The following is a 72,089-nucleotide window of genomic DNA, read 5'->3' as shown; positions in this document are numbered from 1 at the left end:
TGAATCAATTTGTAGAGTTTTTTATTTTTATTTATTTATTTATTTATTTATTTTTTATCTTGATCTAGTGTTCATCTAAAAAAAAAAAAAATGTTTAGCCATGACTGATTTATTTCTTTTTAGTATTTTTAGTGGTCATTATGATTTTTTATTATTATTTTTTAATTTTATTTGTGCTCTTTTAGTTGTAGAATGCATGTTTGTTAGTTTGTTCAAAAAAAAAAAAAAAAAAAAAAAAAAAAGAGAAAACCAGAACCAAACTCGGCACATGAGAAAGATGAGCGCCGCACGTGCGGCCCTTTATGGCGCACGTGCGAAAAAAAAAAGAAAAAAAAAAGAAATATTGGTACTAAAACTAATCCTAATTTAATTTTTTTTTTTATTATTTGTTATATTTGTTTAGTTTAAATTTGCTTTGTAGTGATTCTGGTTAATTTAATTAGTTAGTGAAATTTGGTTTTATTTTTATTTTTTGTTACTCTTGTGTAGTTAGTGATTTTATTTTTATCTTATTCTATGATGTCATTGTTCATATACTTTCTAAGTAGTTTAGTTCATTTTCTTTTATTTTATTTTCTGAAGTTTTATTTAATTTTCTTCTCTTCCAAAAAAAAAAAAAAGGGGTTTAGTTTTGGTTGTTTTACTCTATACTTTAGTCTATTTGGTAGTTTAGTTATTTTATAGTTTAGTTTAGTTTATTTTATAGTTTAGTTAATTTAATTTAATGACATTTTACTTCATTTATTTAATTAATTTCGTTTTTACATATAATAATAAAAAAAACAAAAAAAACAAAAAAAAACAAAAAATTGGGAATTACATGTGGTACATTAGTGGGCAAATTTGTGCTTTCATATTTTATTTGATTCTCATGCTAGTTTCACGGGTATCTGTATTTATTGTTGGTGTGTACAGGATATGAGTCGCCGTGTCTCTGCTCGGGCCTCCAAAAAGGCCAGGGGCGCATCCTCTTCGGCACCACCACCACCACCGTCACCACCATCCTCGCCACCACCACCAGGTGACATGCCACGGCCGAAGTGGGCTTCACGCCCTCTTCACAAGCTCACGTAGTTCAACCTGTCATTTTTCCAGCGTGACGAGGACACTACTTGGGCTATTAAGCAGCTCCGACTCTGGCAACAGTTGGGTATTTGCGCTGTGACCGCGCCCACTTATCCTCGTCTGGTACGACTATTCTACCAGAACCTGCATGAGACACCCACCACGGTTGGACTGCTCTCTAACATTGATGGCCATGTTGTCCACATCACCTCAGCCATGATTGCTACAGTGTTAGAGTTTTTCGCCAAACAGGAATATCAGCCTTTCCCGGAAGTTGAGGATCGCCAACCCATACATCGCCTCATCCAGCAATACTTCCCGGGAGCCCACGGCGACCCCAGTTTCACATGCTTGCGGCGGAGCAAGCTACCTAGCCGCTTGCTTTTCCTTGATTCCGTGGTCCATAAGAATGTCGTTCCACTTGGGCATCGAGCTGATCGCCGTTTGAAGTTTGTGCGAGTTTTACACGGGTATCAGCTTGGCTATCAGGTCCCGCTTGAGGATTTCATTTTGCTGCATTTGCAGAAATTTCTACGTGAGGCAGTTCGGCCTACTCCTATGCAGAACCTGACTTGGCCACTACCATTCGCCAACTTGTTGACACTTGTGTTTGAGCTGAACCACATCCCTATTGCTGAGGATGAGGAGATTGATAGAGTGTATCCGACATTCGGCCAGCGGGAATGGCAGCACAGCATATCTCGCATCCCGCAGCCGATAGGTGCCCTTGTTGATGAGGCCCCGGACCCCGTACATGACCACCCAGCTCATCCTGTTCCCCCCGTGCCTCCCCAAGGGGACCCACTCTACATGACACGCGAGGAGTACTTACAGCTTTAGCACTCTGTCGATCAGGTCCACCGTACTCTTCGTGATCACCACCAGAGTCTCATGGAGTTGTGCACGGATTTTCAGGCTCATCGCGACTATTCTCAAGCGCGCTTCGATCAGCTACACGCCGACAACCTCGCCATCCAACAACAGGGTCAGGATAACGCCTTCGAGACGCGCGCTTTGATGCAAGCCTTGTTTGCCCAACATTTCCTACCACCACCACCACCGACTTCTCCGTAGTACCCGCCTGTATACTGCTTTGTCTCTTTTATTTTTCTTTTTATTTTCCTTTTTCTTTTTCGTTTTTTTTAACAAAAAAAAAAAAAAAAAAAAGAAAAGGAGTGAAGTGTGTATATGTTACTCTCTGCCTACCTGGATGTGCACCTACAATTCTGGTAATTTTCTCTTATTTCTCTTTACTTTTCCATTGAGGACAATGTCATATTCAAGTTGGGGGATGAGGGTTATATTTTATTTTGTGCATTCCTATTTGGCTCATAATTCATGCTTATACCTGTTTCACTTGACTGCATTACTTCACCTGATGTGACTTTTTGCTAGTAGGGTGATGACATTTGCATATGTTATTTGGAGATCATAGTAGACTTGTATGAAAATGATTTATTGGGTAGATACTTGCATGCCATGTTTGCACGAGGAGAGTTGTCTATGTTTGCGGTATTAGTACACTTGTCATGAGTATGCCTTAATTCACATGAGCACACTATCATAGCAGTGATCTTTTTATTATAATCCCTGGTGTACATCATTGATAATAGCTAGAGTTGCAGAAAAGAATAAATGAGGAGCCAAGATTCTTAAAAAAAAAAAAAAAAAAAAAAAAAAAAAAACACTTGACTAGTTTGAGTCTGTAGCCTTTTTAACTCGAGTTATTAAGCCCGTAGGGGTGTCTCTACACCTAATGCCCTAAAACCGTCTGGTTTGGGAGTCATTGGCCCAATGCTTATTACATGGGTTAATTAGAAAGCTTAAGGGACATGGACATTGCACAGTTAAGAAAAAATAAGAAGAATGACTTGTTCGGATTCGTAGCCTTTTCAACTCGAGTTATTAAGCCCGTAGGGGCGTCTTTACACCTAGTGCCCTAAAACCGTCTGGTTTGGGAGTCATTGGCCCAACGCTTGTTACATGGGTTGATTAGAAAGCTTAATGGATCAGGACATTGCACAGTCATTTAAAAAAAAAAAAAACAAACAACTTTTGAAAATCTTGGCTGCAACAGGTTAGTTTTTCTGTATATGATGGGTGTTATTATGAGTTACACTGAGCTATTATAGTGGATAGTTAACTAATATGGAGATTGCACTTTACACCGAGGGCACTCATGACTTGTCTACTAGCATGCACAAGTATAGGGAACTTTACTTTTGTATTAACTGAATTGTGGTTTTGACTCAATAGGTTCCTTCATGCTTGTCCACTGTGCCTTTAATGACTCATGATGTCTAAATATCACACTGTAGTGGCACATAAGTTGATTGTTAGGTGGAGTAGTGTGGTCATTTGTTATTGAGTATATATGAATATGTTAATGTTTGTGGGTATCATTTCTGGAAACCCTCACGAGACTTTACTCGTCCACCTGGGGTAACCTTGTGATTTAAAGGCTTGTTGCATATGCTAAATGCAACCGTTGTCCCACGAAAGAGGAAATAGATAGATTTTGTTTAATTTTATTTTATTTTACTTGCTTGAGGACTAACAAGTGGTAAGTTGGGGGATGTGATTAAGGCCGAAATGTACATCATTGAGGCCGTTAATTAGAATCTCTTAATTTCACTTGTTGGTCAAACTGTATATTTTATATGTGTTGAGTGTCAATCAGGTTGTACATCGTTGGAGCATAAAATGAGCAAAGAGACAGAATTTGGGTAAAGTTGACTTTCCCGCACGTGCGTTGACTTTTTCCGCACGTGCGTTGACTTTTTCTGGGAAAGTCAAACCGACGTTTTAAACCTGTTTGGACGAGATTGGAAGGATAAAAAGGCAAATAAAAGGCTGGATTAGGGCTGAAATTGTTTTAACCTAAAGGGAAAGGCTAGGGCTTGGAAAGGAAGAGAAACAAAAGCTCCAAGATGTCTCCCATGGTGGTTCCTTCTCCTTCTACCTCCTTCCACTCCTCCATGAGTGGCTAGTCTTCTTTTTCTAGGGTTTTGAAGAAACCCTAGCCATGTAATAGGTTTTTCTTTTTTGATTTTATATTATGTAAAGGTTTGAACCATTGTATGGTGTTTTAGAAATTCTTTATATATAATTTTCATTATCTTTTCAAATATTTAATTTTTTGTGATTGTTGAATATTATCCATACATGAGTTTTCTATTCCTTCACATTCAAGATATGAGATGAACCATGCTACGAGGAACGAGTCATATCACTACCCTAGTTTAGAGTGAACGATTCGTATTACTTGAGATGGTTCGTGCTCGTACATTAAATGTGATAATCTTCTTGTTAAATGCTTTGAGCTTGTAGTTGCGAAGCATTAATCCGTTCAAACCATAGCATAATTAATTTCAATTGGAAATCCTAATTATGTGGTTAGTGGTGAATTCTCTACCCTAGGATTTTTCCCCAATTTAGTAAATCCAATTTCATTTATTCTTGATAATTTAATTCATTAGTTTAATTTATTCGTTATTAAATTAGGTTATAAACAACCAATCTTTTTATCAAAATTAATTTAGGAATTTGACAATTAAATTAGTTTAATTTCACAATAGTCCCTGTGGATTGATACCTGGACTTGCCATTATTCTGATTGAATTTGGTATAATTTAGTATTTAATTTTGGTGTGTTCAACGACCCATCAAAATAGTTACCAAACAGGCTTGATGGTAAAAATGTCATAAAATTAATAAATAATTAAATAAGTTACCAACGTAAGAAATGACTTATCAAAAGATTCTTAGGCTATGTATGATTTGATTTTTAGAAAATTTTTTAAAAAATTAAAAATTAATTTGGTTAAGAAATAAAAAATAAAAAATAATTATCCAACCATACATAGCCTAAGAATTTATTCTTAGGCAGTGTACCACCAAACACATAATATTTTTTACTTTTTTATATTTTATTTCTTAACCAAATTAATTTTTTAATTTTTAAAATTTTTTTCTAAAAATCAAATCATACATAGCCTAAAGATCTTTTGATAAGTCATTTCTTATGTTGGTAACTTATTTAATTATTTGCTAATTTTACGACATTTTTACCATCAACCATTTCGTTTTCAGTTTTCAATTTATATTTACAAAAATTTTTAAAACTGTCATAAAAACTTGTTTGATAATTTTTTTAGTTTATAAAAGGTTGTCTCAGTTTGTAAATTTGAGAAAAAAACGTAAATTCAAAAAATGAACTTACGTTAATTTTTAAACAGAAATTTAAATACTAACAAAAAAAAAATTCAATTAATTTTTTTTCTAATTAATTTTTTTTTCAATTAATTTTTTTTCCAACTAATACTAACCGAGGGAGCAATTGATAATGCTACTTTAAACTTTAGGGAGAGAATTATAATTTCTAAAATATAAAGGATGTCAGTGTAATTTACCCAATGAAGACAAAATTAATATTTAAAAAAATTAAATTACTGAAGAAGAAATTTGTAATAAAACTTTAAATCTCGAAGGAAATGTAATTTTTTAAAAATAAAGAGAAAAATTATAATAAATATAAATCTTAACGACATCAGTGTAATTTACCCAAATTTTTATTGGTGAAGAAACATTAGTACCGACTTGGGAAAACAGTAGCGGGTGGTTCGTGGTGAGAGGAGAGAAAATGATTGCAGTCGTGTTGTCACTCGATAATTGTGCACAAATATTATCTATCATGAGTGACGTGCAAGCATTGTTCATAGTATAAGATTTAAAATTTGAATGCATGACACCATGCACCATCAATTTGGATAAAAAATTTAATGATTGCACTTTACATCCTACCATAAAAGGGTTCAAAAATGCTACGGGGCTCCATATTTTTGGACCGAACCCAAGGGAATAAAATTTAATTACCCAATTATCAATTATCAACTTTTTGATAATTTTCACTCCTCAACCCAGAAATATCAAATTGCTCCAAATCTACAAATTTTGTTAGGGAAAGAAAAACAAAAACAATTGAAAAATGTGACTATAAAACATACAGATCCAAATTTCTACACCTACAAATTTAGTTCATGACATTGAAATTCCCATTTTCCTAATGTAGCCGGGGAGACCGAGAGTGTAGTAGCATCTAACAAAATTCACTCAGTCCCTAGTGAACTTTTTGTACCTACATAGTATTATTTACACAGCTAAAACAACACCCATTTCACAGTTTACCATTTACTTTATGCTTGCGCAATCGTCGTCTCTTCCAAGATATTTGGATCCCACAAACACCCTCATTTCGCCTTTTTGGACCGCCGTTGTTTGAAGCAGCTTCAGATGGTTTTGTAGTTTTGTCATATACAATAATGTTGGTTACAATGGCATAGACTGTGACCTCACTTGTAGGAGTCGTAACGGTTTTTCTCTCAATAACCGCATTCCGGCCACAGCGTAGATCTTGGATGGCTCTATCTCTCAATTTCTGAAAGATGGCATCCTTGTCATATTTACGACATTCTACAGGGACCTGCAGAGTAATTAGAAACTAATGTTGTCAGTTTGGCAATCTAAGTCCAAACTGTAATCACATAATGACAATCATTTGACCAAGATATGTTTGGTTGAATTTTCAGAGTTTGTTTATTGATTTTTTTTTTTGGGGGGAAATTAAAAACTAATTTGATAAAAATAAACACCAAAAGCTTCAATACAAGCGGTAAATGAACCAACAAACAAATTGTAGAAACAAATTTCGTGCGGGAAGGTAATAGCACTACCCAAAAACTCTTTTGAGGGAGGTTCAGTTCAAATTGTTATTGGCGGTAACGGCCAGAAGTGATGGTTAACAAATAACAAAACGCATCACAAATCTGGTTCTGCATATTAGAACCAGAAAATTTTCAAGTTTTCATGAACAATCAGAAACATGGCATGCCATAGCAGCCAATAATTGACACAACAATCATATTATTTTTTGAAGGCAAACTTCATGCTCAATACATTTTGTGCTCAACAAATATTATATTTCTTATTCTTATTCTCCAATCAGCTTGATATTTTTCATGAATGATGGTCATCGGCTGGAGATTCAATTCAACTTAAAATTTATGTAAGTTGATCCTGAGCCTAAAGAGAAGAGACGTGGAGGGAGGGAATTAGTGGCAACAAAAAACTCACCTGAAAATCAACTGGAATCTTGATTTGGGTAGATGTACACCCACAACCTTCGCCAAAGTTGAGTTTCAAAATAATATGAAAAGGTTTAGCGGTCATCACCGTTCTCCTGATGTTATGAACAGAGAGTCGACTATAAGGACAGATAAATAAGAGGAAGAAAATGAAGAGAAGATGAATGTGTACATATAGCATATGTACATAAATAGTAATGATCTACATATTATTTCAGAATAATATTTTTTGTTGTATACTTTTGCATGGCAGAGAAGCATGGTTAAAACCTCAAATGTAAATTATTGGTCAAAATTCTACATGATTTTAATCAAATCAAGTACTTGACAAGTAGAAAGCTTACGGCTAGAATAACTCTTCATGAGCTTTCATATATATATGGAAATCATTTCTATGTTGCATCACTGCTCGAAATAGATAAACTGCTTAGAAACTATAACATTACACTTTACAGCACCGAAACGACTGAGATTACCTTTTTAGTTGAAGTGGTTGTTTATGTAGAAAAGCATCTTTCATGTTTTGCCCTTCTGAGAAGGAAACCTAGGATGCAAACACGGCAGAAGGGTTAGCCCAAGTCAACTTAATAGGTGCAGAAAGGGAAATAAATGATTAAGGGTACAAACTAACTTCCAACACCAGTACACCTTGCTTATATAATGTTAAGTACGCCTTTCTGCATAAGGGTTTTTTTTTTTTTTCCCCTTCCGTACTTTTTCAGGATTATGAATATAAGCATGTTTGTAGAAATAAATTCACCTCAATAGAGTGGATGAAGGGCAATGGAGCCTTTTTTCCATGCACACTAGCTACCCTGAGGGTCCAATTCACATATCTTTTATCTGTAGTAAAGGGAAAGGAATGTGAGAGTCATAAACCAAACTTTGGTTGTGTGCATCATGTGTTGGAGAGAGAATAAAAAGAAAAGGGCAACCATTTCTTACGCAAGTTAGATTTGTTGTAATGGAAAATGAAATCAGGAGAGAAAAAATACTTCAGATGAGGCAAATATCAATCATCACAAGAACGGAACGAATGGTATGCACTTAATTTGAAGAGCGGGAGATGGGTGTGGTATCAGCATATATATTAAAAAACAACTTTAAAAAAATAATAAAATAATAAAGAGAGATTGTCAAGGAAGTGATTTTCCTTCATTTTGTGGCATTTAGAGAATTTTGTTTCATAAAATACAGATCTTATGTGCACAGTGCACCAAAAGAAAACTAAACAAGGCATTTTTTAGAGTTCTTATCGTTCATTAAAGTAAACACAAGGAGCCTTAATGAATTGCAAAGAGGGTCAAGACTGATGTCCATGCCTTTAAGAGGAAGAGACCAGTGAGGACAGGGGTGTACCCATTTTGCTTTTATTGAATCTGAACTGTTGGGTAAGCAAATTGGAGTTTTGAGGGATTGTTAATCTAGATCCATATGAGTTACATGTGAGAGAGAGAGAGAGAGTGAGAAGAAGATGTTAGTTATCTAAATGGCAGGCCATGATAAAAATGATGGCATCATCTTCCCATGTAATGCTTGGATGTAATCTTAATTGTGTGTAAAATGATCATAAAACTCAACAAAACAAAGGCACAAATCCTGAGAAAGTTACCTAAACTCAAGCCCTGAGAAAAAATTATCTGCAGAAGATCGGTTCTAACAAATGGAGGAATCTGCAGATTGAGTTGGTCTATGACTCCTGCAATTACCTGTTCGTACTCAAATTAATGAACAACTCTAGGAAAGGCTAATGTAAATTTATATGCCTCATAATTAGCAAAATATGATTGAAGTATGCATAATAGACGAGAAATAATTTGTGTTCAAATTGAGAGAGACCACACTCTTCAAGTGAACATGAACTCATGAACTTCAAGCAAGGAAATTCTAAAATATCATACTATTACTATTTTAAAACAATATATCCAAGAAGATAACTTCTCCCATGTACTACAAAAAAGAAGAAAATATAATACCTTGTCTACGAGCCCATGGATCACCAAACTTGCTTTCTTGTCCTTTGGAGTTTTCTGTAAAATCAAGGAAAAAAAAAAAATTGACAAATGGAATACTGATGGGTTTTCATAAACATAAAACGTGAACACAAGTCTATCCCACCACTGCTGGAGGATCAGTAGAGCCTGTGGGGAAAGTTGCACCCCATTTGTTGACATGACCACGATAAATCAAAACATCTTTAACATGTATACTGTATATGATAAGGATACAGGTGATTAAGACATATGTTGGTTAGAGAGTGATCCACACATCTAATTGCTACCTTCATTCATTCTAGTTTGTTTTTTCAGAATTGGTATATGTTATAGTTTATGACCAAAGATGTTAACAGCCTTGTTTTGAGCTGGTACTACAAGGGCTTGAAATCCAAAGAAGAAATGTGTCCTGTGGAACTCCTCATCTCCACATTCTGGTAGTTCTTGAAAAAGAAAATAAATAAAAATTTGAAGTTTTTATGGAGTCAAATCATTTGTTTTTATGTTATAGCTGTATAGTTTCTGTTGCCTTTTGGCACTCTTCCATGTAAGACTCGTGATGAATCTTGGTCTTAGATTTCATAAAGCCTGAAATTACATTTTCTCATCCATGACGTATAAGACTCTGGATATGAGTTTCCTTGGAAAAATAAACTAGCCACAAGCAAAACTTATAAGATAATCCAACTTGTCAGCTGGTGTAGAACCTTGCTAAATTTTGATCTGTTGTCTCAACTTAGCAATGAAAATAGGAAATACCTGAAGATTCACGATTGCAATCTTTCCCCCGCCTCGGAGAGATTTTAGAGGCAAATTGCATGCAGGAGTGATCTGCAAACTGCAAAGAGTTGCTACTCTCATGATCATTGAAAATTTATAATATAGAGCACACAACCTGATATCAAGTTTTACTAAATTACTTCTAGAGGGAAAGCATAGCATGGTTTGCTGCAATCGTGATCTAAAGTGGTACCCAAATCCAGAAAGTTGTCCCTAGTTTTCCATTTCATAACATGGTTTGCAGCAATCATGTATTCTAGAATTCTCACAACAAAAAATAGGGTAAAAAGGGGTTTGGTATTTGCTAGACCCAACAGTTTCAACTTTCAAGAAGCACATGAATCATAAATCATGAATCAAATAGTGAAGCAAACTGTGAATCAAAAAATTCATAACTCATACTATCTCAAAATAGATTCATCCATAAACATACCAACAAGAGGAAATAATATTGCAATTACCTTGTCCCTAAACATAACACAACATCAGCCATTTTGCAGTGTTTCTCTGCCGGATTCATCTCCTTTGAGGGCAATGCATCCTGTACAGATAGAGAAATAAAGAGACTATTAACAATGTGTGCTCAGTGAAATAGAGATTCTAGATATCAGACCCCGGGTTTGTCAGCCTAATAGCTAAATGGTAAAGAACTAGGTCACACTATCATTTTTATTTTAAGGGGTTTAATGGACTCCTAGATGAATCAATTCTCATAGCCCAGCCCCCTGCATAGGCTACTAAACAATGCAATACTGCTTTTCACACAGTTGTGTGTCATGGTGGTACCATAAACATTATTCAACAGTTTCGATGTTTGAAAATTTCTTATTAGTCAAGCCAAAACAAATAAAAAATATTTATCAATCAATGGCCAATAATGCAATCAATCAACACAAGAAATTAGTACCTCCCAATCAAGAACTGTGTCCTTAAGCCTTGCACCACAAACAACATTAGAACAGCGTCGCGACGTCTCCTTCAGTCCAATAGTTTCCACCTCAAAATCCCGAAGATACCTTCACGGAATCAAATTTATAAACATACAATCTTTAATAGTGAAAAACAGAGTCAACTATATAACAATCTAGCAAGCATGTGAACTAGACACTGGACTTTAATAAATGAAAACCACTACAGAAAAGGAAAAAGAATCTGAAGAAGCTTCAGACATTATTTAAACAACATAGGCTGTAGATAAAGATTAAATCTTACTCGACTCCACAGGAAGGGCATACTTCCATGAAGGAGTTCCCATGTAGTTCGGAAAGTTTCTCCCTTGGTATTCCAGAACGAAGATGGAGGCCATCAATATTCTAGCATTGAAAAATAGTATGTATTAAGTAGTCAGCAAAACAGATATCTTCATTCTATTATAACTAGTTTGAAAATTACTGGGTTGAGTAAATTTGATAAGGGAAAAGTGACAGATGCTAAATTTTATCATCAGTACAAGAATCGTTCCTCATCTCAACATTTTTAGGTTATAATATTTGAGGGATTAACCCATACCAACCTTAATGATGAGCTATTCCTAGAAAAAGCTTGCATTTTCAAGAAGTCTAGAAAGGGAACAGTATAGAAAAGGACTAATTTCCCATCCCCCCACCACACAAAATCATGAACAAAAACTGTTTTTCCCCCAAGTATGAAACAAACCATCTTCAAGCCAAGTATTCTTAGAACTAGATGGATTGTGTTAAATAGTGAAGTGACTTTAGTCTTACCTGGCTAATAAGAAACTTTAGGATACCAGCTTTCTCTAGTGCAACCAAAGCCATATGAGTCATGCTCGGCATTGCACGGTGAAATGGCAATGATGCTTCAGGCAAGGCTTTGCCTTCCCGCTGCAAATCAAAAAAGAAAAGATTAAAGAAGCAGTTGAAGTATAATTAATTTGTTGGTTAAGTCATAAAATGATGCCAAGTTACATGTGAGAGCCTTTTGAGTTGAAAATTATAAACCAAGCCTGATACACCAATTGTAATTGGCATATCAGTGTGAAGAGAGTGGACAACAGTCTAAATGGTCCAAACAATAAGATATTTTTAGCCAAAATTTTTGTAAACACCCCTTTTGGCATTTTTTTTAATAAAAAAATTGGTAAATTGCTCAGTACAACTCTCCAATAAAAAATTCAAACAAAGGAGATATTGAGTGGCTAGACAAGGTATTGAGTTATCAAAAAATCAATTTTATCAAAGATAACACATTTTCTACATAGAAGTTTTCTCCCTTATCTCAAAGTCACACAATCATTTCGGCATGTCATCGAACAAGGCATTCACAAGTTCAGATGCAGAATCAAATTGCATTATATCAACCTGAAGTGTCCAAATACCCTTGGGCCCACGGAAGTCAGGTATACCACAAGAAGTTGATATTCCTGCTCCAGTGAACACCACTAGATGCTTACTCTGCCAGTAAAACCAAAGGAGAACATTTTTTATTAGTGCAGAATCAAACATGAATCCATATGCCAAAAGTGAGATGAATGAGTTGACGTTAGTTCAAACCTTCTGTATCATTATGGCGAGTTTTTCAATCTGCCATTGCAAAAGCCAAAACCCAGTGAGGGATGCAAAATCAACAAACATATTGCAAAATCTTAAATTATCAGTTTGCCAAACATAAAAATCCTAAGAAAGACCAAAGTAGACAAGTTCAGAAAATGGAATGCTGTATAGGTGTAGGAAGTAAGCATAGTAGGCACCCACTTGGATTAACTATTTCTGGATATCAAATTTCACACCTTCAAAATTGTATTCATAACTGCCAAAAACCATAGAAAGAGTACAATCATAGTTGGAACCAATGACTTTCACATCTTCAAAGGAACATTTTTATATTTTATCCCTCTCCTAACCAAGGAGTATATCCTTATTTATTGAGGAACGAACTCATTCACTCCTATCCCTCACAGCCAAATCTATAATCATAGAGATGATCCATGTACTTCTCCAATGATTAGATCTCCCAATCTTTGATCCCCTAAAAGAAAGGTAGATATACTCTCCTTCAGAAAAGTTTCTCTGAAATTAATCAATTGTTCACCTATGCTCTGTTGTGTTTGCTGGCACTTGGCAGTCCCCTAAATGCAAATATCAAACTTGCATGGACCTAGGGCATCTCTGGAGCATAAATGGCTAGCTAACTCTAGTCCATTTGAAATGTTACTCACAGCATGGATCAAGATGTTAGTGAAAACAGGAAGTGGTACACACCACACTGCTTGCCTCAAAACATGGCATAATGGGTGTAAACTTATATAGCCTATGCATATGTCTTAATCTAGAGTTATTATGTGACAATGCATGTTCAAAAGCACCAATGCAAAACTGATTTTCAATTCATCGTATTTGTTGCTACTCATTATATTTTATACTACCTTGACGAAAAGGCAAATAAGGGTTGAAATCTGAGAAATCTTCAAGTTGTCAGATGTAGTGCACTGGAACAAAGCTATGAAGCACGGACACCTCTTCAGAGGTGATGTACAAGTGTCGGACACGGACACGTGCCAGACACGTTGGGACATGCTATAGACACGCTGGAGACACCTTGGGGATCATTAATTTTTTACTAAATAAGGTTGATAAATTTAATAAAATTCAGTATTAGGCATAAAATGAATATTAAAATTTAAAAATATGACATATAATAAATATATAAAATTTTATGTTTAGCACGTGTCTCCAACGTGTCGTGTCACGTGTCTATGCTTCTTAGGAACAAAGTGTACCATGTCTTGGATCGCATTGATTCTAACCGTGGGTCACAAACGCCTAAGTGAATTTTGATAAATCTAGCAATATATGATTACCTTGAGCAAAATTTTAAACTATATAATAACATTATGCCCTAAAATTTGGGAATAAGAAGGCCCAAATAAACACTTCAGTAAAGAAGATTTCAGGTACAATTTTTTTCTTTCACACCAAATGCATTAATAGAATCATTATAATGAATAACTTTATATCAAGCAAAAAATAGAACCCACAAAAAATAATAATAATAATAAAATAAAATTGCTAATTTGAGGAGCTACATCCCTGAGATGACATAAAAGTTTGGGTTCATTGAATTGAAGCATTCCGTGCAGAGATAATAGTCATTCACATTGCACGTCTATTGTGCTTATGAAAAATTCAATGCATGTTTTTGTATCACAATCAAATTTCCCAATTCTACTCGATCCATTCTGAATTCGATTTGATCCATTCCCAATTCGACAACTACATCTATTATCATATCATCGAATTCGCCATCTGAACCAACAATTAACTTCTCATACTCCACGAACCATATCAACATCTATGCAATCGATTCGGCTACATTTTGATTTGTTTTAGGGTAAAACCCCATAATGCAAGTTTATGATCCCCAAATATTGACTTCAACACCAATTGAACTTCAAACACTTCACTGTTAAGGAACAATTGAAATTCACAACTAGGGTGAATAAAAAATGTCAATACCCAGATGTCAGATCTCATCAAAGAACAAAACAAGACAGTTTAGAGATTCAAACAAATTTCCACGGTAGAGTATTGAACATACTTCATCAACAGTTTTAAGCACAAAACAAAACCTAAGCAACTATTGTTAGTGTTGCTATTTCAGAAGATCATCAAACTATAATGAGAAGTGTTGAAAACAAGAAAATCATATTAAGAAAAATGCAAATAAACGAAGGGAATGAGAAAGAAAAATCATACCTTTTCTTGCAAAACACGAGGTGGGTCGAAAATCTCAGACATTCCAACCTTGCCCACATCCTCTATGTAAGAGAGCTTCTCTGCGTAACCCAGAGACATGGTTGCTTCGCTTTGTGACTCCTCCCCTGCTCTCTCACTCTCTACAAAGTTGATCAAAAAATAAAAGAGAGACAGGGGAGGCTCTCTCTGTCCCCCTTTTGCTTTGTAGTTATGAGTATTTTGCTCTTTTGGAAGACACCCCCCAAAAGCCAAAATAGGCACCTAAACAGAAAAGAATTCTCACTATATGTGAATTTACATTAATGCCCATCTAAGAAGCACAACACTTGTGAGAATGTGAAGTATCCTTAACATGCCCGTATCAAACATCGACACTCGTTAAACACTTTTTGACACGTGTCCGACACTTTTAAAGCATATTCTATTTTTTAATGAATTTTTTAGATTCGAACATTTTTTAGACACTTATGTCCATTACTTAAACACATATGTCCACCGATTAGAACATCAAACTAATTATAAATTTAAATTAAGTAATTTAAGATAAAATTATAAAATGAAAAATAATATAAAATTATAAAATATGTGTTATACTATATTTTTTATTATCATAAAATGTTATATTTATATATATGACATATAATAAATATATTTGGTGCGTGTTCCTCATTTGTCGTGTTCGTATCGTATGCGTGTCGCGCCGCATATCCGTGTTTCTTAGATACCCATACTATTCTGTTCGGCTTCATCCTTGATGTACCGTGATACCCATAATTAATATCAATGAGACAAAAAAAAATTAGAAGATACATACAGACAAAAATTAAGATTATATCTACACTAGTAACGGTTCTACTTTAACAAGCAAAATATATGGAGATATATGTACAGAAGAAAGTTAGGATTACATCTATAATCACAATGATTCTACTTTGATGAAAAAAAAGAAAAAAAAGAAAAAGAAAAAAGAAAAATTAGAGATGTAGAGATAGCCCTCATTTAATTATATATATCCATTATTAGATAACATGTCATAAATACGAAAATATTTTAAAAAAAATTTACTCTAAATTGTGATAATTATATGATTATTGTGATTATACTATGACAAGCAAATGTTACACAAGAGAGATACATAAATAGTAGCCCCCTCAACTACAAGTATGAAAACACTAAAAATATATTTAGTCCAAATTAAGGAATCAGATCGCAAGTTGAATTCATTATCAAATAGATAGTGTTGAGTAATTGTCAAGATTCATGCAATCCCAACAAGGATTACAAAACCGTGAAGTTAGGATTTTAGGTCTGAAGTTGAATTCACTATCAAATAGTCAACATTGAATAATTGTTAAGATTCAAACAATCCCAACACGGATTACAAACATCGTAAAACTAGATTTGAAATGTCTTTGTATGACTTTTGTCTTTAACACTTGTAGCTATCAAATTCTAATAGAATTAAGTGTAAAATTATATTAATAATGCTATAAATTTCTAGAAATTTACATAGAAATATCAGTGTGTAGTTTAAATTTATTTTGCACATATAGTCCATAATATACAAATTGAATCTTAACTAGAATTTTTTATTTTGATTAAAATTCTTGACAAATTTTTTTTAGATGGATATCTGTTATTAAATTATATTGAAAATATGATCAAAACATAGTAGCTTGGGGAGGAGTAAGGATTGCATAATCCCATAGGAATGTATGATAATTAAGATAGAAAAAAAGCTCATGTATAAATTAGCTATAAATAATTCAGGTTGGGACAGCCTAAGTCGTTTGTTTTTTTGCTACTCTATACTATGAGTGTGTGCCCACTTGGGGAGCAGTTGGTGAAGAGTAGACAGGGCCACATATCATTACCATTCTTCAAATCTATGTCTTTGAATTAGACTACAAAATTCTAGTCAACCTTCAAATTATCATGGGCAAAAATTATATGGGTTGAAAAATGGCTTTTATATAATCTTATTTTTTTGTAAACTTGGAGTATTAATTAAAGTGGGATCCAAACGTTATTTTTAGCGTTTTTAATTGGGTTCATGTTTAATGTCGCGTAGTGAATAAATTCATGTATTTAGTTGCTCAAAACCATTTCCGGATAAATGAGAATTCAACACACATTTTCGGGTTCGTGGAACTAGTTTTTGGTGGGTTTCTTACACATTTGTGAAATGTGGCATTGGAAAAGCTTGAGGTTTTGAATGGGTTTATATACCTTAGCTTGAGATACTTGGGATGGGCCCCAAGGGGTACCCAAGTTTATGAAATAGTGAAGTTATGGGTGAAGTGTGCTAGACCCATTGGATCCAAAATTAAAACCACGCGCGCCGTCTGCTAGGAATGGGCGTGGTGTGAGGTTGGGTTGGACTTGTCCAGACCAATACTTATCTTTTTTGAGCCAAAGGCATTTGTAATTTATTGATTCATTTTTTATTTTGTTTACAAAATTCAAAATAAATTGGTCCAGAGTTTTTCCTTCACCTAAACTGATCCCTAACAGGTTCGGGCCCACTCGAACAGGTTCAAAGGGTTTAAAACAAGTTCAACTCGAATTGAAACTGTCCAAACATATTCAAATCTGCCTAGTGCCTATTCAATCTGTCCGAACAGGTTTTATACCTATTCGGAAAAGCCACAAATTCTCTTATTTAAGGCTTGCCATCTAGCAATTCTTAGATCAGATTTTTTCCATAAAATTTTTGCCCTTCTCCTTCTATTCTTCTTCTTTCTTTCTGCATCTTTTCTGCATTTATATTTTAGGAAGAAAAAGAGAGAGTTACAATAGAGTTGGTTCGCCAAGCTTAAATTTGTAATGCTGCAAATTTAAGTGTTAGTCGTTGCATCTTTGGGAAGTAGACGCCGGTAAAAATCAAAGCACCAGAGCGAGGGCGAAATCTACTTTAAGGAAATTGTGTCCAACACAAGCCTCGACATTATTTTTTGTAAGCTTTTAAATCGGGAATAATTTATATAATTATTTTTCCTGAATTATTTTATTTTATTGTTTATTTAATTTATACATTTAATTTACACACACACACCTTTGTGGGTATAACAATCTTAAAGTAGACTTCTTCTTATTTTTATTTATTTCTGCGATAGACAGACAAATATTTTGTTTCGAGAAATTAAATAGTAGTGCTATACTATTTAATTTCTTAAATAGTAGTAACATATTGTTTAATGATTTCTTTGATAACATAGTAGTAATATACTGTTTATCATTAAAATTTTATTACAAAATATTATTCTGTTTATTTTGTGTGTAATTTTTTTTTTTGTATAAATTTGTGATTGGTGTATTATTTTTATTTCGTCAGAATTATGACAATTGAATTTGATAGTACTGAGACTGTTATTACTCGAACCTCCACACATGTTGTGCCAGTGATGACTCCGGCAATACTGGTAAATCATGAGGACAAGTCAGAAAAATTCAATGGAAATGATTTCAAAAGATGGCAACAAAAAATGATGTTTTATCTTACGACATTGAATTTGGCTCGCTTCACTCATAAAAAAGCCCTGGCACCGAACGAGAGAGAGATTGACCGGCAAGTGGTAGCCGCAGTCGATATATGGAAATATGGTGATTTTCTGTGCCGGAGTTATATCCTCAATGGGTTAGACAATACACTGTACAATGTGTATAGTGTCAAAAGCACTGCTAAAGAACTGTGGGAATCACTTGATCATAAATATAAGACAGAGGACGTCGGTACAAGGAAATTTGTTGTTGGCCGTTTTCTGGATTTTAAAGTGATGGATTCCAAGACGGTTATTAGCGAAGTTCAAAATCTCCAATTAATTCTTCATGACATACATACGGAATGGATGGTTCTCAGTGAATCTTTTCAGGTTGCGGCAATTATTGAAAAATTGCCACCATCCTAGAAAGAAATCAAGAATTATCTAAAGCATAAGCGTAAGGAGATGAAATTAGAGGAACTGATAGTGCGGCTCCAAATTTAGGAGGACAACCATGGTTCCGACAAGAAGTCAGGAAACCATGTCATGCAGGCTAAAGCAAATGTTGTGGAACATGGACAAGGGTCAAAGCTCAACAACAAGAAGCGGAAGCATGATGGCAATGGTCCCAAACAATGATCTACTAATAAGATCAACAAAGGGATCAACAACGGGTTCAATAAGAGGTTCAAAGGCAAGTGTTTTGTGTGCGGCAAAGATGGACATCGTGCTACGGATTGTCACGTTCGCAAGGATGAAGAAAATTCGAGCAAAAAGCTAGCACAAACCAACATAGCCTAGGATTTTTATCTTTCCGATGGAGTGGCAGACATCAGTCTTGCTGCAGTAGTCTCTGAAGCAAGCTTGGTGGGCAATCCCAAGGAGTGGCGGGTGGATGCTAGAGCAACCCGCCATATTTGTACAGATAAGAAGATGTTCACAACCTACAAAGTGGTGGAAAATGGGGAACAATTTTTTATAGGAAACTCCTCCACTTCAATTGTAGAAGGACAATGAAAGATTGTGCTAAAAATAACCTCAGGAAAAGAACTCACTCTTAACAATGTACTCCATGTGCCAGAAATTCGTAAGAATTTGATTTCTGGCTCATTGTTGATCAAGAATGGGTTTAAATTAGTCTTTGAATCTGATAAAGTTGTACTCTCCACGAGTGCAATGTATGTAGAGCGAGGTTACATGAGTGATAGGCTTTTTAAGCTCAATGTAATAACTGTTGTACCTAATTTGGCTTTTAATAATAAAAACACATCTTCTGTTTATATTGCTGAGTCTTATTTTTTATGGCATGGTAGATTAGGACATGTTAATTTTAATTCTTTGCGTAGATTTATTGCTTTAGAATGTTTACCAAACTTAGAATTTGATCGTAATCATAAATGTGAGATTTGTGTTGAGGCAAAACTCACTAAAGTATCATTTAACAAAGTTGAAAAAAGTATTGAACCTCTAAGTTTAAATCACATAGATATCTATGATTTAAAATTTGTTCAAACTAGAAGAGGTAAGAAGTACTTTATTACTTTTATTGATGATTGCACTCGAAATTACTATGTTTACTTATTGAGAAGTAAAGATGAAGCCGTAGAAGTTTTTAGGCAATATAAACTTGAGGTTGAAAATCAACTTGGCAAAACTATTAAGATAGTGAAGAGTGACAAATGTGGTGAGTATGATGCACCATTTGAAGAATTTTGTTCTGAACATGGTATCATTCACGAAACCACTGCACCCTATTCTCCTCAGTCAAATGGAGTTGTTGAAAGAAAAAATCGAACTCTTAAAGAGATGATGAATGCCATGTCGATTAGTTCAGGGTTACCTCAAAACTTGTGGGGGAAAGCGGTTTTGTTTGCTAACTTTATTCTGAACAAGGTGTCCCACAAGAAACTCAATCAAACACCTTATGAATTATGAAAAGGTCAATGACCTACCTACAATTACCTCAAAGTGTGGGGGTGTTTGGCCAAGGTGGCAGTCCCTAGTCTCAAAACGACTAAGATAGGACCAAAGATCGTTGATTTTGTGTTTATTGGTTATGCCAATAATAGTAGTGCATATAGATTTTTAGTTCATAGATCTGAAAATTCAGATATGCGTGTAAACACTATTATTGAGTCAAGAAATGCATCGTTTTTTGAACATATTTTTCCTAGTAAGGAAACTGAAGAGAAAAGTTCAAATAAAAGAACTTTTGATACTGCTATTGGTAACAATGAAAACCAAAATGATAATAAATCCGATGAACCTAGACGTAGCAAGAGGGTTGGGATCTCTAAATCATTTGGTCTAGATTTCCTGACATACCTATTAGAAAATGAGCCTCAAAACCTCAAGGAAGCAATGTTAAGGCCTGAAGTTCCATTGTAAAGAGAGGTTGTAAATAGTGAAATTGAATCAATACTGCAAAATCATACTTGGGAACTGGTGGATCTTCCACCAAGATGTAAACCTCTTGGATATAAGTGGATATTCAAGAGAAAAATGAAAGCAGATGGTTCAATAGATAAATACAAGGCTAGGCTTGTTGTTAAAGGATACAGGCAGAAGGAAGGCCTTGACTATTTTGACACTTATTCACCACTGATAAGAATAGCATCCATTCGCATGTTGATTGCGATTGCAGCTTTGTATAATTTGAAAATACATCAAATGGATGTTAAAATAGCTTTTTTGAATGGCGAGTTTGATGAGGAAATCTATATGGAACAACCAGAAGGGTTTCAAGTTCCCGACCAAGAGAAAAAAGTTTGTAAACTTGTCAAATCTCTTTATAGATTAAAACAAGCTTCGAAACAATGGCATGAAAAATTTGATCACGCTATGCTTTTGGGTGGTTTTAAGATAAACGAATGTGACAAATGCGTCTATGTTAAAAATACAGACAAAGGCTATGTCATAGTTTGTTTTTATGTGGATGGCATGCTCATTATTGAAAGCAATAATGACATGATTAAATCCATAAAGAAAATGTTGAACAAAAAGTTTGACACGAAAAATCTGGGAGTAGCAGATGTAATTCTAGGAATAACCATTACTAGAACATTTGAAGGATATGCTTTATCTCAGTCTCACTATGTTGAGAAGATTCTGGAGAAATTTGGAAAGCATGACGACCGTCCTGCTAAAACACCTGTTGACATTAGTCTTCATTTGTCAAAAACTACAAGTGCAAGCATATCACAATTAGAGTACTCTCAAATAATTGGAAGCTTGATGTACTTAATGAATTGCACTAGGCCAAATTTAGCCTATGCTGTAAGCAAATTGAGTAGGTACACAAATAATCCAGAGTCTAATCATTAGAAAGCGATAATTAGGGTACTTAGGTATCTAAGACATACCCAGAATTATGGCTTATATCATACCAAATATTCAGCAATACTCGAGAGGTACAGCGATGCAAATTGAATATCGGATACTAAAGATTCAAAATCCACTAGTGAATATGTCCTTACCTTGGGAGGTGTTGCAGTCTCTTGGAAATCCTCCAAGCAGACATACATAGCAAGGTCGACAATGGAATCTAAGTTTATCGCATTAAATAAAACAGAAGAAGAAGCAAAATGGCTTCGTAATTTCTTAGAAGACATTCCAATATGGCCTAAAACTGTGCCAACTATATGCATACATTGTGATAGTGAAGCAGCAACAGGACGGGCACAGAATCATATATATAACAGTAAGTCTCGACACAATCGTCAAAGACATAATACATTTAGACATTTGCTCTCACGTGGAATAATTTCCATAGAATATGTAAAGTTAAAGGAGAATATTGCGGATTTATTACTAAACGGCTAGCCAGAGAGCAAGTGTACCATTTATTGAGGGGAATGAAATTAAAGCCTATTAATTAAAAGTCGCCATAATGGCAACCCAACCTAGTTGATTAGAGATCCCAAGATCTAGGTTCAAAGGGACAACTGAATTATAGATGACTTCATGTATCACTAAAGAGGTTTACTCCTACCCATTTATATGGTAAGAAGAGTGATACCTGCAGTGTTAGTAGGATAAACTTTGTTTTTAATGATTCTTATAGCTTGGACATCCAAGTGGGGTATAGCAAGATACTCTTAATAAGAAGTCATCTATATGAGTGTGAACTGGGCCAGTTCTGTAAGAATTGAGAAGGTTAAATTCTTTAGAGCACTCATGAATTACCAGGCGTCGTTCAGGGCCAAAATGAACACAACCGTAAGAACCAAACTGTGTTTGCAAATACACTATGTGTTGTCTATTGTCTTGGCTTACACAAACAGTTGAAGAGTTCAAGGTATTGCGTCCACCAGTTAGCTAGTAAGTTCGATAAGCTTTCACTATAGGAGGTTCAAAGCAAAAAACTATATATCTCGATGTGGTGTATCTTCTTAATGTACTCTTTCTTTGTCTGCATCTTGTTGCATGTTCGTAATCATGAATTCCATTCATGTGAGGGATTGTTGGAAAATGGCTTTTGTATAACCTTATTTTTTGCTAACTTTGAGTATTAATTAAGGTGGGACCCAAGTGTTATTTTTAACATTTCTAATTGGGTTCATGTTTCATACCGTGTAGTGAATAAATTCATGTATTTGGTTGCTCAAAATCATTTCCGGATGAATGAGAATTCAACGCGCGTTTTCGGGTTCGTGGAACTAGTTTTTGGTGGATTTCCTACACATTTGTAAAGTGTGCTTATCCCACATTGGAAAGGCTTGAGGTTTTAAATGGGTTTATATACATTCACTTGGGATACTCAGAATGGGCCCCAAGGGGTACCCAAGTTTGTGGAAGGGTGAGGTTATGGGTGAAGTGGGCTAGACCCATTGGACCCAAAATTAAAACCACGCGCGCCGTCCGTCCGGTTGGGCTGGGACTGGGCGCGGTGTGAGGTTGGTTGGGCTTGTCTGATCTAATACTTATCTTTTTGGACCAAAAATATTTGTAATTTATTTATTCATTTTTTATTTTGTTTACAAAATTCAAAATAAATTGGTCCAGAATTTTTCCTTCACCCAAACTGATCCCTAACGGGTTCAGACCCACCCGAACAGGTTCGAAGGTTCAAAACAAGTTCAATCCGAATTGAATCTATCCAAACATATTCAAATCTGCCTGGTGCTTATTCAATCTGTTTGAACAGGTTTTATACCTGTTTGGAAAAGCCACAAATTCTCTTATTTAAGGCTTGCCATCCAGCAATTCTTAGATCAGATTTTTTCCATAAAATTTCCGCCCTTCTCTTTCTGTTCTTCTTCTGTCTTTCTGCATCTTTTCTGCATTTATATTTTAAAAAGAAAAAGAGAGAGTTACAACAGAGTTGGTTCGCCAGGCTTAAATTTGTAGTGCTGCTAATTTAAGTATTAGTTGTTGCATCTTGGGAAGTAGACACCAGTAAAACTCGAAGTACCGGAACGAGGGTAAAATCTACTTTAAGGCGATTGTGTCCAACATACAAGTCTCGACATTATTTTTTGTAAGCTTTTAAATCGAGAAATAATTTATATAATTATTATTCCTGAATTATTTTATTTTATTGTTTATTTAATTTATACATTTAATTTACACACACCTTTGTGGGTATAACAATATGTACTCCAAATTTTTAAAAAAAAAAATACGTGTGTGATGTAGAGTTGAATTTGGTGTGATATGAATTATAATCAAAAATAAATTTTATTTGTGCATTTTATTTTTTAGATATTTTTTGAGATATTTTTTTAAGTGCACAATATTATTATATAGAAAGATAGTAAAGTGGTGTAAAAGCCATGGAAGCAGAAGGAAACGATTATTGCTGGGAATATGATTGGTTTGGACTTTAGATGTCCACAAAGTTCAAGTAAGTTATATGATTATGGTGAACACGTTTTGACATTAGTGTACACACAGGATAATTTTTCATGCTTCAAAATGTGAAAAACAACTAGAAATAAAAAAATAAAATTTAGAAAAACAGATTTCAATTCAGACTAATAAATCAAACTAAACTAGGACAGGAGACATCAAGCACTAGCCCACTTTGCATTACATCTCTATTATGTGCACAAAATTGACATAATCTTTCAATACGAGGGGAGATTTGCACAATGTATAATTTTGTAATCGAATTATGTATCCTTAAAACTTTTTATTATTAGTATATGTGAGAAGAAAATATTATAAGTCCTAAATTTTCTACTAAATAAATGATCAAATATCTCACGTGAGTGTGGGATCCACAATGTGAGACATTTAATTATTTATTTAGAAAAAATGTTTGGGACCCGCCCACCACTCCCACAGTGATGTGGACTAATGATGTGTTTGTATTTTTATTTTTTTTCTCTTTCTTACTTTAACCAATCACAAGTGAGTGGGGTTATGGGGGTGATGTTTTGTGGAGATCTAAATCATTACTATTTATTTAGTAAAAAATTTAGTATCCCTAACATTATTCTATGGGTTAGCCTAGGATAAGATTTATAAAGTATATAAATGTATGTTTCACCTTTGGTGGAGCCCATTCCAGACTCTATTTCATGATTAAAATTGTTTATTTAATAAGATTTGTTGGGCAAATCATTCAAAATAAAAAATTATAGGATAAATTATTAATAGGTCCAAATAATTAGATTTAATTTTCGTTCAATCCTATTGAGTCATAGTAAAATTGTCGCTAAAATTAATTTTGTGTGACTATTTTTTACGTATGTCACTAAAAATTGACAATTAATTAGTGACTTTTTTTGTCACTATTTTTATAAATTGTCGCTAAAACTTACAATTAATGACGTTTTTCCGTAACGAATTTTTTGAATTGTCTCTAAAAGTTCAAAGTTAGTGACTTTTTTTTGACATTTTTTAAACTATCACTAAAACTTATAATTAGTGATATTTTTTATAACACTTTTCAAACTGTCACCGAAAATTAATAATTATTAACTTTTTTTAATAATGTTTGATGCAGATTACTATTAACAACAATGATTCAGAGTACTAATTTTGGTGCTCTAATGAAACACCAATGACATGGCATGTAGAAAAAAAAACAAACCAAAACCAAAATATCATATCACATTAAGTGGAGTCCACTGCCAACTCATTAGAGCTAGCTTTAGAGCTCTAAAGCATTTTTCTACTATTAATTATCACAAAACTTATTAGACAATAAGTGTACCTATTAAAACTTACATGTAAGTACTCTAAATTATATTAGATATCCGTGTCTTATGATCCAAAAATTAATTTCAACATTATTTTTTTCTTTTATAAATTTTTAAACAAATTAATATTCAAACACATGATCATTATTGAGAAAATAAATGTTGGCTAGCAATTGTAAAACTAAAAAGTTCCAAACACTTCCTTGGATACAAAGATGATTCATTTGAATATATGTAATGCAGGAGATAAATCAAAAGAATGAAACCAACATTCCAAGTTGGAATTACAATCATGCAAAAGTCCACTATGAAAATCTATATTGATGATGAAAGCTCACAATTACTCTACTTTGGGTGATTAGCTGGAGCACAAGGCAAGAGCACCAAATATTCTGTGTGTAGTACTTTTGCAATAATAAAAAATGAAAAATATTACATATATTATTAGCCAATTTTTTTATTTTTAGATATAAATAATGGTCTTACATGTATTTATTATTGTATGAGTCCCACAACCTTTAAATTTAGTAATAAAAAAATCAAATAAAAAACAGAAATGTTGACAATAAAATCCAAACCAAACACTTGAATAAATAGAAACCTTTTCCAATTGATGTGTTACATTTGAATTTTAACAATCAAATAGATTTTTGTTTAAAAAATCATATATACTATCAGAAGGACAATGAAAAGAGCGCCAACGATCCTCTAGAGTGTTTTTTTCCTAAAGTTTTCTAAAGTGGTGTATTGTGTGATTGCGATTTAATACTAAAAAATTGATGTGACTTATCATTAAATCTCAACCACAAATGCACCACTCTAGGAAACTTTAGAAAAAAAAAACTCTAGAGGATCCTGGCTCAATGAAGATTATTATGTCAGGTAAAGAGTGATTGAGAAATGCCTAACTTGCCTACTTTTGCATACAGAAATTTATGGAGGACAGTGAAAGTTGATTTGCTTTGATTTTGCATTTTCAGTTTACATGAAAGGAAAAATTAGTGAAATATCATTTCTACCTTTGGGTAGTGTGGGAAGTCTAATATATATTTTTTTTATTAGTTAAAGTTCTTAATAATATTATTAGAGAAATTACAGTGTGCCACATAGAAATTTTAGCTTGTCACACTAAAATCTCTGTATGAAGTTGAAATTTCTCTGTAAAAAGAAATTTCTCTGTGAAGAATTAGAATTTATGAAAATATTGAGAGACTCAACTACTATTAAAATGTTACATATCTTTTATATTATAAAATCCTAATATCAACTAAAACCCCTTACAAGAAAATATATATATATCTTTTTACATATAATCTTATTTCTTAGGGCAAATTATACTAAAGGTCCCTATAGTTTAAGACTTGTGTCGCTTTATTCTCTGACTTTTCAATTGTGATACATTTGACCCTGAATTTTGAATTTTGTTTCAAATAAGGATAACTGAAGATACCATTGCTTAATTTTAAGGGTAAATTTGTCAATTTGATCAAATATAAACTAATTTGACAAGAATAAATGTCAAAAAAAAAATTAAATTATTTCTATCCACCAAAGATAAAATTATGTAAAATTAATAAATCTTTTAGACATTTATTTATTTTACCAAATTAATTTTTATTATGTGTTTAGATAATAATCATGTAATGGGTGATTGTTAGGATTTTAATGTGTAATCAATATATTTAATATATAAAATGTTTTAATTTTAGATTTTTTGATTTAATAGATTAGTTTAATAATGATATCACAGTTGTTACCATATTTGCCTTTTGAAAAATAGAAACCAATTTAATGAAAATAAAAACAAGGATTTTTTTTTTTTTTTAAAGTCCCTGGTATTAAGATTTTATAACATAAATGACATCTAATATTTTCATGATGTCTATGGTCTCTCAATCTAATCTAGAGAAATTTCATCCAGAGAATTTCTCTGGGCTTGCCAGAGAAATTCTATCTAGAGAAATTCTGGACCAGAGAAATTCTATCCAACTCAGATAAATTTCTCTGATCTTCCCTGTTTTCTAGAGAAATACCATGCTGCTTCTTTAATTTTCTGTATCAGGTTGCTTATTTGATATTCTCTACCATGTTACTTCTTTAATTTTCTTTGCAAAGTTACTTCTTTGATTTTCTCTGCCATGTTACTTTTTTGATTTTCTTTGCCATGTTGCTTCTTTGATTTTTTTCTGCCATGTTGCTTCTTTAATTTTCTCTACCAGGTTGCTTCTTTGATTTTTTCTGCTATGTTGCTTCTTTAATTTTCTCTATCAGGTTGTTTCTTTGATTTTCTCTGCCATGATGCTTCTTTAACTTTCTTTGCTAGGTTGCTTTTTTGATTTTTTCTGCCATGTTGCTTCTTTAATTTTCTCTGCTAGGTTACCTTTTTAATTTTCTCTGTCATGTTTCTTCTTTAATTCTGCTAGGTTGCCTTTTTAATTTTCTCTGTCATGTTTCTTCTTTAATTTTCTCTACTAGGTTACTTCTTTGATTTTCTCTACCAGGTTGTTTCTTTGATTTTTTCTGCCATGGTGCTTCTTTGATTTTCTCTGCCATGTTGCTTTTTTAATTTTCTCTGCCATGTTGCTTCTTTAATTTTCTCTGCTAGGTTGCTTTTTTAATTTTTTCTGCCATGTTTCTTCTTTAATTTTCTTTGCTAGGTTGTATCTTTGATTTTCTCTACCATACTGCTTCTTTAATTTTCTCTGTCAGGTTGCTTCTTTGCTACTTCTTTAATTTTCTCTGTCATGTTGCTTCTTTAATTTTCTCTGCTAGGTTGCTTCTTTGATTTTCTCTGCCATGTTGCTTTTTCAATTTTCTCTGCCATGTTGTTTCTTTGATTTTCTCTGCCATGTTGCTTTTTCAATTTTCTCTACCATGTTGTTTCTTTGATTTTCTCTGCCATGGTGCTTCTTTAATTTTCTCTACCATGTTCCTTCTTCAATTTTCTCTGCCATGTTGCTTTTTTAATTTTCTCTGCCAGGTTACTTCTTTAATTTTCTCTGTCATGTTTCTTCTTTAATTTTCTCTACTAGGTTGCTTCTTTGATTTTCTCTACCATGCTGCTTCTTTAATTTTCTCTGCCAGGTTGCTGTTTTGCTGCTTCTTTAATTTTCTCTACCAGGTTGCTTCTTTGAATTTCTCTGTCGTGTTGCTTCTTTGATTTTCTTTGCCATGTTGATTTTGATTCATATTGAGAGAGTGATAACTACTACAATACCTAAGCTTTGATTTCTAATTAACTCTCTGAAGCTCCACTATGATAACCAACACCTTGTCTCCCTCTCCCTATATCTATATATACATGTATATATCTTCGTGAATTTTTAAGGCTTGTTTGACTATTGGTGTTGCCAATGGAAATTGATACTCAAAGCCTTTTGGACTACGATCTCAACTCTAAACCACCATTCACAAACGACTCTATTTCTGAGAAATGGTATCGTGGTTCACTTCCACCATTGGGTTGTTTTCTCATCGTGGTATGCTTCGATTCCGATATCGGTGAAATCGTATATAGATAAGGATGCTTTGAGCTTCGCTTGACGGAGAAGAGAGAGTTGAAGAAGACGAAGACGATGATGAACACCAGCGGAATCTAGAGCGGCCATTGAAAGGAGTGAAGTGAGATTTGGATTTAGAGAGAGAGAGAGTTGAAATATGGAAGACAGAGAGAGAGAAAGAGGTTTGATTTGAGAGTGTCAAAATGAAGGACTTTAGACATCATAAAATAATATTGTGGATCTTATACATTACTAAAAGTGAAAGAGGGACCTTAGACTAATTTTTCCTTAAAACAACTACCCATTATATGATTATCATCCAAACACATAATAAAAATTAATTTGGTAAAATAAATAAATAAATGTCTAAAAGATTTATCAAGTTTACATAATTTTTTTTAGTGAATAGAAATAATTTTAAAAAATTCAAAAATATTTTTTTGACATTTATTTTTGTCAACTTAGTTGATGTTTTATCAAATTGACGATTTTGCCCTTGAAATTAAGCAATGAGATCTTCAATTGTCCTTATTTGGAACAAAATTCAAAATTCATGGTCAAATATATTACAATTGAAAAGTCAAGGATTAAAGTGACATAAGCTCCAAACTATAAGGACTGTCAGTGTAATTTACCCTATTTCTTATCTTATTTTCTTACTCTAAGATACAAATAAATAGATTTCATATGTATTTATAAATATGAATTCCTTATTTTGTGTCTAAATTTATTTTTTTTTATGTATAGCATTATAACTTCTAATTTTTTAAAATTTTTAATCATATTTTCTTGTTTTCTACTCTCATTTTCACCCTCGGGAAAGACTATGGTATACTTTTTTAAAGGATGTTTATTATATATATCTTATAATTAAAAATAAAAATAGTATAATTTTATATTTTTTGAATCATAACTTTAAAAAAAGAAATATAACTAAACACTATATGAGATATGACTAAACATCTCAAAATAATATTATAATTAAAAAATAAAATAACATAATTAATGGTGCATGAGATATGAAGTGTGTATTATAGAATTCCACATCACTCTCACTGTCACGACCCAAACCCGATACCCAAAAGTTTGGTGTCGCAACAAGACAATAAAAATAAAATAAGTCTAAAATTTTTGTATTGGTAGTAGTAGCGCAAGAATATAAATTAAAATACCATAAATGAGCACCAAAAAGTTTATTAAAAAGGAAAATAGTCATCTAGATTTTATTTTATTACAAAAGTCCGATCATAATTACAGATAGTAAATAACAATAAATAAAAAAAACACTGTGATTCATTCCCAATCTCGATCCCGCTAAGTCTCATAACCTGAAAGGGGTTAACAGCTATAAGCACATGGCAGAGTGAGAAATATTATACAATGAGCATGAGGGTACAAAAATTACCATGGATATTATTTGGCTAAAAACAAAGATTAGTTTGGTAATTGCAATACATAATTAATTTTAATAACAGAAACATAATGCGGAAATTATGTAAGCAAATAATCATAATCATGGTATAGAATAGAACAGAGGTCAATGGATTCATGACAAACAGAGGACCATAAAGTGGCCAAACAGAAGCCAATGGTTTATTTAAAGCCTCGTTTGGGAACAGGCTAATTTAGTAACTTTTTGGCTATTTGGCTAAAAATGTAGGTAAAAAAAACTTGTATGTTTGGGATGACTTTTTGGCTAATTACGAAAAGAAATGCAAAAAGTAGAGAGAAAAGAGAATCTTTGACTTTTTGGTATAGGTTGTTGGCTTTTTGGTTAATTTAGTAACTTTTTGGCTAATTGGCTAAAATAGCCTCTTGCCAAACGAGGCCTAAGTCCCCTAAGGCATGAGACTCCCGTGGTGATACTTACAAAAAATAATTGTTTATAAAATCATTGTCAAGTAACTTTTAAAATTTAAACAAGCATATACATAGGTTTCAATTTAAGCAAATAGAGTTCAAAAAATAATCAACATATTTGAATATTAATATAATTTATAAAACACAAATTACACAAAAAAAATTATGGTAACTCAAAATATACGTAAAATATATTATGATGACTCAAGGTATAATATAATTTACCTTAATATTAATTACAATTTTTATCTTTCATTCACTGTGACCAACTAAATACTCCAAACGAAACTCAAAGTTTTATAGAAAAACAACTTAGAGAGCAAAGAGAGAGACTAAGGGAGTTTTGGGGGGAAATGATGATGAGATTGGCAACTATATGCATCTATGGGTTCGTTTGTGAAGTAGGTTGATTTTTTTGGCTTTTTGGCTTTTTTAACCTTAGGTTAAAAAGTCTCGTTTATGAAAGACTTTTTGATTTTTTTGACTTTTTGTGAGAGAAAGAATGTAATGATTATGGGTTTGATGTGATATTTTGTCTTATTGGGCTAAAATGCCTGTTTTGTTTTTTTTTGGCTAAAATAGCCCCAAACCCAACCCAACTAGGAATGACAATGGACCGGAGTGGGGCCAGGAATCACACTCCCCGTCTCTGATCCCCGATGGGGAACCTATCACCGTCCCCGTCTCCAACGGGGATCGGGTTTCCCCGACCCAGAAAATTTTCCGGTCCAAATCTATTCAACAATATCATCAACAACAACCCCGGTCCAAATCTGTTCAATAACATCATCAACAACAATTTTCAACATCAACATCATCAACAAAATCATACACAGAGAGAGAGAGAGATACACACACATACATACATACATGTATACATTCACACAGAGAGAGACACACATACATGTATACATACACACAGAGACACACACATATATATATGTATACATACACACAGAGAGAGGACGACGGAGAAGATTGCCGTCGATGACGTAGGAGATCAATATAGATCTGAGATCTGTGTATTTGTGTCACAGAAAGAGAGAGAGAGAGAGAGAGAGAGAAAGAAAGGACGACGGAGGCGATGGTAACTGCAACAAACAACGGAAGAGATCGGCGGCGTTGGACAACAACGACTGCGATGAACGACAGAGGACGACAGCGACTCTGGCATCGTGGACAGTGGCGGTAGCACTGAGGAGAAGGAGAGGTGTGAGAGTGAGAGGTAGTAAAGGGAAGCAAAGGAAAGCTGCGAAAGTGAGAGAGAGTAAAGGAAAGAGAGTGAGTGAGTGAGAGTGAGAGTGAGAGTGAGAGTGAGAGAGACAGAGACAGAGGGGTCATAAATTTTTGTGGGGTATATATAGTATACTTACTTTGGGGAGGTAATGGGGACGGGGTCAGGACTAGAGACGGGCTGGGGCTGGGGCTGGAGCTAGAAACATATCACCATCCCCGGCCCAAAAGTCAATGAGGATTCATTTTCGAATACCATCCCTGACTTGTCAGGGGTATTTTTCGAGAAAAAATCACTCTAATCGGGGTTGGGGGGCGGGTCCCCGTCGAGCCGGGTTCAAATTGCCATCCCTGAACCCAACCTCTCTTCCTAAACGAAACCTATAAATATAGGGGAGAAGCATGGGCCATAGGACGCGGAACAGCAAAGCAACTTGGGGTGTGCGTATCTTCGTTGTATAGAAAATGTTATGTTTTAGTGTATTTTGGTCTAGGAAAAATATAGATAAAAATATCATAATACTTAGAAAATAATATCGAATAATAATATAAAGTTAAAGTTATTTTTTTGAAATAATTTTTATTATAAAAATATACAGACTATTAAATTTAAAATAATGTGAATAATTATTTAGAAAAATATATTATTTTATATATATATATGTTTTTATACTCTAAACTTTAATATCATCTAACTCTTTAAATCACATACTTTCAAAATTTAATATTAACGTGATGTTAAATTAATTAAACATTTTAGGTGTCACACTCACTCTCTCTCTTGTCTAATGAGATTAATCATGGGTAATGTTAGGGATATTAATTTTTTTACCAAACAAATAACCAAATGTCTCACATGAATATGGACCACACTCATATGAGATATTTGGTCATTTGTTTGGTAAAAAATTTGAGACTCATAGCATTTTACATTAATCATTGATCGGGGGGCACTTATCGTAATTTTATGTGCATTAATTTTGGTGTAATGTTAGGAATTTTAAATATTTTATCAATATTTTTATTAATTATATGAATGTGAGATTTACATCACATTTATATGAGATATTTGATAAAAATATTGGTAAAACATTTATACTAGGTTTGGTTGAATGGTTGAAGAATTTAAAACTATAAAGAAAAAATATGTATAAAATTAAGGCTTATTTTGGGAAGATGGTAAAAAGTGGTTTTTTGGCTTTTAACTAAGCTTTTGGTTTTTTTAGACAAATGATTTGAGAAGCTGGTAAAAAGTGACTTTTGACTTTTTTGATTAATATTTATTTATGATGTCAAATCATAATAAAATGACTAAACTACCCCCATTTATTTAAAATATTTACAACTTTACCTATGTAACACATTTTGGCCCATGAGAGGTAAAATTGTAATTTCACCGTTGGCTAAAAACCAACTTCTCAAATGAAAAAAAAAGCCAAAAAAATCAACTTTTGACTTTTGCTACTAACCAAAAAAAGTGACTAAAAACTATGTTGTCAAAATAAGCCTAAATAAAATATAGATATAATATATTTATATTTTACTCATATTTTAAATTTTTTAAAATTTTTTTTCTTAAATCCCTCGATTAAACACAGCTATTAGCATTTTCCTTAATTTTGCTCCCACGCAGTCTCGCCCACTAATCGAAATCGCTGTACCATCAGCAATGTGCTCATCACCATCGTCCACTTGTCCCCACATAAAGACATATCATAGTGGGCGGCTAAAAGGAGGAGAAGCTGGTGGTTGATCCTGAATCAACCAATAATCTTTCCCCAAACGAGTGGGACCAGATCACACACGGAGAACTCTCATTGCTTGATACAAATGAATGGAAGTACATCCCGACGCACTCGGCGCAGAGTACTTTTTCCGTACCAAAATATCTTTCCTCTCCTCTCCCTCTATTAATTGGAAGAATAGGGATCATGAAAAAAAAAATCATGAAATGAAACATGAATTTTTTTTTTTTCATTTAATTAATTAGCGTGTGGTGTTTTATTTCGTGTGTAATACAATGATAGTAAGGAAATTGATAGATTTATAGTCTAGTCTATGATTCGACTATGAATCTGCATTGAAATCAGTATAATCTCCTTTAACTTCGAAGGACTTTGAACATTTGAATAGGTGTTCGTTTGCGTTTCGTTCATTATGTCACTCTTTGTTTTGATGGAAAATACTAAATTTTCTAGGAAAATGCCAAAATTTGAGTGTGAAGGGTGTGTGTTTTTCTCTTGCGTTTGTATGCGGTTTGGCTATATCTGAATTTGCTCTCCGTTAGGACTTGATTCGTTCGATATGAAGTCTCTAATGGATTCGTGTTCTAGATATTGATTTCATTTGAATGCTTGATTGATGCAATTCCATGTTCGCTGCATACATTCATAACTTTTGTTAGATTAGATTCATATGAATGAATTATGATTTCAGTAATCTATGCATAAATTTTGAGTTAGTAATTATCATAATTATGCTTTTGTTAATGAAATTTTTAGCCCAGCTGAAATGAGAGAATTATTCGAGGACTTGTTCAAATTTAGTGCAACCTTAGTTACATTCTCGCTTTTGTAAATCTCCAATTGATTGAAGTAGAAAATCATGATCTGGAGCAAAACTGTTATATTTGGTATAATTAACAGCATGTATTTCTTGTTGATTCAGCCATTGAGGTCAGGGACCTGGTGTTTTATACACGAATCGGATAAATCTCAGGTTTAATGGATCAAGTGGTTGCTGAAAATGGAGTTCAACAGGTTGAACTACTTGCTGCGGTTAATGATGACCATGGTGGTGTCATAGTAGAAATGAAGGAACCTATGGATTCTGAGGTCTTTCTGTCTCGACTTAGAGCTTCAATATCAAAGTGGAAGCTACAGGTTTCTCTTCTTCTCATCTTCCTTTAGGAATGAATTGATGCTTGCTTTGTTATCTTTTATAACAATTCTTCATGAAATCACTTGTTGATTAAAATTAACAGGTGGATGAATACTTTTTGAACAGTATCTCTGTAAGTAATATAACAAGGGTATTTGAATTTTTGGTACGAACATAGAAGCATATCTTTGTCAAAGAGTAAAAATATAACAGGATCTGATCTTTTTATTGAAAGCAAGTTATAGATGAGTGAGCAACTGTACGATTAGATGCTATTAGTAACTGCTGTTCCTGAAAGCAAAATAGATCATTATTGACTGTTGTATATCAATATAAAATGATAAAATTGAGTGCCGCAGATTCAGAATTTTAATATTATCCTCATTCTGAGCCAGCTTCTCTGTCTGCATAGGTCATTCATGTCAGTGTTTGAGGCTATTTATCGAATCATCTCATAGAGGATCCTTATGTTGGTTTTTGACCAATTCTATTTCATTACTCTTTGCTTATATGTAGATTTGTCAAGGTATTTTTTTGAAGAACATGAAATGGTACTTGAACCACTCCCATATGCATGACAATGGAAGATTGAATCTCTTAATGCTTCAGTATAGGTTTTTCCTGCATGTTTAAAAAAAAGAAAGCAAAAGAGAAAGCTAATTGTGGCTTATATTTAGCTCCAATCTAATTATCTTGTATAAAGTAGCATCAGAGATACACATCTTTCTTCTTTTCCTATTGTAGGTAGCGACATATATGTTAGTGTTATCACTCCCCTAAAAGGATAGGTTGTGCCTTTCATCCTGGACAACTACCCTAAAAGGATAAGCTGTGCCTTTCATGCTGGACCCCGACTCAACCAGCCCCTCACATAGGCTTTTTTTTTTTTGCCTTTTCTTTTCATATACACAGCATTTCTTGGCCCTCATAATCTAGATGGTAAGACAAACTTAGTTGCAATGAAGGGTTTCTCTTCAATAAGCCATGCCATGCCATAAATTTGTGATTTTCATTTTGGTCAATAATTTGTATTAATATGGAATACGGTGGCCTGAATTGTTTCCTTTGAACTAACTTGCTAGATTGTTGAATTTTGCAGGGGAAGAAGGGTGTTTGGATTAAATTGCCCATTGGACTTGTAAATCTTGTTGAACCTGCAGTTAAGGTAACAAGTGGGATGGTAACTATTACCCAAGTACTCCATTACCCCATACCTCTCAATAACTCTTAAAGTTGAGGGTAAATTGCTTGTTGTTTGTCTAGAATCTTGTCTTGACTTGGAACTTCAGTGGGGTCGTTGTGGTGACCCGAGTATTTCTCATTATCGTCTAATTTTAGTAACGCACTTAAAATTGGGTTCATCAAGTCAGATATGCCGTTTAATGATATGCAGGGTAAGATGCAATTTGATACATGTTTGTACCCAAAGCAAATCTTATTATCCTAGAAGCTATTGTACTGATGTTGGGGGTAAACTGTTACTTAAGCTGAACCCAACTTTTTCCAGGCCAGACTAGAAGAAACTAATCTTGGTTATAGATATAATATTCTGAGAACCCTTGGAAATTGTTGTTGAACAGACTTCAAATATGGTGCTGTTACTCAACCTGAACACAAATCCTTTTACAAATCTAAATAGAAGAAAATAATCGTGGTTATACCATTCATTTTCTGGGAATAATGGTAAATTGATGCTGAACAAACTTCATATATGGTGATTATGTTTTATATTATGGTTTGTTGTTACTTTGATGGGTCTTTGTTTTGCCCATTGACGCTTGTCTGGTAATCTGTTATGTTGGTCGCAGGAAGGGTTCTGGTACCACCATGCTGAGCCTCATTACCTGATGCTTGTTTACTGGATTCCTGAAACAGCTAATACTATCCCTGCAAATGCTACACACCGAGTAGGTGTTGGTGCTATTGTCATGAATGATAAAAAAGAGGTACTCTTGGCCAATTATGGTCATTACTACTTATCAAACTGGTAAATAACTGGTAAATATGTCTTATGTGAACATGTAGCCGTACTGACTCATATGCATATCCAGCATATTCAACAAATTGGGACTCACTGCTTCTTGCTTTACTGTTTTCTGTTTGAGTGATACTAGAGATCCCAAATAATCTACTAAATTTTCTACCAAATCTCTCACATGGGTGTGGGACCCACACACATGTGGGTTTGTGTGGGTCTCACACCCATGTGAGAGGTTTGATAGAAAATTTGGTAGATTATTTGGGCCCATAGCATTTTTCTTTCTGTTTAGCAGTTCTCCTGTTTGGACTTTTAAAACTTTTCATGCCATCAAATCTTTTAGGATGGTACAGATTTATTGAATATTTTATGTATAATGGTCCTTTGGGTTCATGCAATGCTATAAATTTCAGAATTTGACAAACCCCTAAAATCATTCTGTGTCTGCTCCATGTACAAATGTGTAAGATTGTTTTTCTTTGAGCTATGGCTCATATTCTCCTGTAATAAGATCTTCCAGTGTATGTGATATAAAAATGTAGTAGGTTATAATTGCTTTAGATTTATGGCCCTTGCTGCATTATGTTTGTGGCTTTGAACCTGGGAAGTGGTTTGTAGTTGCTTGTGGTCCAGGAAAAGAGTGGCAAATTCCAAGGTACAGGTGTGTGGAAGATCCCTACAGGAGTTGTGGATGAGGTACACGCTGGATGTTTATTAGCAAGACGAATTAAAAAATTGTTTCAACCATTAATTGATCTATTTTATCCACAGGGTGAGGATATCTTTGCAGCAGCAGCAAGAGAAGTAAAAGAAGAAACAGGAGTAAGTGATGAAACTGATGATGTTTTCGTGCTTCATTTTTTACCTATTTGTGTCACTGATCGTTCTGAGATGATGGGTATATATTATTTCAGATCGACACAGAGTTTGTGGAAATACTAGCTTTCAGGTGTGTATTTGGCGTAATCTTAGTTCTTTCCTTGGAACTAAGTTATAGTCACAGTTTCGAAGTTGGCAGTGTGTCATGAAAGTTGGCAGCCATTGTATTTGATAGGGTAACAGATTCAAATTGCTTCAAATTCATGTGGCTAAGATTCAGTTGCCAGCACACAAATTTTCCAAGAAAGAAGATTTTCCAAAAAATTCATTCAACTTGCAATTTTTTATGATAGCTTGGATGACCAGTCTTCTACTCAACTCGAAAAAGCCTTGTCCAACCATTTGGGGTTGGTTACATAAATCCTGTTTTGGCCATTCAGCTCAATCCAAGTTCATAATTTTAGTTAAACCACGTACATAATTGTCTTTCCTCAAGTCAATCTCACTAGTTCTGGTCATTCCCCTCCCCTGGCATTGCCTTCAATGTGAACCATAATTTTAGTTAAACCACGTACATAATTGTCTTTCCTCAAGTCAATCTCACTAGTTTTGGTCATTCCCCTCCCCTGGCATTGCCTTCAATGTGAACCATGATAGTCTTTCTAAATGAGTTAATGGATTCATTGCACATGGCCGAACCATCTTAGTTTGAGTGAGCCAAATATTAAATTTGAAAATTTTGGTGAAATTAGTAGAACAATGGACCTATTACTTCAGTTCCAAAAAAAGAAAAGGGGCCTATTACTTAAAAATAAAAGTTGAAAAAATCAATAATTCAGTCATTTTACATTCAGTGGTAAAAGCAGGACTCTGCTGAAGTTATGTTTTGTTGTTAATGAACATGAATTTTGATGCCTTTGTGGTTTTTTCACATGTTTACTGCTTTGATTTACAGGCAATTCCACAAGTCATTCTTTGATAAATCAGATTTATTTTTCCTGTGCATGCTGCATCCACTGTCCTTCGACATTCAGAAGCAAGAATTGGAGATTGAGGCAGCCCAGGTAATTAAGTTAGAAACATTACCGACCAGTATCTGTACACACTTTTTTTACTCTCTTATCTTTTATCTAAAGCTTCTTTGCTTCATTACCAACAACTCATCCTGAAATTAGTCTAGCAGCACTAATACAGTGTAATAAACTAAGTTGGTACATCCATGTTTCCATGTTAAGAAAGAATTAGAAACACAGGAAAACAAAATTGGGGGTCTGCTATTTATCAATTTTTCATTAAGTATTCTTGAGCATAAACGGATTGGTCTTAAATGGCTCATGAATGACCTCATCTGGCTGCTTAGGTTTGCTGATGAATTTCTTTGAAATGAAAATAGAGCAATATATGAGATACTATACTTTGAATGAGCCATGCAGGCTAATAATTTTATTTGGGTCATCCACTGCCAACCTCCTGTGATCTTGCACGTGTTGTAGCAGGTGGTTTATTTGTTTTCTTGTAGTCGTCAGTTAAAAGTTTTCTAACATTAATGTAGAAAGATTTTGAGTTGAACATAGTTTGCAATAATTAATGATTGTTTTTTGCACCATTGCTACTTTTGTTCACAGTGGATTCCATTTGAGGAATATGCAGCCCAACCTTTCACTCAGAAACACAGTCTTTTCAAGTACATTTCTGAAATATGTTTAGCAAAGGTAGAGAGAGACTATGTTGGATTTACACCGCTGCCGATAACATCATTTTTTGACGATCGAGTAAGTTATCTTTATTTGAACAACCATGATCTGAGCCGGTGAAATTCCACATTCAACCCAAAGACTGTTATTGTATTATTTGCTAAATTTATGTTGTTTGAATTTATATCTATGCAAATTAGTTATGTCAATTTGTTTTTGTACATGGCCACATGCAAATATGTCAAGGTTTTGTGCTACCTGTACGTAGCCATGACAGATGATTTGCATGTGGCACTAAATCCAAACCACAGTTCATAAACAAGAGTGTAGAATTTTCTGCAATCCCATATGACAGTTTTTCTCATAGATGAGATTAACATTGCTATGATGACTGCCAGTCTTGGGGATTATAAATTCCTTTTGATTGTGTATCTTATATTTGGATTGGTTTAAGATTATGAAGAGGGATTGGCAAAATCCGATTAATTTTGTGATTAGTCAATTATCTGAACTTCTCGTTAATCTGCCATTTTGTATCTCACCCCTCATCTTGGGATTCAATAGTTCCCCATATGGGATATCATGCATGTGTGGACTTTTAGTCTGAATCTCAATTTTCTTAACTAACCGTAAAAATTATATATTTTGTTGAATTATTAATCCTAGCCGGGGGTTGAGAGGGAGAGGGTTTTAGGGAGACTAGGCTTTTAAGTTTCTGTTCAGAATATGGCCTGGTATATTCTTTTACCTTTTTTTTAGATAGGATATTCTTTTACTTGGGGGTTAAATTTGTTACATTTTCGCTTATCAGTTGGAATGAATCATTGGTTATATTGTATTTGTTTGTCCGTTTGAGTGGTTGATATTTGGTTCTTGGGAGACATTGGTTTGGGATGAATTGAATTGAATTGAACTGCCACGTGAGCACGTGTTTTTCCTTGATGTTTAAATATCATCATAATCATCTGAACCAGAAATAGATTATACAAAAAAGTCCCTTCTTGCACACAAGATCGGTTGGCACCTGAAGAAGTGCCACTGGTAGGCCCAATTAGACAGGTATGTTTGTTACTGTTTTTATTGATGATCTGAAGCTTTTGCAGTGAAACTTTATATATATATATATATATATGCCTTGCGTCCCGAAATTGAAAGGCTTAGGCATAATCAGATCTTTAACAAAATAAAGTCTCAAGGCAGCATGCGTGTTTTTCTAAAAAGATATTGGGCTGAAACTTATCCCTTGCTTCTTGACGGTTTAAGGAATAAACTGTATTTTCTCATTAGGAAAAAAAACACTTTTCTTGTCTTTTTTTTTTCAAATTTTTATAACCATATAAACTAGTAGTCTTTTTGGATGTATGGTATATGAATAACGCTATATAAAGCTATAATTTTTACAATTTTTTTTTCTACTTATTGATGTATCATAACATTTTATTGAAGTGAGTCTCATTTTAGATTTCAAAATTTTATTATTACTTAACACATCAATTGTTTTTAAAAAATTATTAGGTTTTTATTAATTTGTATAGCATTTTGGATTGTTGATTTTTCCATTGCCAAACTCATCTGTTGTGCTAAATGCAAATACATTTGTTTTTCAAAAAATGATATTGATATAATAATGGCCCTAGGACATTAAAAAAAAAAGATTAATCTTTTTAAGACACTTTCGCCAAAATCTCAATACTAATAAAAATGCCGCTCGTTCGCCTTTGGTTTGAAAAAAGCAAAGTAGTTCGTCCCTCGAAGTCCCATAAAGAAGGTAGAGATTGAAATCAGGAAATTTGAAACTTTGTCAATTTGAAAGGAGTTTTCACTGAAGAAATACATTTAAGATTGTGGGGTTAAGCACAACACATACCAGTTGCATATTTCTGTCGGCGACCTTTTGCTTTTTCGACTAGACATAGGTCATGTTTGGTAAGGTTTATTTTTAGTTTATTTTAATTTTTAGTTTAATTTAAGCTATTTTGATGTATTTGGTTCAACTTAACAATACAACTTATAACTTTTTATAAGTCAAAAATCAACTTATTCTTTGAGTGGGGAGGAGAAACTTAGGCCTCGTTTGGGAACAGGCTAATTTAATAACTTTTTGGCTATTTGGCTAAAAAGGTAGGTAAAAAAAACTTGTATGTTTGGGATGACTTTTTGGCTAATTACGAAAAGATGTGCAAAAAGTAGAGAGAAAAGAGAATCTTTGACTTTTTGATATAGGTTGTTGGCTTTTTGGCTAATTTAGTAACTTTTTGGTTAATTGACTAAAATAGCTTCTTGCCAAACGAGGCCTTAATTTATAAGTCAAAAATCAGTTTATGTTCACAGGTATAAGTTATAAGCTGTTAGGTTATAAATTATAATCATTTTTTCACAATTCTACCAAACGAGACCATAAATTGCAGTGTGTTTGCAATGTAGTTGTCATTGCAATTATTAGTTGACTGATAAAGCTTTCATTTAGAAAATTCAACGTTAAATCCAACACGAGAAGCATCAAGAAGGGCACTATTAGGCCACGTTAATATGATTGCCGTAAGATTGAGTGATGTAATTATTAATATAATATCATTATTTTAGAAATATAAAATAATTATATTTGTTTACACACTATTGTAATGGGTAAAATTATAATTGCATAAAAATCTTCATTACATAAAAATTCACTTCGTTATTTTTGTTAATGAGCTCTCTCCTTGTTCAAATTGCAAAAAATTATGCTGCAGTCAATTTTGGTTCCCTAATTGAGAAACAACACTTAAATGAGTAAAAATTCATTGTTCCAATGACTTGATATTACCAATAAATAATAAATTTACATATGAAGGGTCAATCTTACTTTTCAAATATAACTGACATGTCATGTATACATAAATGGAAAAAAAAAAAAAAAAAAGAGAAAAAACAAAAGAAAAAGAAAAAGTACAGTTACTAGATGGTGATCATTGCGTTAACATTCTATCCACTTAAAACCCCATTCAAGGATCAACTGTTTACACTTGAATATGTCTAATGCAAATTTTTTAAAACCAACTTTTTTATTACTAATTTGCATTAGTTTTCAAGTTGAAATTTGGAAATTGGTGGGATCTAATTACAAAAATGAATAATGAGAAGCTTGTGAACATGCTCTGCTTAGTCAAAAATAGTATGTATCCAAATCAAGTTCATTCATATACACGAAGCAAGAACATAAATAAAATGTACTCCTACAAAGCAAATAAAGATTCCACTTCCACATAAAGCAAAACAGACCAAACTGATCACTATAGAAGTTTAAAAAAATCTAACCAACAAAACATTTTATTTAACTTACAATTCATTAAACAAATCACAATCACACATCACAAAAGAAAAAAAAAAAACCACACAAAAAAAAAAAAAGGAAGAGATGGTAATAAACAAATAATTTAATAACCATAAAGGTCTCACTTATTTCTCACTAGTTAAAAAAAAGAAGGAAAAATCGAGTTTTAGAAAATTACAGCTGTAGGAAGGCCAAACACAGGCACAAAACCACTGCAATAAATCTCGAACCGTTAAATCTAACGGCAACGCTACTATCCGCCGTCTGATCCGCCACATCCCCGTCTGGAGAAGCCGCCGGGGAATCCGGAGCCGGAGGAGAATGCTTCACCTTCCCCTTCGCACGCTTCGGCGCATCAGCCACCGTCTCCGGCGCCGGCGCTGGAGCCGGAGTTGGAGCCAGAGCCTTGAATAGCTCCTTTGGCATCAGGACTTTGTCGATCGTGTAGATCGCCACAGGCTGTTCATCGATTAACGTCCCTGTAATCTTCGCCGTCACAATCTTCGTCTTCAACGTCACTTCCTCGCCGTCATTCTGCACTGTGAAATCGAATTTGCTCGCTCCGTCAGTGGCCAGAGTGTTCATGGGTCCATTGTTGGACTTCAACATTGCGAGCGATTGGTACACCGGAACACCGTGATATTCCAGCAGCGCTTGTTTCCCAGCCACCGTCAAGTTCTTGTACTTGGGCAAAAAGTTCTTGAATGCATCGTCGCCGGGACAAAACACTGTCAATCCACCGTCGAGATTGTCCTCGAACGTTTTCTCGGCGTCGGAGGTCCGCAGAGTCTCGGCGAACACTTTACAGCCGTGAGCCGACATCAAAGCCGTCAGATTCATCTGACTCGGACCAGGAGTCGGAGCTTCGGCTTGAGCCGACGGCAAGATCTTGCTGATCTGAATGACGGACATGTTATACGGAACCTCGTCCAACGACTTGACGAAGACGGCGTCGACGTTGCCGCCGTTTTCCTGGGCTCCGAAGCCGACCTTACCGCCTTTGAGATCGGTGATATTGACGAATCCAGAGGAGCCGGAAGCGGCGCCGGTAGCTTGGAACATAGTGGCGGCTAGAGCGGTGCCGTTGGTGATCTGGTGGAGCTTTTTGGCGCCGAAGTAGTCCAAGAGAACGTGAAAGGAGAGAACGTTTTTGATGGCGTAGACGGAGAAATGCTTGGAGAGAAGATCTGCCATTCCAGCGTTATCGACGGCGCATACGGTGATGGTTCTCCGGCTGTTGATTTCGGAGGCGAGGTGTGTGATGGTGAGGTAGTGGTTGAATGTTGAGAACTCTGGAAACTTGGCTAGTATTTTCGTGATGTTTTGCGCCTCCGTTGAGGTGGTGCATGAGAGTAAGACGAAGAGAGAGAGGACTACTGCCCCGCCGGCCGCCGGGAGGAGCTGCATTGTTCTAGAGAGAGAGAGAGCGAGAGAGCGAGAGAGAAGGGGGGGGGGGGGGATCTTTACTCTCTATCCACGGTGGGGGTGCGGTGGAGGAATGGAAGAGAGAGACGAATGGTGTCAGTAAGTAGAAATCTGGGAGTGAGTGAGTATAAATGACCCGGCATTTGGCTTAATTACATGGATTGCCATTACACGTTTGTAGGGTTTGTATGGAATCGCCTAACTACATAGGCTCCGTTTGATTGAGGTTATAGCGAGGGGATTGAGTTTGATAGTGAGGCGGGAATTGAGAATGGAATGTTTATTTTGTGAGATAAGGAGGAGACTAGTAATTTCTTCTCTTGGGACTAATAAGGAGGAAGAAGGGGGATTGATGAAGATGAAGTAGAGATGGTATTAAAAAAATAGTAAGGAGATTAGAAATTTTTTTATTTTTTTATTATTTTTTATATATAGAGAATTTTTTTTAAATATTAATGTTTAATTTTTATATTTTTTATTTGTTTTATTATTTTATATAAAAATAATTTAATAATTGCTTACTAACAATCCCCTCACTATCAATTCCCTCAATTCTATCTCCCAAAATAAACGGGGCCACAGGGGTAAAGAAGGGAGACTCCAAAAGCTAGTTAGGTGATTGTTACATATGAAGTGTTTTGATAGCATCCCCAATGATTTATCAGATTTTTGATTAAGGGGTTGTTTAGGATGATATAAATAAGTGTATTTTTTAACTTTTTACGAAAAAATGTGAAATATGGATTGGATTTGAAATGATGTGGTAGAGAGATGATGTGATTTAAATGAGATGATGTGACTTAAATAGGATAGTGACTTTTTGACTTTTTGAATTTTTTGTATTATGCCAAACTAGGCCTAAATATGAATAAAAAAAAATAAAAATTCTTCTATTTGATATCGCCTGTTCCAACTAATAAAATTGATTTTTTATCAAATTATTGGATTGGACAGAGAACTGGCTAGTCGACCAAAAAAATGAAAAACTTGATTCTTATCTCTCTCTCTTTTCCTATTTTTTTTTATTGAGAAAACAAAGAGGTGGTCGATCGGGGGATTGACCTCCTTGTGTAAAATATTCACAGAGTTTTGCTTGAGGTAGTCATCCGGAGGACGTCCGGTCGGTCGTCCGATGGGTCTATACTCAACATATCTTCAGTTTGGTGAAAATTTGGGACTGTTTTCAATTTGATATCAGTTTGATAAAACCGTTAGAGCAAAAAAAAATATATTTTTTCACCAAATTCAAATTTCGTGATACATTTGCTTAACCGTTAGAGATGGTTTGAGAAGTTAGTTAAAAATTGATTTTTAAATTTTTTTAGAAAAAATATGTAAAAATTTAGAGAGGTAATGTAATTTAAAAAAATTAACAAATTGACTTTTAACTTAGGGTTCGTTTGGCATTGGCTTTTTTAGTCAATTTTTTTATATTGGGACTTTTTTAGCCTCGTTTGATTTTTGTTTTGAGGTTTTTTTAACTTTGTAAGAGAAGAAGTATAATGATTATAAGTAAAAAATAGTATTTTATTTTATTGATTTTTATGATCAATTTTATCTTTTTGTATTTATTTTTTCAATACAAATGTCAAACCAGGGCTAACTTGTCAAAATAAGCTATAAGAGAGTTATTTAGGCCTCGTCTGACAAGTGACTTTTTTAGCTAAAAAGTCAAAAAATTATTAAAAAAATAAAAAAAAATCAACAACTCATACCAAAAAGTCAAAGATTCTTTTTTCTCTCTACTTTTTGCACATTTTTTTGTAAAAAGTTAAAAAATCATCCCAAACATATTAATTTTTTTATATCACATTTTAGTCAAAAAATTTAAAAATTACCAAAAAAATATATTTCCAAACGAGATCTTAATCCCGTAGTAATAAGTTACCAACTAGCATATAGGTAAGGATTTAAATTTATAGTTTTGGACATTAGATATGATTCTTCAAAGTTTGAAAACTTATCCTACCACTTATATATATTGTTACCCAAATGACTAACCTGCAAATCAATCAAACTCTACTCCGTTAATTAGGATTGCAAGGGGTGAATTGAAAAAAATTAATAAAATAGAATTAATTATAATTTCTCATCATTTTAATTGGATGAATAATAAATGTGTGAGTGATTTTCTGGTCACACTGCCCGTTTAGTAATCAGCTAGAGAGCACTGGCAGAATAGATGGCTTCAGTTAACCTGTAACAGAAAGAGAAGGCTCCGGCGGTGGCTCTTCCGTCCGGGGGTACTCCGACGATCAAGTCAGTATATTTCTCAAAGATAATCAAGTGCTAAACTCACTGCTCAAAGTATAAATTGTGTACCTTAGACCCACGGGGGTGCCTCTTTTTTATAGTTTACTTAACCCTAATCCCACTAGAAGCCTGACTTCTATGGACTCCAATTCAGTACTTACTTTGGACTCCTCAAGAGATAAAGATAAACTCCCTAAGAGGTTTATCCTCATCTTGACTAAGTCTCCTCTTCATTCTAGGACTCTTGTCCCTTATCCGTTTATCTTGGATCCCGATATCTTCGGAGATAACCTCGGCAACGCCGAGATAACCTCGGCATAATGACCAGGACACGTGGCACCTCGGCTGACACATCGGCGTCTCCTCGCCACGTGTTGGTACTTAGAAACATATCTCCACAACTGCCCCCTAGGTTCTATTACCTCGGCATTCTGAGGTGATGAAATCTATATCGGTACTTCCTTCTGTATATCGGCTCAAGAACTCCTCAGCCGAGATCATTTTATGGCCGACATGTTTTCTTCAGCAAACAAGAATTCCAGTGAATTTTTTCACGTGTGTGAGCTGTCACGTATCATTTGCTCAACTGTTTCATTCATGCGTCTCCACCTTATTGGACCGTGTTCATGACGCGCTTGCAAGCCGTCTCTCTCTCATGTGCGCTGTCTGATGCATACGTTCTTTTAGGTGTATTGATTACGTTTTTGCCGCCGTTTCAAATTTTTGACAAAAACCTTTCCCCCTTTCTTCATTTTTCACTTTTGCATTCAATTTCTCTTCGCTTTTTCTCTCTCTAGCTCCTAGATACGCCATTGTTCCAGTCTTCAAGCTTTGCAACTGCCTTCCGTTCTTGCTTCCTGTGAAGCTTTCGTCGTTCTCGTTACATCTGTAACTATCGACTGACTTCGGCAATCTTCATACCGGCTTCACTTTTTTTCTAGTAAGCCACTGTTCCTTTTGTTTTCAATTCTGTTGATATTCTTTATTTCTTGGTGCCATTATTGTTTCAAATCTTGCGAATCACATATCTGAACATATTTATTCAAATGATTTTGATCTTGCCCATATCTTGAATACATACTGTTTACCACTTTCTTGCACTCTTGTTACTATTCTTGACCATTTATTTCTCGTATTCTTTATGCTCTTGATAGCCCATCCCTGTTCTTGATTCTAAAGCACGTCTTTGCCTTTCTGTCTTCCAGATCTGTGCCTTCAACCCTTGCTTTCATAGATCTAGGTTTGGGATTTGTTGCGTAGTACCCATAATTTAGGAAAAAACTGAAACTAGTACTTTACCTAGATTTTTGCCGAGGTCTTATTAACCCTCTCGTGACATTTTTTCTCTGAAATCCAACCCCTCTAATTCAGGCCGATATCATGGGTATGTTGAGACATAGGGTAGATACCCCAACCAAACTTGAGTATTTTAGGCAAGAATTTTCTATCCCTGCCGATGTCCATCTGAGGCTGGCTGGAGATAACGACTCCATCATGCCCATAGATGATTCGATGCCTTTTCCCATTGTAGCTTTCATTGAGTGCGGACTCCGGCTCCCACTCAACATCCTTTTTCGTGAGATTCTTCACTATTATAAGTTGAACCCCATGCAACTGGCAATCAATTCCTACCGAGTGATCAATTGCATCATAGCCTTAGCTAAACAGGAAAATGCTAGGATCACCCTAGCCGATATCCAGTATTGCTATACCATGTGTGCCCTTAATTTGAAAGAAAAAGGCTACGTTTATTACCTTAAGCCGAGGTCTACCGAATTCAAAATCGTAGCTGACCTCCCAAACTCCAACAAGGGAGCTGGAGATGACTATCTCATTACCTCGGAAAATTGGGAGTTTGCTCCAGACGAGGACATCCATCTCTACCCTCTTCCTCGATCAGTTTTAAAGGGCAAAGGTAAGAGCCCAATATTCAGCTTTGCCTGTTTTCTTTCAAAGTCTTAGATACTTTGTCTGTTTCTGACGTCTGTTCTTTTTGTAGCTACTAGTAAGCCATCGAAAAATTTTCGCCAATCCTTTGTTCCCCGCAAGGATTTGAAGAAACTTTTGGACTTGCCAGTCCATAAAAGGAAAGCACTTGTGCTTCTCAATTTTATTTCATCATGTAAGTCAACTTTGCCCGACGTTCCCAAAACAAAGAAGAAAAGCCTTTCTCTACCCTCTGCTACAACTCCGTTGACTGCATCCACATCACGAACAGATCAAGGATCAACATCTAATCCAGCTGATCAGCCATCAACTTCGGCTCCATACATGGTCCCAATATCAGAACGAAAACGTCGGCGACGACTTGTCCTTACTGCCGAGATGGACCGCCCGAAACCAGTTGCAAAAGACCTCTTAGCTAGCCTCCCTTCTGATGTTGAAACTCAGCCAACACAAACCATGCCCCCACCGAAGCCGAAAAGAGTTAAAAAGGCGTAGCCTAAGGCTAAAGTAACTCAGGTTGAATCTGAGGATACTTTACCTATTTCTAAGTTGGCTGAGAGTGACAAATCTCAACTCTCTACTGGGAAGAGGCCCTCTAAAACCCAGCCATCAGAATCTCAAAAATCAAAGAAGCCGAGGTCTTCTTCTGCCACAACCTCGGGATCAAAAAAAACCTGATGCCCCCTGGGCTCCCTCAATTACTCTGAAAGACAAGCCTGTTATGGCAAGTGACAGTGCCGAGGATATTAATGTCGGCGTTGCGCTCAGCACTGCTCTGCTGTTACCAGGCGATTTGGAGCGAAACGCCCAATACAGTGAGTATGAGAATTACGCTCTAATGCTTCAGCACTCCGTTCAGGTAGATGTCTTCTGTTTGGTAATTCTCTTCTTTCTTTCTCTTTATTTCGTACTTTGAACATTCTCTAATACCTCTGTTTTCTTTCAGGCCATCCAGCATGCCCACTTTTTCTCAATGCAGTCTTTTGAGAATCGGGAGAGGCTTGTCGAGATGAAGTGGAAGTTCTCTTCCCTCCAAAAGACCAACAAAGGTCTTCAATCAAAGATGAAAAAACTGGAGGACCAAGCCGAGGCTGCAATAAAAGCTCAGACCAATGTCGAAGAGAAGGCTGAGGCTGCTGAAGCCATCAGGAAAGTGGCTGAGTCTCAAAAGAGAGAAGCTGAGGAAAAAATGGCCCAAGACGAAAAGGAGCTTCAGGAGGCCCTGGCCACCAAGGACGCCAAAATCAAAGAAGTTGACGAAAAAGCGTACACTCAAGGTATGGCCGATGTTACTGAGGCCTATGAACTTCAAGTGAAGCAGGCATGCAACAAGGGTTTCACCCTTGGTTGGATGTCCCTTCTGAAGAAACTCAATGTCCCTGAGGACTCACCGTTGAGGAAAGCCGATGCCATCCCTCTTCCATTCCCTTCAGCTCAACCTCCAAGTCAAGACGTCGGCGAATCTAAGTCTGAGGATGGTGACGAGGAAGAGGATGAGGCTTTGGTGAGAAAATCCAAAGATGTCGAAGGGGCCAAGTCCCCTCTTCAAAATGAGCAAGTCCTAGACTTTACTCAGGATGAAGAAGGCGATGAGGTTAACAAAGATGCTGCTAATGAGAAGGAATCAGCCGATGCCATCCTTGCTGATAAGAACCTTGAAGACACTCTTGCAGAAATTGACGCCGAGGTCGCGGCGGATAAGGCTGCTGAGATGTCTTCTCAACAATCATCTAATCTTCAAATTCAACCAACTGGTGGAGAGGAGTCTTAGCTTCATGTTTTTCTTTTGTTTAATTGTATTTTGTTTCTTCTTTATCTTTTGGAACAATGTAAGCCCTTATATGGCCAATGTGCCCCTTTCTTAGTGAATGCTAATGCAACTTTTCTTTTTCTAAGTGCTTGCACTCTTGTCTTCTCTTTATTGCTTCTGCATGATTTTATACTTAGAATATTTTGCTTGTCTTATGTACTCTTCCTTCTTTGTGCAATCTTCTCGGGGTGACACATTTCGGTTATGCCACCTGACGTTTTACCTCGACAAGTACATGTCCTGTAAATTGCTTACAAATTTCAATAAGGATTAACATATACTGTTTTAATTTCTATTTTGTAAACTTTTCTTAAATTATAACAAGTGCCAAACAATGATTTTGGTTTAGCTTCAACTTGTAAATTGTTACAAATTTCAACAAGTGAAGATAAATAATAATCTCGGCTTAACCTCAACTTGTAAATTGCTACAAATTTCAACAAGCGTTAAGCATTATTTAGGTTTAACTTCAACTTGTAAATTACTACAAATTTCAACAAGTGAAGATAAACAATAATCTCGGCTTAACTTCAACTTGTAAATTGCTACAAATTTCAACAAGCGTTAAGCGTTACTTCGGTTTAACTTCAACTTATAAATTGCTACAAATTTCAACAAGTGAAGATAAACAATAATCTCGGCTTAACTTCAACTTGTAAATTGCTACAAATTTCAACAAGTGTTAAGCATTACTTCGGTTTAACTTCAACTTTTAAATTGCTACAAATTTCAACAAGTAAAGATAAACAATAATCTCGGCTTAATTTCAACTTGTAAATTGCTATAAATTTCAACAAGCGTTAAACATTTGTGTTTTCTCTCTGCCCCCAATGTGAACCTAAGTTCCACTTGGGTTCTCATTATTTAGAAACAACATTATGCATCTTTTATCAATTCACAAGTCTTGAAAAATTCTGCTAAGATTTTATTGATGGCGTCGGCAAAAAATAACAAGGAACATCTAATGATAGAAAAATTTCAAATTACAAGTGTTCCAGGGTCTTGGCAATGCTTTGCCCTCATTATCTTCAAGCCGGTATGCTTCATTGCCCAATACCGAAGTAATTCTATAGGGTCCTTCCCAGTTTGGGCCAAGCTTGCCTTCTTTGGGATCCTTCTTGTTGCCAACAACTTTTCTTAGGACTAGGTCACCGACCTGAAAATCCCTTGGATTGACCTTCTTATTGTAAGCTCTAGCAAGCTGTTACTGGTACGCTGCGAGCTGAATTGCAGCTTTCTTCCTTCTTTCTTCTAAGAGATGTAGATCTCGGGCTAGAAGTATGTCATTAGTCCCATTCTCTACTCCCTAGGTTCTGATCCCTAGGATGCCGATCTCTAGTGGGATGACTGCTTCTGTGCCGTAGGCCATGGCAAAGGGGGTTTCCCCTATTGATCTTCTCGGCGTAGTCCGATATGCCCAGAGTACATTGGGCAACTCGTCTACCTACTTTCCTTTTGCTGCTTGCAGCCTCTTAGTTATCCTATCCAAAATTACTTTGTTGGATGCTTCTACTTGCCCATTGCTTTGGGGAAAACTTGGTGTTGAAAAGTAATTCTTTATCTTGAATTTCGCACAAAAATTTTTGATGAGTTTGCTGTCAAACTGCGTTCCGTTGTCGGCAACTTTTGCTCTTGGAATGTAAAATCTAGTGATGATGTTTCTCCATATGAAGTTCTTGACGTCCACATCTCGGATTTTGGCAAGAGGTTCTGCTTCTATTCACTTTGTGAAGTAATCTGTTGCTACCAGCAAGTACTTCCTTTGCCCAGTTCCTTAGGGCAACTGCCCAATGAGATCCATGCCCCATTGGGCAAATGGCCATGGACTGGATACAGGGTTCAGGTCAGCAGCTGGCTGGTGTATCGAAGGTGCAAACCTTTGGCATTGTTCACACTTCTTCACGTAGGCTTTTGCATCCTTTTGCATGTAGGGCCACCAATACCCCTGGGTAATGGCCCTGTGAGCTAATGATCTGCCCCTAGTGTGGCTTCCACAAATCCCTTCATGAATTTCATATAGAAAATCTTCAACCTGCAAAGGGTGTACGCACCTTAAAAGGGATCCAGTGAAGGACCTTCTGTAGAGATGTCCGTCCGCTGTCAGATTGAATCTTGCCAACTTCAATCTGACCTTGTGTGCTTCCTTATGGTCTTCTGGCAGCTTTTCCTCTTTTAGGAATGTAACAATTGCATCCATCCAGCTTGGTCCCAAGTCCACACACATTGCTTCTTGTTCTGTGATCTGTGGTTCTATGCTCGGGTCTGACAAATAGTCAATCATTATTGTCCTTGTTTTTCCAATTTGTATTGAACTTGCCAAGTTGGCCAATGCGTTGGCGTGGCTATTATCATCTCGACTAACTTGAAGAAGTCGGCAGTTGCGAAACAAGGCTGCCAGCCTGATGACTTCCTTTGCATATGCCGACATCCTTTCACCTCGGGTTGCGAACTCTCCTGTTGTCTGATTCACTATAAGTTGTGGATCACAAAAAATTATTACCACATCTGCTTCTGCTGCCACCGCTAGCTTTAGTCCTGCAATCAATGCTTCGTATTCTGCCTCATTGTTTGAGGCCTTGAACCCTAATCGAATAGACTGTTCCAATATCTCCCCATCAGGAGATATTAACACTACTCCTGCTCCCGCTCCTTGCCGGTTTGAGCTCCCATCGACAAACAGGCGAAAGGAGTCGCCGATGTAAATGCTGCAGGGTCTGAGTTTTTCCTTTCCTTGTTCTTTTGCCTTTGGCTGGGCTTCTCCTTATTTGCTTGGACATCGTTCATCTTGGCTCAACGGAGCCCGATGTTCGATGGATTTTGGCATGAATTCGGCCACGAAGTCGGTCAAAACTTAGCCCTTAATTGCTGTTCTCGGCCTGAACTCCAGGTCGTATTGGCCCAAGGCCACTGCCCATCTTGCTATTCTTCCGGTTAAGTCTCCTTGTTGTAACAAGGACTTCAGTGGGTGCTCTGTTAACACTATAATCTTGTGCGCTTGAAAGTAATGGTTCAGCTTCTTTGAAGCCATTACTAAGGCCAGCATTAATTTCTCTAGTGGTAGGTACCTTATTTCTGCATCGGCCAAGGTTTTGCTTACGTAATAAACAGACTTTTGCTCCCCCTTTTCCTCACGGATTAGCATTGCACTTACTGCGTGTTCTAAAACTGCCAAATACAACAACAGTTCTTCTCCAGGTTCAGATGTTGAGAGGACTGGAGCTGTGGTCAGATACCTCTTTAGGTCAGCCAAAGCAGCCTCACATTCCTTAGTCCATAGGAAGTTTGTGGCCTTCTTCACCAGGTTGAAGAAAGGTTTATATTTTTCTGAGCTTCTGCTGATGAATCTATTTAGGGCTGTAGTCCTTCCAGTTAGCATCTGCACCTGTTTTGCCGATGTTGGGCTCTTCAACTCTAGGATGGCCTTGATCTGATCTGGGCTGGCCTCGATGCCCCTTCTAGTTACCAGGTATCCTAAAAATTTACCAGATCCAACTCCAAATGCACACTTCGATGCATTGAGTCGGAGCCGATATGTTTTAAGGATTTCAAAGACTGCTTTTAGATCGGCGAGGTGACCCTCAGGCTCTTTGGTCTTAACGACCATGTCGTCGATGTAGACTTCTACTGTTCAGCCAATCAGGTGTTTGAACATTTTGGTTACCAACCTTTGGTAAGTTGCTTCTGCATTTTTTAACCCGAAAGACATTACTCTGTAACAGTACAGGCCTTTTGGGGTGATGAATACGGTTTTTTCTTCGTCTGGGGGGTACATGGCGATCTGGTGGTACCCCCTGTAGGCGTTTAGAAAACTCATTCTTCTATGCCCTGAAGTGGCATCTACTAGCTGGTCAATTTTGGGCAGGAGAAAGCCGTCTTTGGGACAGGCTTTGTTGAGGCTGGTAAAGTCTACGCAGACCCTCCATTTACCGTTCTTCTTCTTTACCACCACTGTATTGGATAGCCATGTTGGGTAGTGTACTTCTCTAATGGCCCTGGCCTCCAGAAGTCTGTCTACTTCTTCTTCTACTGCTTCGACGTGTATCAACGTCGGTCTTCTAGCTTGCTGAATTACAGGTTTGGCCGACCTGTCAACATTCAGTTTGTGGCAAGTGACCTTGGGGTTAATGCCAGGCATTTCGTAAGGTGTCCAAGCGAACACCTCAATATTTGCTCTCAAAAAAGTTTCCAACTCTTTTTCCTTTTCTTCGGCTAAGCCTGAGCCGAGAAGAAAGAAGCGTTCTTCATCCCCATCCTAAATGAGGATTTTCTTTAGTGCCTCTTCGCTCTTCTTGGCTGGTTCTTTGCTGACGTCTTCTAGGACTTTCATGTCCTCATCTTCAATTTCTGCCTTCTCTAGCTCTCGCACGCTGCAGGTAGATTTTATTGCTGCCATGGAGCAATTCTTCGCTTGTAGCTGATCGCCTCTAACTTCCTCTATCCCATGCTCTGTTGGGAATCGTAATAGTTGATGCAATGCTGAGGGAACTGCCCCCATTACATGCAACCATGGCCTTCCCAAGATGATGTTGTAAGGGGAGGGTGTGTCGATGATGGTGAATTCTGTCTTGATTTTTCTGGTGCCAGCTTGCACCTCCAAGCTTGTTGTGCCCAGTGGCCACGTCGGAGTTCCATTGAAGCCGACCATCGGGCCATTGGACTGCTCCAAGTCATCAGGATGAAGGCCCAGCTCCTTGTAACATCTAACATACATGATGTCGCAAGAGCTACCTTGATCAATCAGGATGCGTTTCACTTGACATTCCCCAACCTGGAGGGATACTACCAAGGCATCATTATGTGGATGTTGGACCATCTCTAGGTCGGTTTCAGTAAAGGCTATCGTCGGTCCCTGTCATTCTTCAGGCCGAGGTCTTTTATGTCCGACCTGATTTATGTGCTGTTGGTGTTTTACCTTCTGGGTCTCCCCTCGTATGTCATTTTCGTTCACCTTTGAGTGAATTACATTAACCACCCATGGTCCTCCTGCCTGTGGTTGCTGCGCTGGGGGAGGCGGAGCTGCTGGTGCTTGAGGCAATCTTGCATGTTCTTCCCTTGTTCTGGCCTCATCGACAAGGTCCCTCAGATAGCCTTGCCTCACCAAGTCTTCTAAGTGTGCTTTTAGAGCTCTGCAACCCTGAGTTGGGTGCCCTTCTTCATTGTGGTAAGCACAATGCCTGCTGACGTTTCTTCCCATAAATTCCCCTAGTGTTCTTGTCGGTGCTCTGAAATAGGGTTGGTTTCGTATTTGATCCAGGACTTTGTGGACTGGGATTTGGAACACGGTCGTTACTGGCTGTTTAGCCCTCAATTCCGTTTCTTGTTTGATCGATCCATTGTTACCTCGGCTTTGCTTCGGCGAGCCGTTTCCTTTTTCCTGCTTTGTCTCTTTGTTTCCCGACGTATCCTCCTCGGCTCTGGCGTACTTCTCGATTCTCGCCATGAGTTCTTCCATACTTTTTGGCAATGTCTTTGCCAAAGACTTCCGTAGTGGGCAGTCATCTTTCAGGCCGTTCTTGAAATACACGACCGTCACCTCTTGGTTGCATTCGGGTATTCGATTGAACACCTCGTAGTACCTTTTTGCGTAGGCCCTAAGGCCTTCATCCTTGGTGATTTTTAAAGCCATCAGTGCGTCGACCCTCAAGGGCTGTAGTTTGTTCGTCACAAACTTGGCCACAAACATCTCGGCCAGGCCTTCCCAAGTCTTTACACTTCCCTTCGGTAATTTATGAAACCAATCTGATGCAATCTCCGCGAAGGATGAGGGGAATACTTTGTAGAGCAACGGCTCGTTCCCACTATATAATGCCATTGAATTCAGGTATAGTCCAACGTGAAAGTTGGGATCTGACTTACCATCATATACTTGGAACCTCGGCATACTGAATCTCTTTGGTGCTTCAAATTTGTCCAGTTCCACCGATAATGGTGTCTTCGGCTTAACTGGGGAAGTTATCTCGGCTTTAGCATTCTGTTGCTTCCTCTTGAGGTAATCTCTCAAATCTTTTTTACTCCTCCCTGGAGCTCGACTATCTTTGGACTTCAATCTTTTCGGTACACTACTTTCGGTCTTGTGGTGGACCCGTTTTGATCTTTCTCCATGGGTTGTGTCAAAGTAGAGCGCCTGCCCTTGAACATGCCGATGTTCTTTGGGCTCTGGGTCCTTCGTGTGATACGTCCTTCGGGATTTCTCTCGTCTCGGCTCTTTTCGTCCGATTTCCCTGGAAGGTCGGTAAGAGTGCCGTCCGTTCTTGGTGTGTTGAGGGGCTTCGGGAATTGTTTTCCTTCCTCCCTTCTGGGTATTAGTTGCTGGAATCGACGTGTCGTGCAGCGGGTACGGTGGCTGCATGACGTTGTTTTGCATCATGAAGTTGACGGCCGACTGCAGGTCTGCCAACTTGTTTGCCAATTCTCTTACTTTTTCATCCCTCCGCAGGCACCTATCCCTCCATACCTGGAGGTTATCTTCATTATAGTACTTGTTTTGGTCTGTCTTCTTCGAAGTGTCGTCCTCCTGGCCGACGTCTTTTTCTCCGTGGCCTTGGTCACGAGTTTCTGTATTGTTGTTGTCTCCTTTAATATCAAGGTCGATAGGTTTGTCACTCCCAGTAGGAGTGTCGTCCCCAATCTTTTCCCTCTGTCCGTTACTGGCCATCTATTCTTCTAATTTCCCACAGACGGCGCCAAATTGTGTGAGTGATTTTCTGGTTACACTGCCCGTTTAGTAATAGCTAGAGAGCACTGGCAGAATAGATGGCTTCAGTTAACCTGTAACAGAAAGAGAAGGCTCTGGCGGTGGCTCTTCCACCCGGGGGCACTCCGACGATCAAGTCAGTATATCTCTCAAAGATGATCAAGTGCTAAACTCACTGCTCAAAGTATAAATTGTGTACCTTAGACCCACGGGGTGCTTCTCTTTTATAGTTTACTTAATCCTAGTCCCACTAGAAGGCTGACTTCTATGGACTCCAATTCAGTACTTATTTTGGACTCCTCAAGAGATAAAGATAAACTTCCTAAGAGGTTTATCCTCATCTTGACTAAGTCTCCTCTTCATTCTAGGACTCTTATCCCTTATTCGTTTATCTCGGATCCTGATATGTTCGGAGATAACCTCGGCATAATGACCAGGACACGTGGCACCTCGGCTGACACATCGGCGTCTCCTTGCCACGTGTTGGTATTCAGAAATATATCTCCACAATAAATAAAAAAAAGACATAAATATATGTATTTTTTTATTTACTTCATATTTAGAGAAATAATTTTTAAGTATTATAATTTTTTTTTATAAAGAGTAATATGAATTTTTTTACTAAATCTCACAAATAAGTAAAATTTGAACTTAATTCTCGACGAGATTTGTCTCATTATATATATATATTTCTTTGGATTTGATTATCTAATAAGATTTGTTTGATGAAAATGACAAACATTTTTTGTCTGAGGAAAAAAAATGACATACATATATATAGCTCTTAGGTGGAAATTTGATGTGGATTTGTCCTGTAAATGGTGATTAGTTGATAGAGATAACACCATTTATTAGGATTTGAAGGAAAATGATGGCATTACAGCTCTTTTAGAGTTGGATAACCTTATTCTTCTTCTTCTTTTTTTTTAATAATTTAATGTTCCTTCTTTTAGGTAGTTTAATTAAGATAATCAATTTTTTACTTTGGATTCTTACTTCCGTTTGGTCAAAACTTAAAAAGTCAAAAAAAAAAAAATTTAAAGAGACAAAAAATCCATATTATTTAAGGAAGTTTGTGGGAGAAAATTAGTGGGCAAAATTATTAAAAGTTGTGGGGATGTATTTTCTGAATACCAACACGTGGCAAGGTGACGCCGACGTGTCAGCCGAGGTGCCACGTGTCCAGGTTGTGACGCCGAGGTTATCTCAGCAAGGCCAAGGTTATCTCCGAAGATATCGGAATCCGAGATAAATGGATAAAAGATAAGGGACATGAGTCCTAGAGTAAAGAGAAGACTTTGCTAAGATAAGGATAAAGCTCTTAGGGAGTTTATCTTTATCTCTTGAGGAATCCAAAGTAAGCACTGAATTGGAGTCCATAGAAGTCAGGCTTCTAGTAGGACTTGGATTGAGTAAACTATAAAAGAGAGGCACCCCCGTGGGTCTAAGGTGCGCAGTTTTAGGCTTAAGCTTGTGAGTCTAATACTTGATTATCTTTGAGAGATATACTGACTTGATTATCGGAGTGCCCCCGGGTGAAAGAGCCACCGCCGGAGCCTTTTCTTTCTGTTACAGGATTGTTGAAGCCATCTATTCTGTCGGTACTCTCCAGCTGATTACTAGGCGGGCAGTGTGGTCAGAAAATTACCCACACAATTTGGTGCCGTTTGTGGGAAACTTAGAAGAATAGATGGCCAGTAACGGACAGAAGGAAATCATTGGGAGTGACACTCCTACTGGGAGTGGCAGACCAATTGACCTTGACGTTGAAAGAGACAACCACAATACAGAAACTCATGGGCAGGGCCATGGAGAGAAAGACGTCGGCCAAGAGAACGACGCTTTGAAGAGGACAGACCAAAGCAAGTATTATAACGAAGATAACCTTCAAATATAGAGGGATAGGTGCCTACGAAGGGATGAGGAAGTAAAAGACTTGGCAAACAAGTTGGCAGACCTATAGTCAGTGGTCAACTTCATGATGCAAAATAATGTCATGCAGCCACCATACCCGCTGCAGGATACGCCAATGCCAGCAACTAATACCCAGAAGGGAGGAGGAAGAACGATCCCCGAAGTCCCTCAGCACACCAGGAGCAGAAGACACTCTCACCGACCTTCTAGGGCAGGCGGACGAGAGGAGCTGAGACGAGAGGAGTCCTAAAGAACGTATCACAGGAAGGATCCAGAGCCCAAAGAACATCAGCATGTTCAATGGCAGGCGCTTTGCTTTGACACAACACATGGAGAGAGATCAAAACGAGCCCACCACGAGGCTGAAAGTAGTTTGCCGAAGAGATTGAAATCCAGAGATAGTCGAGCTCCAGGAAGGAGTAAAGAAGACTTGAGAGATTACCTCAAGAGGAGGCAACAGAATGCTGAAGCCGAGGTAACTTCCCCGGTTAAGCCGAGAACACCATTTTCGGTGGAACTGGACAAATTTCAAGCACCTAAGCGATTCAGTATGCCGAGGTTCCAAATATATGATGGTAAGACAGATCCCAACTTCCACGTCGGTCTATATTTGAATTCGATGGCATTATATAGTGGGAACGAGCCGTTGTTCTGCAAAGTGTTCCCCTCGTCCTTTGGGAAAATTACATCAGATTGGTTCCACAAACTACCGAAGGGAAGCGTAAAGACTTGGGAAGGCCTGGTCGAGATGTTTGTGGCCAAGTTTGTAACAAATAAACTACAACCCTTGAGGGTCGACGCACTGATGGCTTTAAAGATCGCCAAGGACAAAGGCCTTAGGGCCTATGCAAAAAGGTACTACGAGGTGTTCAATCGAATACCTGATTACAACCAAGAGGTAGCGGTTGTGTCCTTCAAGAACGGCCTGAAAGATGACTGCCCACTACGGAAATCTTTGGCAAAAACATTGCCAAAAAGCATGGAAGAACTCATGGCGAGAATAGAGAAGTACGCCAGAGCCGAAGAAGATACGTCGGGAAATAAAGAAACAAAGCAGGAGAAAGGAAACGGCTCGCCGATGCGAAGCCGAGGCAACAATGGACCAACCAAACAAGAAACGAAATTGAGGGGTAAACGGGCAGTAACAACTATATTCCGAGTCCCAATCTACAAAGTCTTGGATCAAATACGAAACCAATCCTATTTCAAAGCTCCAGCAAGAGCACTAGGGGAATTCATGGGAAGAAACGTTGGTAGGCGTTGTGCTTACCACAATGAAGAAGGGCACCCAACTCAGGGTTGCAGAGCCCTAAAAGCACACTTAGAAGACTTGGTAAGGCAAGGCCATCTGAGGGACCTTGTTGATGAGGCCAGGACAAGAGAAGAACATGCAAGATTACCTCAAGCACCTGCAGCTCCGCCTCTCCCAGCACAACAACCACAGGCAGGAGGACCACGGGTGGTTAATGTAATTCACTCAAAAGTGAACGAAAACGACATTCGGGGAGAAACCCAAAGAGTAAAACACCTGCAGCACGTGAACCAGGTCGGACATAAAAGACCTCGGCCTGAAGAGTACCAAGGACCGATGATAGCCTTCACTGAAGCTGACCTAGAGATGGTCCAGCATCCGCATAATGATGCCTTGGTAGTATCCCTCCAAGTTGGGGAGTGCCAAGTGAAACGCATCCTAATAGATCAAGGCAGCTCTTGTGACATCATGTACGTTAGATGTTACAAGGAGCTAGGCCTTCACCCAGACGACATGGAGCAATCGAATGGCCCGATGGTCGGCTTCAATGGAACGCCGACGTGGCCACTGGGCGCAACAAGCTTGGAAGTACAAGCTGGCACTAAGAAGATCAGGACAGAATTCATGGTGATTGACACATCTTCACCATATAACATCATCTTGGGAAGACCATGGTTGCATGCAATGGCGGCAGTTCCCTCAATATTGCATCAACTACTGCGGTTCCCAACAGAGCATGGGATTGAAGAAGTAAGAGGAGATCAATTGCAGGCAAAAAGTTGCTCCATGGCAACAATGAAGTCTACTTGCAGCGTTCGAGAGCCAAAAGAGGCAGAAATTGAAAATGAGGACATGGAAGTACTAGAAGACGTCGGCAAAGAACCAGCCGAGAAGAGCGAAGAGACACTAAAGAAAATCCTCGTCCAGGAGGGCGATGAAGAGCGCTTCTTTCTTCTCAGCTCAGGCTTAACCGAAGAAGAGGAAAGAGAACTGGAAGATTTTTTGAGAACAAACATAGAGGTGTTCGCCTGGACACCTTACGAAATGCCTGGCATTGACCCCGAGGTCACTTGCCACAGACTGAATGTCGACAGGTCGGCAAAACCAGTGATTCAACGAGCCAGAAGACCGACATTGATGCACGTCGAAGCAGTAGAAGAAAAAGTAGATAGACTTCTGGAGGCCAGGGCCATCCGAGAAGTTCACTACCCAACATGGCTGTCCAACATAGTAGTGGTGAAGAAGAAGAACGACAAATGGAGGGTTTGTGTAGACTTTACCAGCCTCAACAAAGCTTGCCCCAAAGACAACTTTCCTCTGTCCAAGATTGACCACCTCGTAGATGCTACTTCAGGGCATGAAAGGATGAGTTTTCTGGATGCATACAGGGGGTACCACCAGATTGCCATGTACCCTCCCGACGAGGAGAAGACCGCGTTCATCACCCCTAAAGGCCTGTACTGTTACAAGGTAATGCCTTTTGGGTTGAAAAACGCAGAAGTAACTTACCAAAGGTTAGGAACAAAGATGTTCAAGCACCTGATTAGCAAAACAGTAGAAGTCTACATCGATGACATGGTCGTGAAGACCAAGGAATCTAAGGGTCATTTTGCCGACCTAAATGAGGTCTTTGATATACTCAAAACATACTGGCTCCAACTCAACGCATCAAAGTGCGTGTTTGGAGTTGGATCAGGTAAGTTTTTAGGGTATCTGGTAACAAGAAAGGGCATTGAGGCCAGCCCAGACCAAATCAAGGCCATCCTAGAGCTGAAGAGCCCGACGTTGGCAAAACAGGTTCAGATGCTTACTGGAAGGGCCGTAGCCCTAAACAGATTCATCAGCAGAAGCTCAGATAAGTGCGGACCCTTCTTCAACTTGGTGAAAAAAGCCACAGACTTTCTGTGGACAGAAGAATGCGAAGCCGCTTTGACCGACCTGAAGAAGTACTTGACCACAACTCCTGTTCTTTCCAATCCAGAACCAGGGGAAGAACTGTTTTTGTACTTGGCAGTTTTAGAACACGCAGTCAGTGCAGTACTAATCCGAGAAGAAAAAGGGGAGCAAAAGGCTGTTTACTATGTAAGCAAAACCTTGGCCAGCGCAGAAACAAGGTATCTACCACTGGAGAAATTAATGCTAGCCTTAGTAACGGCTTCAAAGAAGTTGAACCATTACTTTCAGGCGCACAAGATTGTGGTCCTAACAGAGCATCCACTGAAGTCCTTGTTATAACAAGGAGACTTAACAGGAAGGATAGCAAGATGGGCAGTAGCCCTGGGTCAGTATGACCTGGAGTTCAGGCCGAGAACAACAATTAAAGGCCAAGTTTTGGCCGACTTCGTGGCAGAATTCACGCCTGAAACCATCGAACATCGGGCTCCGTTGAGCCAGGATGAGCATTGTCCCAGCAAGCAAGGAGAATCCCAGCCAAAGGCAAAAGAGCAAAGGAAGGAAAAACTCAAACCCTGCAGCATCTACATCGGCTACTCATTCAGACTGTTTGTCGATGGAAGTTCGAACCAACAAGGAGAAGGGGCAGGAGTACTGCTGATATCTCCAGATGGAGAAATAATAGAACAATCCATCTGTTTAGGGTTCAAGGCCTCAAACAATGAAGCGGAATACGAAGCATTAATTGCAGGGCTAAAACTGGCAGCCGCAGCAGAAGCAGATGAGGTAATAGTTTTTTGTGATTCACAACTTATTGTTAACCAGTCAACCGGAGAATTTGCAGCCAAGGACAAAAGGATGTCGGCATATGCAAAAGAGGTGATCAGATTGGCAGCCCTATTTCAAAACTGCCGACTACTCCAAGTTAGCCGAGATGACAACATCCACGCCGACGCGTTGGCTAACCTGGCAAGTTCAATACAGACTGGAAAAACAAGGACAATTATGATTGACTATATGTCGAGCTCGAGCATAGAATCACAAAGCACAGAGCAAGAAGCAATGTGCGTGAACTTGGGACCAAGCTGGATGGATACAATCGTTGCATTCCTAAAAGAGGAAAAGCTGCCAGAAGACCATAAGGAAGCACATAAAATCAGATTGAAGTCGGCCAGATTCAGTCTGACAGCAGAGGACCATCTCTACAGAAGGTCCTTCACTGGACCCCTTTTAAGGTGCGTACACCCTTTGCAGGTTGAAGATTTTCTATACGAGATTCATGAAGGGATATGTGGAAGCCACGCTGGGGGTAGATCATTAGCCCACAGGGCCATTACCCAGGGGTATTGGTGGCCCTACATGCAAAAGGATGCTGAAGCCTACGTGAAGAAGTGTAAACATTGCCAAAGGTTTGCACCTTTGATACATCAGCCAGCTGCTGACCTGAACCCAGTATCCAGCCCTTGGCCGTTTGCCCAATGGGGCATGGATCTTGTTGGGCAACTTTCCCAGGCAACTGGGTAGAGAAAATACTTGCTGGTAGCAACAGATTACTTTACAAAGTGGATAGAGGCAGAACCTCTTGCCAAAATCTGAGATGTGGACGTCAAGAACTTTATATGGAGAAACATCATCACCAGATTTGGGATTCTAAGAGCAATAGTTGCCGACAACGGAACACAGTTTGACAGCAAACTCATCAAGAACTTTTGTGTGAAATTCAAGATCAAGAATTACTTTTCAACACCAAGTTTTTCCCAAAGCAATGGGCAAGCAGAAGCATCCAACAAAGTAATTTTGGATGGAATAAAGAAAAGGCTGCAGGCAGCAAAAGGAAAGTGGGTAGACGAGTTGCTCAACGTACTTTGGGCATATCGGACTACGCCGAGAAGATCAACAGGGGAATCCCCCTTTGCCATGGCTTATGGCACAGAAGCAGTCATCTCATTGGAGATCGGCATCCCAGGGATCAGAACCCAGGGAGTAGAGAATGGCACCAATGACATACTCTTAGCCCGAGATCTGGATCTTTTGGAAGAACGAAGAGAGAAAGCTGCAATTCAGCTCGCAGTATACCAGCAACAGCTTGCTAGAGCTTACAACAAGAAGGTCAATCCAAGAGATTTTCAAGTCGGCGACCTAGTCCTAAGAAAAGTCGTCGGCAACAAGAAAGATCCCAAAGAAGGCAAGCTTGGCCCAAACTGGGAAGGACCCTACAGAATTACTTCGGTATTAGGCAATGAAGCTTATCGGCTTGAAGATAACGAGGGCAAAGCACTGCCAAGACCTTGGAACACTTGTAATTTGAAATTCTTCTATCATTAGATGTGCAGTATTTTTGGCTGATGTCATCAATAAAATCTTTTCCCTTTTCTTTAAAACACATATGATTGATAAAGTTACATATTGGTGTTTTTTGAGACATTAATAATGAGAACCCAAGTAGAACTCAGGTTCACATTGGGGGCAGAGAGAAGACAGAGACACTTAATTCACTTGTTGAAATTTGTAGCAATTTACAAGTTGGAGTTAAGCTGATTCATTATCTTCACTTGTTGAAATTTGTAGCAATTTACAAGTTGGAGTTAAGCTGATTCCTTATCTTCACTTGTTGAAATTTGTAGCAATTTACAAGTCGAAGTTAAGCCGAGATTATTCCTTATCTTCATTTGTTGAAATTTGTAGCAATTTATAAGTTAGAGTTAAGCTGATTCCTTATCTTCACTTGTTGAAATTTGTAGCAATTTACAAGTTGAAGTTAAGCTGAGATTATTCCTTAATTCACTTGTTGAAATTTGTAGCAATTTACAAGTTGGAGTTAAGCTGATTCCTTATCTTCACTTGTTGAAATTTGTAGCAATTTACAAGTCGAAGTTAAGCCGAGATTATTACTTAATTCACATGTTGAAATTTGCAGCAATTTACAAGTTGGGGTTAAGCTGATTCCTTATCTTCACTTGTTGAAATTTGTAGCAATTTATAAGTTGAAGTTAAGCCGAGATTATTCCTTATCTTCACTTGTTGAAATTTATAGCAATTTACAAGTTGAAGTTAAGCTGGGATGGTTCCTTATCTTCAGTTGTTGAAATTTGTAGCAATTTACAAATTGAAGTTAAGCCGAGATTACTGTTTCTCTTCACTTGTTGAAATTTGTAGCAATTTACAAGTCGAAGTGAAGCCGAGGTTATAGTTTGCACACTTATAGCAATCTACAGGTTGGTCCAACCAAAAAAGATACTTAACACTTGTTGAAATTTGTAGCAATTTACAAGATAATGTTAAGCCGACATGTGATCATCTGTTGAAATTTGTAGCAATTTGCAGGTTGAGGTAAAAGCTAAGTATATTGTTTAAACACTTGTTGAAATTCGTAGCAATTTACAAGTAGATCATTGCTTAAACACTTGTTATAACTTGAGAAAAGTTTACAGTATATGATAACACTTGTTGAAATTGGTAGCAATTTACAAGTAGGTTAGACTAAGATCACTGTCTAAACACTTGATTGAAACATTGAGAAACGTTCGCAAAGTTGACATTGAATAGTATATGTCTTACACTTGTTAAAATTTATGAAAAGTTTGCAGGTCAGTATCTTGCCGAAGTAAAGCTTTTAGTTATTATACCCGAGATATGTAACCCCAAGAGGATTGTACAAAGGTGGCAAAATATGAAAGGCATACAAAATATTCTAAGTATAGAACTATGCAGAAGCAAATCAAGAGAAATTGAAAGATTAAAGCATCCATAGAAAAACAGTTGCAGTTGTATACAAAAGAAGGCACTACGGCCTACCAGAAGTAAATTGTTTCGAAGTAACAAAGAAAGGCACATCGACCATAAAAGGAAGCTTACATTGTCCAGAAAACAAAACAAAGTACAAGGGTGCAAAAGAAAAGACATAAAAGTTAAGACTTTTCAGCATCAGCAACTGGCTGGATCTGAACCTCAGAAGTCTCCTGAAGAGATACCTCGGCTTCCTCATCTGCAGCAATCTTGGCGTCGATCTCGGCAAGGGTTTCATCAACGCTCTTGCCGATTTGAGGAATATCGGATGAACCCTGCTCCGGGGTAGCCTCCTTGATAACTTCATCGCCATCATTATCTTGAGTCAGGTCCAGAACCTGCTCATTTAGAGAAGGAGACTTAGCCCCAACAGCCTCCTTGGATTTTCTTATTAAACCCTTCTCCTCACCCCCCTCCACATCTTCAGACTCAGATTCGGATTCTTCTTCAAGATGACTTGAAGGAGGAGGGGGAGGGAATGGCAGAGGGATATCATCAGCCTTGCGCAATGGCGAGTCATCTAGGATGTTGAGCTTTTTGGTAAGGGCCATCCAACCAAAGGAGAATCCCCTGTTGCATGCCTGCCTAACTTGCAGTTTGTACTCCTCAGTGACGTCGGCCATTCCCTGAGCATAAGCCTTCTCGTCAGCCTCCTTAATCTCAGCATCTTTGGTAACTAAGGCCTCCTGAAGCTCTTTTTCGGCTTGGGCCTTTTTTACCTCAGCCTTTCTCTTCTCGGCCTCAGCAACTTTTTTAATGGCCTCGGCAGATTCGGCTTTTTCCTCAGCTAGACTTTGGGCTTTGGTGGCAGCCTCAGCTTGGTCCTCCAGTTTTTTCATCTTTGATTCGAGAGTTTTGTTCTCCTTTTTTAGGGTAGAAACCTCCCTCTTCATGTCGGTCAATCTTTGCCGATTTTCAAAAGCTTGCATGGAGAGAGAGTGGGCATGTTGGATGGCCTGAAAGAACACAAGGCACAAATTGTTACAAGATTTTACAAAGTAAGAGAGAAAACAAATTTCAGCACAAAGACACTTACTTGGACAGAGCGTTGCAACATAAAGGCCTAGTTCTCATACTCACTCATCTTGGCATTCCACTCAAGATCACCTGGGAGGAGTAGAGCAGTACTGAGTGCCACGCCGACGTTTATATCGTCGGCGCTGTCGCTGGCAAGGACAGGCTTATCCTTTAGAGTGATCTCAGGTGCCTAGGGGACTTTTGGTATTCTGGAACCCAAGGTCGTCGCAGACGATGACCTCGGCTTCTTTGATTGGGTGGACTCTGATGGCTGGGCCTCAGCAGACCTTTTTGCAGAAGCAGAAGCAGTTTTTTTACTCTCAGCCAATTGTGAGATGGGCAGAGCATCCTCAGCCTCAACCTCAGTAGCTTTGGCCTTGGGCTGGGCCTTTTTGATTCTTTTTGGCTTTGGTGGGGGCATGGATTGAGTCGGAACAACATCAACGTCGGCAGGTAGGTCGGCTAAGAGATCTACAGCAACAGGCTTTGGGCGACCCATCTCAGCAATTTTGACAAGTCGTCGCTGACGTTTTCTTTCTGGTATTGGGATTAAGTATGGGGCCAAGGTAGATGGTTGATTGGTTGGGTCAGATGTTGACTCTTAATCTGTTCGTGATGTAGAGGCGGTTTGAGTTGTGGCAGTAGGAGGAGAAAGGCTTTTCTTCTTTCATTTGGGAACGTCGGGCAAAGTCGATTTGTATGTAGGAATAAAGTTGAGAAGAAGAGGTGCTTTTCTTTTGTGAACTGGCAAGTCCATGAGTTTTTTCAGGTCCTTACTAGGAACGTAAGATTGGCAGAAGTCTTTCGCTGGCTTGCGAACGTCTGCAAGAAGAAACAGACATTAGAAACAGATAAAATATTGAAGACTTGAACAGAAACAACTAAGTATTGACACTAGGCTCTTACCCTTGCCTTCTTTAACTGATCGGGGAAAAGGGTAGAGATGGGCGTCCTCGTCTGCGCCAAACTCCCAATTTCCCAAAGCAATAACGTAGTCATCTCCAGCCCCCTTGTTGGAGTCTGGGAGGTCGGCTACGATTTTGAATTCAGTGGACCTCGGCTTAAGATAATAAACGAAGCCTTTTTCTTTCAGATTAATGGCGCACATGGTATAACAGTATTGTATGTCGGCTAAGGTGATCCTAACGTTTTCCTGTTTAGCTAAGGCGATAATACCGAAAATCACTCGATAAGAGTTGATTGTCAGTTGCATGGGTTTCAACTTATAATAATGAAGAATCTCGCGAAAAAGGATGTTGAGTGGGAGCCAGAGTCCACACTCAGTAAAAGCTACAATGGGAAAGGGCATGGTGTTTTCTGTAGGCATGATAGAGTCATTATCCCGAGCAAGTCTCAGGTGGACATCGGCAGGAATGGAGAACTCCTGCCTAAAGTACTCAAATTTGGTCGGGGTATCTACCCTGTGCCTCCACATACCCATAACGTCGGCTTAAAGTCAGAGGGCTTGGTTTAAGAAAGAAGATGCTCTTAAGGGGTTATCGGGACCTCGTCGAAACCCTAGGTATATGCAGGTAAGGATTGTTTCAGTTTTTTCCTAAGAATTGATAGGTTCTATAGACAAATTCCAAACCTAAATCTATGAAGGTAAAAATTGAAAGCAAAAATTGAAGGCAGAGATCTGGCAAAGACACAAAAAACAGAAAACAAAGGCGAAATTTCAGAAACAAGAACATGGATGAGCTATCAAGAACATGAAGAATACGAGAAATAAAGGATCAAGATCAGTGGCAAAAATACAGTGAAGTAGTGCAACGGTGCGTGTGTTCAAGATATAGGCAAGGGCCAAATCAAGGAGTAAACACATTCAAATGTATGATTCACAAAATAGATATTTGAGCAAGGCAGTAATAACAGGAGATTCCAGAAATAGTCAAGAATTGAAATCAGAAAGAATAGTGGCTTACCAAAGAAATTGAAGCCGAAATAGAATTCGCCGAAGATAGACGACGGTTACTGAAGTACCAGTGTGGTAAAAGTTTCACCAGAAAGACGACCGGAGACGGTTGCAGAACTTGGAGCCTTAGCAATGGCGGATTCAAGAAGCAAGGGCTTTAGAGAGAGAAAAGCAAGTAAATCGAATACAAAGGTAAGGAAAGAAAGAGGAAAAAAAAACAAAGTTTTGTTAAAAACAAAGTTTTGTTAAAAACTTGAAACGGCGGCAAAATAGGGCATTTAATGTGCCTAGGACATCGCATATGTCAGGCGGCGTGCGCAGAAAAAACGTGGTTTATAAGCGCGTCGCAGGCACGGGCTAATAAAGATAAAACGTGTGCAGGAAACGGTTGAGAAGTGATGCATAACAGCTCGTGCGCGTGGGAAAGTTCATTCGAGTTCTTGTTCTTGAAAAAAAGACATATCGGCTTGACAATCTCGGTCGAAGAGTTCTTACGCCGAGGTACTAGAAGACAATACAGATATAGGTTCCATCACCTCAGAATGCCGAGGTAATTGAACCTAGGGGGCAGTTGTGGGGATGTATTTTTTGAATACCAACACGTGGCAAGGTGACGTCGACGTGTCAGCCGAGGTGCCACGTGTCCAGGTTGTGACGCCGAGGTTATCTCGGCAAGGCCGAGGTTATCTCCGAAGATATCGGAATCCGAGATAAATGGATAAAAGATAACGGACAGGAGTCCTAGAGTAAAGAGAAGACTTTGCTAAGATAAGGATAAAGCTCTTAGGGAGTTTATCTTTATCTCTTGAGGAATCCAAAGTAAGCACTGAATTGGAGTCCATAGAAGTCAGGCTTCTAGTAGGACTTGGATTGAGTAAACTATAAAAGAGAGGCACCTCCGTGGGTCTAAGGTACGCAGTTTTAGGCTTAAGCTTGTGAGTTTAATACTTGATTATCTTTGAGAGATATACTGACTTGATCGTCGGAGTGCCCCCGGGTGGAAGAGCGACCGTCGGAGCCTTTTCTTTTTGTTACAGGATTGTTGAAGCATCTATTCTGCCGGTGCTCTCCAGCTGATTACTAGGCGGGCAGTGTGGTCAGAAAATTATCCACACAAAAGTCAAAAAGTTAACAAACAAAAAGTCAGCAACGGTAGAATGATCATTTTGATTTTATTACACATCTTTTTGTAAAAAATTAAAAAATTATCCTAAATATATGATGATGTTGCTGATCCAAAAGAGGGGGAGTCGGGCTGACCCAAGCTTCCTGCACTTCTCGCCAGTCACTGAGCTCTGATAATGTTGTTGACCCAAAGGAGGGGGAGTCAGGCTGACCCAAGCTTCCTGCACTTCTCACCAATCACTAAGCTCGCTGGTGTGTCTACAAAAATATCTAACGAGGAACGGGAGTCCCCCAGCGGATCCTCCCACGGTCAAGTTAGAAGAGAAGAGATTGATGGTGTATAGAGAGAGAATAAGAATAGAGAACTTAACCTTTGATGCGTCTTGGAAGCCTCCTTATATCCTTTGTCTATCATTTCCTTGTCCATTCTGACCTGTCGTGTTGACCGAAAGTCTATACTCTAGCTTGCATTGTTCACAGTGAGGCTGTCCGCTCCGACATAAAGAGGTTATCGCATTTAATGCTGCAGGAGTCTCATTAATGGCTGATGTGTGGTGCAATAACTCTGTAAAATCTTTGCTTACTTACGTAGTTGGTTCTTCTCTTAACAAGTGTTTAGATGCCATTGGTTCCTGGTGCAGCTCTGGGTTTTAGTGTTTGAACCGTAAATCGGGCTCTAAGTGGCGGGCCAAAAGTTTCTGTGGGCCCACTGATGTCAATATATATTTTTTTTCTTTACTTTTTTATTCAAAAAGTTAAGAAGTGCACTTATACACAACATCTTAAAAACCCAAGATTTTTTACTAGAGGCCACCACCAATTCAATTTGTGGTGAGGGTGAGGGTGAGGTTTCGTTTGGGGATGTTTAAAATAATGTTTTATTTATATATATATGATAATGTTTTGGTTGAAATCGTTTCATTTTGCTCAGCTCGGAGGTTTTCTTAAACAACAGTCTCCCTGCATTATTAATAAGTTGACAAGAGACCGAAGATGATGTTGTGATTGGGATATATAGCCTACGTTTGGGAAGTGGGTTGGCTTTTTGGCTTTTTGGCTTTTTTGGCTATTTTAGCCTAGGCTAAAAAGCTTGGTTTGGGAAGGGCTTTTTGGCTTTTTGGCTTTTTTGACTTTTTTTGTGAGAGAAGAGTGTAATGATTATGGGTTGGATGTGATGTTTTGTTTTTTGTGGCTAAAATAGCCTATTTTGTCTTTTGTGGCTAAAATAGCCAAAAAAGCCCCAAAATTTTCTTCCCAAACATAATTGTTCTTTAAATTTGAAGACTGTCTCCTACCAAATATTATTATAATAACAACAAAAGCCAAACAGATGATATCAGAAATTAATAACAATTCAATTTAACCCGCAATTTAGGGTTAGAGGCTTAAGGCTAGCATCTATAATTAAAAACTATTAACAGTTTAGTTATTAGTGGTATCAATGTATGTATATAAAATATATAAAAATGACATATTAAAAATATATTTAAATTTTAATTGATATCATCTTCATGTTAACGATAATTCTATAAAAACAAGTAAAAGAGTCAAGTATGTTATCTAAATTAATTTAAAATTTAAAGAATTTACAATAAATCAATTAACATAAATTTTATAATATATAGGGTAAATTATAAATACAGCTCATGAGATTTGCTTAAAACACAAATTGTTCCTTGCGATTTGAAAAATTACAAATATTTTTCTGTTAGAATTTTTATTTAACAGAATTAATTAAAAAAACGAAATTTTAATTATTCACCTATACAATAATAAAATTATCTGAATTATTAATTGAAATAAAAATTTAATATTATTAAAAATTGTTAATTAAATTGATGATTTATTAATAAAATGACATATTTGTTATGAAATTAGAAACTTTAGGAAACATAATGTAATTTCTAAAATCATAAAAAATAATTTATAATTTAAATAAATCTCAAAAGAAATGTTTGTAATTTATCTTAATATATATATAATTGAATCGAGTTGTCCTTCTAGAGTCAAAGATTAGCAATCATTACTAGGCTCCATTTGGGATATATATTTGAACTAAAATAGTAGTATATAATAAAATATCACATTTAATTTATAATTATTTTTTTTTTTTACAAAAGTTAAAAAAATTAAAAAATCAATTCTAAACAAAAAAATATTTTTATTTCAAATTAAAATAACTAAAAAATTAAAAAGATAATTCACATGCAAACGAATTCTAGGTGGAAGATTGAGAAGTGTTAAAAAAATAAAAAGCTGTGGTGGGAAACAGATCACGTGGTCTAAGCCAACACTTTGATCAGAAATCAATTGCAAAAAAAAGGGTCAAAAATAAAATACTAGTAAAATATATGAACTGCAAAAAACACACTCTAAACAAAGACCCGAGGACAGCAGCATGAGCTGGGTTAGCATCCTGTGTCACGCAACTACTTGCTCACATGCTTCACCCCCATT

General features: G+C 37.0%; 3 protein-coding genes across 9 annotated transcripts; 1 reads left to right on the top strand and 2 right to left on the bottom strand.

Annotated features, from left to right (window-relative positions):
* Positions 1–5,998: 5,998 nt before the first annotated feature.
* On the bottom strand, positions 5,999–14,973 carry LOC145797535 (NAD-dependent protein deacetylase SRT1-like). 3 transcript variants are annotated; one of them, XM_082884851.1, is made up of 14 exons: positions 14,698–14,973; positions 12,496–12,525; positions 12,304–12,396; positions 11,707–11,826; positions 11,195–11,295; positions 10,890–10,998; positions 10,444–10,523; positions 9,962–10,040; positions 9,185–9,238; positions 8,821–8,917; positions 7,969–8,051; positions 7,685–7,752; positions 7,198–7,303; positions 5,999–6,547 (listed from the first exon to the last, which is right to left on the bottom strand). In XM_082884851.1, the coding sequence occupies exons 1-14, from the start codon at positions 14,794–14,796 to the stop codon at positions 6,242–6,244; spliced, it is 1,425 nt and encodes a 474-aa protein (XP_082740977.1). In that variant the 5' UTR covers positions 14,797–14,973; the 3' UTR covers positions 5,999–6,241. The 3 variants fall into 3 exon arrangements, with proteins under 3 accessions (XP_082740977.1, XP_082740978.1, XP_082740979.1); XM_082884852.1 differs by having other exon boundaries at positions 12,496–12,751; positions 14,698–14,938; XM_082884853.1 differs by lacking the exons at positions 12,304–12,396; positions 12,496–12,525 and having other exon boundaries at positions 14,698–14,969.
* An 18,805-nt stretch (positions 14,974–33,778) lies between these two features.
* On the top strand, positions 33,779–39,793 carry LOC145797534 (nudix hydrolase 10-like). 5 transcript variants are annotated; one of them, XM_082884846.1, is made up of 9 exons: positions 33,779–34,552; positions 34,639–34,802; positions 35,900–35,965; positions 36,609–36,746; positions 37,397–37,474; positions 37,550–37,600; positions 37,693–37,727; positions 38,553–38,661; positions 39,223–39,793. In XM_082884846.1, the coding sequence occupies exons 1-9, from the start codon at positions 34,525–34,527 to the stop codon at positions 39,409–39,411; spliced, it is 858 nt and encodes a 285-aa protein (XP_082740972.1). In that variant the 5' UTR covers positions 33,779–34,524; the 3' UTR covers positions 39,412–39,793. The 5 variants fall into 5 exon arrangements, with proteins under 5 accessions (XP_082740972.1, XP_082740974.1, XP_082740975.1 ...); XM_082884848.1 differs by having other exon boundaries at positions 33,800–34,053; positions 34,588–34,802; XM_082884849.1 differs by having other exon boundaries at positions 33,837–34,053.
* Positions 39,794–42,569: 2,776 nt separating this feature from the next.
* Positions 42,570–44,540, bottom strand: FLA1 (FASCICLIN-like arabinogalactan 1). The gene has a single exon (XM_082884845.1). The coding sequence runs from the start codon at positions 44,006–44,008 to the stop codon at positions 42,776–42,778; it is 1,233 nt and encodes a 410-aa protein (XP_082740971.1). The 5' UTR covers positions 44,009–44,540; the 3' UTR covers positions 42,570–42,775.
* Positions 44,541–72,089: the final 27,549 nt, after the last annotated feature.

The sequence above is a fragment of the Camellia sinensis genome, chromosome 8, assembly GCF_055761805.1.
Source record: "Camellia sinensis isolate YWXY chromosome 8, ASM5576180v1, whole genome shotgun sequence".
Classification (NCBI taxonomy): Eukaryota; Viridiplantae; Streptophyta; class Magnoliopsida; order Ericales; family Theaceae; genus Camellia; species Camellia sinensis.
Note: the sequence above shows the minus strand (reverse complement) of the source record. Positions and strands in the feature narration are given on the sequence as shown.

Excerpts from the sequence above, each read along its gene's own strand:
- LOC145797535 (XM_082884851.1), bottom strand. The coding sequence starts at position 14,796 with ATGTCTCTGGGTTACGCAGAGAAGCTCTCTTACATAGAGGATGTGGGC. Across the intron at positions 12,526-14,697 it reads CTCGTGTTTTGCAAGAAAAG|ATTGAAAAACTCGCCATAAT; the intron begins GTATGATTTTTC and ends TTGCAATGGCAG. Across the intron at positions 9,239-9,961 it reads TTGCAATCGTGAATCTTCAG|AAAACTCCAAAGGACAAGAA; the intron begins GTATTTCCTATT and ends TTGATTTTACAG.
- LOC145797534 (XM_082884846.1), top strand. The coding sequence starts at position 34,525 with ATGATCTGGAGCAAAACTGTTATATTTG. Across the intron at positions 36,747-37,396 it reads TCATGAATGATAAAAAAGAG|TTGCTTGTGGTCCAGGAAAA; the intron begins GTACTCTTGGCC and ends AGTGGTTTGTAG. Across the intron at positions 37,475-37,549 it reads CTACAGGAGTTGTGGATGAG|GGTGAGGATATCTTTGCAGC; the intron begins GTACACGCTGGA and ends TTTTATCCACAG.
- FLA1 (XM_082884845.1), bottom strand. The coding sequence starts at position 44,008 with ATGCAGCTCCTCCCGGCGGCCGGCGGGGCAGTAGTCCTCTCTCTCTTC.